This window comes from Theropithecus gelada, chromosome 20, assembly GCF_003255815.1.
Source record: "Theropithecus gelada isolate Dixy chromosome 20, Tgel_1.0, whole genome shotgun sequence".
Taxonomy (NCBI): Eukaryota; Metazoa; Chordata; class Mammalia; order Primates; family Cercopithecidae; genus Theropithecus; species Theropithecus gelada.
This window is the reverse complement of record NC_037688.1, coordinates 43,420,117-43,489,987: the sequence shown is the minus strand read 5'-3', so window position 1 is coordinate 43,489,987 and position 69,871 is coordinate 43,420,117. Positions and strand designations below refer to the sequence as shown.

The 69,871-nt window shown below is 49.9% G+C and overlaps 2 protein-coding genes, 1 long non-coding RNA gene and 1 pseudogene across 11 annotated transcripts; 2 read left to right on the top strand and 2 right to left on the bottom strand.

The window, feature by feature from the left end:
* Positions 1 to 28,591: 28,591 nt before the first annotated feature.
* On the bottom strand, positions 28,592 to 36,321 carry LOC112613728. Of its 6 annotated transcripts, none has more exons than XM_025369467.1 (5): positions 36,136 to 36,321; positions 34,588 to 34,682; positions 30,457 to 30,624; positions 29,714 to 29,845; positions 28,592 to 28,842 (listed from the first exon to the last, which is right to left on the bottom strand). In XM_025369467.1, the coding sequence occupies exons 2-5, from the start codon at positions 34,658 to 34,660 to the stop codon at positions 28,706 to 28,708; spliced, it is 510 nt and encodes a 169-aa protein (XP_025225252.1). In that variant the 5' UTR covers positions 34,661 to 34,682; positions 36,136 to 36,321; the 3' UTR covers positions 28,592 to 28,705. The 6 variants fall into 6 exon arrangements, with proteins under 6 accessions (XP_025225252.1, XP_025225255.1, XP_025225251.1 ...); XM_025369470.1 differs by having other exon boundaries at positions 28,592 to 29,121; positions 34,588 to 34,661; XM_025369466.1 differs by having other exon boundaries at positions 34,588 to 34,661.
* Positions 36,280 to 58,384, top strand: EMC8 (ER membrane protein complex subunit 8). Of its 4 annotated transcripts, none has more exons than XR_003117003.1 (5): positions 36,346 to 36,822; positions 47,681 to 47,757; positions 55,731 to 55,800; positions 56,545 to 56,635; positions 57,148 to 58,384. XR_003117003.1 is itself a non-coding variant. In XM_025369462.1 (5 exons), the coding sequence occupies exons 1-5, from the start codon at positions 36,592 to 36,594 to the stop codon at positions 57,305 to 57,307; spliced, it is 633 nt and encodes a 210-aa protein (XP_025225247.1). In that variant the 5' UTR covers positions 36,346 to 36,591; the 3' UTR covers positions 57,308 to 58,384. The 4 variants fall into 4 exon arrangements, 3 of the variants coding, with proteins under 3 accessions (XP_025225249.1, XP_025225247.1, XP_025225248.1); XM_025369462.1 differs by having other exon boundaries at positions 56,541 to 56,635; XM_025369463.1 differs by having other exon boundaries at positions 36,428 to 36,822; positions 55,731 to 55,804.
* On the bottom strand, positions 42,882 to 43,401 carry LOC112613731. The gene is made up of 2 exons (XR_003117004.1): positions 43,219 to 43,401; positions 42,882 to 43,107 (listed from the first exon to the last, which is right to left on the bottom strand). It is a non-coding gene; the product is annotated as an uncharacterized LOC112613731 (long non-coding RNA).
* On the top strand, positions 55,133 to 55,261 carry LOC112614909 (annotated as a pseudogene).
* Positions 58,385 to 69,871: the final 11,487 nt, after the last annotated feature.

Below are 69,871 nucleotides of genomic sequence, written 5' to 3'. Positions count from 1 at the left end.
TTTTCTGCTTGTGATTTATAAGGCACACCCTCTCTTCCAGAAAGGCCAGGGGGAGCTTGGTATCCCGACAAGCAGCACCTGCCACTGCAGAGAAGAATCTGGAATGTGGGCCCTGGGGTGGCTGGGAGCCAGGTGTCCTCTCCAGGAGGCCTCGTGGGGTGACATTTGGTCCCTTGTCCCCAATCCTGCTCCAGAATCACCTAGCCTCAAAGATGCAGAACTGAGTAGAGATCCTGACCCACTAGAGCAGCACAGGAAGCCAGGATGCTGAGGTGGTGATCAGCGTTGAACATTCTGCGTGTCACAGCCTGGAAATACGACTGTCAGCATTACCTGCACAGTCTCTCACTTTGAAACGTCTGTGCAGAAGCCAGGTCATAAACAGGCAGTTTCTTGGCGAGCTCGGGGTTAGACAGCAGGAGCTGCATGAAGCAGACAACCCATGGCCTCTGCTGAGACGCCTGGGCCTCTCTCCTACGACAGCCGGTCGCTCACAGCCAGCGGGCCTGGGACACCGCATGGCAGAGCCGACACCTGCTGCCCAGGCACGACCTGGTGGGACAGCTGAGTTCCTCCCCCTGCGTGGAGCCGCCCTTGCCTCTGCCATGCCCATGTCCTCCGGGGTCCTGCCAGATCATGCATGCCTGGAAGCCCCTTCTGACTTTTGCCAACTTTTGTCTCTGCACTGGTCCAGTTGCCTGACACATGTTCGAGTGCTGGTCAAGGCTGCCCAGGTTCCAGCCCTGGCAGTGGTGGATGTGGAGTATACCACAGACTGCTCCCTGCCTCTGTGTGCTCAGCCTCAGGTCAGGAGGGGGCTGGGCTCACCTGCTAGGCCTGGAGGGCTGTGTGAGATGACGCCTGGCAGGCACCTGGAACAGCACCCAGCACAGGGCAAGGATGCACAACAGGAGGACCGGTGGTTCCCAAAAAGGGGGTCAGAGCTGAGCTCAGAGGGCAAAGTTCTTTCCTTTTCACCCTCCTCTCCACGTGGTTCAGGAACTCCTCAGTGGACAGGAGCTCCTAAACTCTCGATTCTTGGAGGTACACTGAGGCACAGGAGGTTGCCCCCCAACCCGTCCCAAATACCTGGAGAAAATCCATTGCACCACCCGATACTGATTGTGCTGCTGACGTTGAAACCCGGCTTCTGCATCTGCCCTGGGTCCACAGCCACTCAGAGTCCTACTCCCTTCTCTGCATGGCGGCCCTTGCATGGCTCAGGGTTGCAGCACTCACCAAGCCCCCTTCGCTGCTCCTCACTCCTCACCAGCTTGCTCAGGTCTCTGCACTCCAGCTGCACCCTCGCTGGTCAACTCCTGGTAAGCAGGGGAGTTTCTCCTTAGGCAGAAATCAAGAGTGCCACCCCATCCCCATCCCCATCCCCATCCCCAGTGGCCCCCACCATTAAGCACTGAACCAAATGACATGTGAGCTGAAGTGCAGTCCATCACTTCCATGCATTCTCCTCAAAGCAAAAGAGCTGGCTCTGTCTCCCCATCTTCCCCTCTTGTTGGCTTAAATGCAGACACGATGGCTGGAGCCTCTGCAACTGTCTTAGACCCTGAGGTGCTGTGCTAGAATGGCAGAGGAGCATGAGTAGAAAGGGCAGGCACCGTGGACCACGCCATGGTCAGCCCCGAGCTGCTGCCGATACCTGTGTAGTTTTCTTGTTTTAATATGTTGGGGGGAAATGGCCTGTCTAGAGAAAAAACACTGTTCCTCTCTCTCTCTTTCCTTTCCCTATTCTTCCTTCCCTCCCTCCTTCTCTTCCTTCTTTCCTCTTTCCTTTTCCCCCTTCCTTCCTCCATCCCTTTCTGCCTCCCTCCCTCCTTTCTTCCTTTGACGCAGTCAAATCTGATTCTGATACTCAGCCGGCATTGTTTCCATCTCTTCTGTCCAGCAGACCAAGTGGAATAAAGTGAGTGGTGCCATCCCACCTCCCACCACTTTCTCTGCAGGAGAACGCCTCCCATCAGAAAAGGCAGGCTCCTTCCAGGCAAGCCAGCCGCCTGCTGCGGAGGAGCAGGGACCCCACCCTGGGTGGGAGGACAGCCCATTCCTCTCCCGCCAGCCCCGGCTGGGCCAGGCCTGGTAAGCTTGGTGCCCCACCTTGGGCATCTGCTGCAGCCTGGCTGATGGCAGAACAGCCCTCTCCCTCGCTGACTCACTCAACACTGGGGTGAAGGGGACCTGCGCCATGACCTGCACTGTAGCTGCATGTGTCTGATTTCAAGAGTGGGAGTGGGGGAAAGTGGCGAGGTGAGCTCAGTCCTGGTCTGGAGCCCGGGTGTTACGCGGCCCCCACCCTCAATCTCATCTGAGGCCTTGGACAGCACACTAAACCTCGACGCCAGAATCTCCCCCGACTCGAAGGGAAACGAGGAACAGGATTTGGCACCTCTCCCCAAACACATATTAAAACAAAGGGAGGAAGCACGTTTCCTATGGAGAAACCCAGCAGACGCCATGTGCACTGGGCAATGAAAGCTGGTGCCGTCGGGCTGGACAGACCCCACCATGTGCCCGCAGGGTGCACTGAGAATATCTCAGCTTCCCTTCTGTGCTTTCCCAGCCAAAATGCCTCACGTGGGCCCCATCATGAGGAAACATCAGACAAAACCAAACTGAGGGGCATTTGACACAATACCAGCCTGTCATACCCAAACAGGGCAAGGTCACAGATATGAGGAAAGACAGGACTGTTCCAGACAATGGCAGGTGAGGGAGGCATGGCTATGGGGTCAGCCAGGACCCGGACCTGTGCCCGGAGGGGATGGGACTGCAGCAGTAGGCGCCCGTCTATTGAGAAATCCAAGTGGAGTCTCTGTGGATGGGGATGGGGAACACAGGAGTTCTCTGAAATAGTCTTACAACTTTTCTGCAAGTTCGAAATGGTTTCAAAGTAAACAGTCACCATAAATGGTAGGAGAAAAAACAAAAACAGGCGGAACAGAGAGTGACAGAGCTGCAGTGCCTCCTGACAGGACGAGGGGGATGAACACAAATTCTGCCATGTCCTCGCTGAAAGCCGACCCTGAGACAGAACGCCTTGGGGACAGACGGCTGCCAACTGGCACCTGAGAGGTCCCCCATGCATTTCCCGCGTGCGAGGCGGCCTCCAGATGGTGGTCCAGCTTCCTCAATGAATAGACGACTAGAAAGAAAGAACTGAGGGAGATTTAAGACACAAATCGATCTTTTTGCATCTGAATTTGAGCAAACCAACAAACCAACTTTAGGAAGACATTCATGAGAAAATCAGCGAAACCTGAATGTTGCCTGGATATTACATGATATAAAGAAATTATTGTTAAACGGTCTGCAAGGAATGATGATATTGTTGTGAAGTTTGTTTTTTCTGATTTGTGTTTGTTTTTTGTTTTTTGGGGTTTTCTTTTTTGCTTTGTTTTGTTTTGTTTTTTTTGTTTTGTTCTGAGATGGAATCTTGCTCTGTTGCCCAGGCTGGAGTGCAGTGGCACGATCCCAGATCACTGCAACCTTCACCTCCTGGGTTCAAGCAATTATCCTGCCTCAGCCTCCTGAGTAGCTGGGATTACAGATGCATACCACCACGCCCAGCTAATTTTGGTATTTTAGTAGAGACGGGGTTTCACCATGTTGGCCAGGCTGGTCTCGAACTCCTGACTTCAAGTGATCGGCTTGCCTCAGCCTTCAAAAGTGCTAGGATTACAGGCGTGAGCCGCTGTGCCTGGCCTGTTTTGGTTTTTTGAGACAAGGTCTCACTCTGTCACCCAGGCTGGAGTTTAGTGGTAGGATCACAGTTCATTACAGCCTTGACCTCCTGGGCTCAAGCAATCTTCCCACCTCAGTCTCTTGAGTAGCTGGAACTACAGGTGCACACCACCTCACCTGGCTAATTCTTCAATTTTTTGTAGAGACAGAGTCTCACCATGTTGCCGAGGTTGGTCTCAAACTCCTGGGCTCAAATGACCTGCCCACCACAGCCTCCCAAAGTGGTGGGATTATAGACACAAGCCACAGTGCCTGGCCAGTTTTCCTTTTTTTAAAAGTCTTCATCTCTAAGACTATTTAGACACATTCATGGATGAAACAAGACAATGTCTGTCTGAAACTTGTTTAAAAACCACCAGGGTCGACCGGGTGTGGTGGCTCAAGCCTGTAATCTCAGCACTTTGGGAGGCCGAGATGGGCGGATCACAAGGTCAGGAGATCGAGACCATCCTGGCTAACACAGTGAAACCCCGTCTCTACTAAAAATACAAAAAATTAGCTGGGCGAGGTAGCGGGCACCTGTAGTCCAAGCTACTCGGGAGGCTAAGGCAGGAGAATGGTGTGAACCCGGGAGGCGGAACTTGCAGTGAGCCAAGATTGCGCTACTGCACTCCAGCCTGGGGGACAGAGCGAGAAACTGTCTTTTAAAAAAAAAAAAAAACCCACCAGGGTCAAACTACATAAATGTCCATCAACAGATGAATGAATAAACAAAGGGTGATATATTCAGATGATCAGATGGTGGAATATTATTCAACCTTGAAAAGGAAATTCTGATACATGCTATGACCTGGATGAACCTTGAAAACATTATGCTTGGTGAAACGAGCCAAACAAAAAGGACAAATACTATGATTCCACGCATATGAGGTTTCTTCAGTAGTCAACATCATAGCAGCAGAAAGTTCAGCGGTGGTGTTCAGAGGCTGGGGAACAGGGAATGGGAGTGAATGTTTAACGGGCACAAAGTTTCAGTTAGTGGCAGAAAGTCGACTGGTGATGTTCAGAGGCTGGGGAACGGGGAATGGGAGTGAATGTTTAATGGGGACAGTTTCCATTTCAAAGATGAAAAAGTTCTGGAGATGGACGGTGGTGCTGTTTGCACAACAATGTGAACGTGCTTAATGCCACTGAAGTGTGCACTTAAAGAAGGTTGAAATGGTAACATTTAGGCTATGTATATTTTGCCACAATAATTTTGAAAATACCAGGGTGGGTGAGCGCAGTGCCAATCACCACTGAAACTGGGTGTGGGAGCATATGGGGAGCTCTTTGAGTATCCACTGCATTCTTGTGTGTCTGAAATCTTCCATACAAAAATACTTCCTTTAAAAGTTCAGAGTAGGCTGGGCGCGGTGGCTCACGCCTGTAATCCCAGCACTTTGGGAGGCCAAGATGGGCGGATCACGAGGTCAGGAGATCGAGACCACCCTGGCTAAAACAGTGAAACCCCATCTCTACTAAAAAATACAAAAAATGAGCCAGGCATGGTGGTGGGTGCCTGTGGTCCCAGCTACTCGGGAGGCTGAGGCAGGAGAATGGCAGGAACCCGGGAGACAGAGCTTGCGGTGAGCCAGGATAGCGCCACTGCACTCCAGCCTGAGTGACAGAGCGAGACTCCATCTCAAAAAAAAAAAAAAAAGTTCAGTGTAAAACAGCAATCCTAATCCAAATCCATCAGGGCTGATGAGGAAATGCATGAAAGGGCATGTGAAATGATCATGGGATTGTGTGGGGGAAAATCTGGCTACCCAACTATGTCTATGATATGATATCAATTATATGCAAAAATAGGCATTAGGGGAAAAGTCTGAAAGGAAATATAACAAAATTACAATAGCTACGGTGTTCAGGTAGTGGGATAAGCGGTCATGGTTTTTCTTTTTCTGAACTTTCTCTGATAGAGTCCCTTGCAGAGTTTGTTTGTTTAGTTGTTGTTTTTGAGATGCAGCCTGGCTCTGTGGCCCAGGCTGGAGGACAGTGGTGCGATCTCAGCTCACTGCAACCTCTGCCTCCCAGGTTCAACCAATTCTCCTGCCTCAGCCTCCTGAGTAGCTGGACTACAGGTGCATGCCACCACGCCCAGCTAAGTTTTGTATTTTTAGTAGAGACGGCGGTTTCACCATGTTGGCCAGGTTGGTCTTGAACTCCTGACCTCAGGCAAACTTCTGACCTTGACCTCCCAAATTTCTGAGATTACAGTTGTGAGCCACTGTGCCCAGTCCCTTGTAGAGTTTTATAAGTAAATTATGTCCACCCAAGGCAGGAACAGGAGAGAGGATGTCAGGAAGTAACCAAGGCAGGGATATGGCAACATCACTCCAGAGAGCCCAGCAGCTTCCTGGGAGAGGCAGGCTGGGGGTCTACCGGGACAGCCATAGCCCAGAGCAAGGAGCTCGGGGGCTCTGCCACCAGCTGTCTGGCCCTCGGATTTGAAGGCTGGACTCCCATCCCAAATGGACACGGTGCTGGTTGCAACGGGAATGAAAGAGGCAGCCAGTCTACAAAGGAGCCCGTCCACCTTCCCACACCGGCCTGTGCCTCTGCTGCCCAGGGACCTTGCCATGGGCCTTCAAGCCTGCCCAGTCCTACCCACTCCTGCCCACATTCTGTTCTCTCAGAGGTCCATCTTTTGTGGCTACGGCTTGTTTAGGCCAATCGCTGCTGGCTCGCGAGGGGTGCAATGGGCCAGGTCTTGTCCTGAGAAATGGCCCTGGCAGGGAAGGGACCTCAGCGCCCACCCAGCAGCAGCAGGCCCCATGGAGGGCGCTTCCTGCCCCTTCGCCTCCCGCTGCGGCGTCCATGGGCTTGTGGTTGCCTCGGCCCCAATCTGGACTCTGAGTTGCTCAACCGGCCATGCTTTTCCTGTTCCCCTTTTCCCAGGCGGGCGCAGCTCCTGCCGGTGTGGTCCTGGCCTCTGTGGGCTCACCGCAGGGAAGCACAGCCCCTGCACGGTGGCCCCCAGGGCTGTTTCCACGTCTCTGATTGCTTTTTCCCTGCCTGGGTTGCTAAACAGTTGATGAAAAAACCCCTTTCATTTGCTTTTTTATTTTGAGGAAGGAGCCCAGTTTGTCTGTCTGGGAAGACGCTATAATGGTCCTAAGGACAAGGCCCCAGCAGACCCAAGAGCCACTGGAAGCACCTCTCCTCCCTGTCCCCGGGTGATGGTGCCCGAGTGTGCCCGGAGGCTGCGCAGTCATTACTGCTGGTGTTTACAGAGATTTCCTGTTGACCCAAGGAGTGAGTACTATCCCATCCCACCCTCCCAGGAGACCTCCAAAGGGGTACTGCTGTGACCCTGGGTGTGCTGACAAGATAACTGTGTTAGGCTCAGGGAGGCAGATGGAACCACTTCCCCAGGCAGGCTCACCTAGCACCTCACCAGGTGCCCACAGGTGCCCATGTACTGCCCAGGCCACACAGACATGGGAGGATCCTTTGGTGAGTGGAGACTCAGGCCTGAGTTCACCCTTTTCAGAAGGAAATACCAAGGGGCAGAGAAAAACACCTGCAACCAAAAACACCTGCAACCAAAAACACCTGCACCCAAAAACACCTACACCCCAAAACACCTACAACCAAAAATACCTGCAACTAAAAACACCTGCAACCAAAAACACCTGCAACCAAAACACCTACACCCAAAAACACCTACACCCAAAAACACCTACATCTAAAACACCTGCAACCAAAAACACCTACACCCAAAAACACCTACACCCAAAAACACCTGCAACCAAAAACACTTGCAACCAAAAACACCTACACCCCAAAACACCTACACCCAAAAATACCTGCAACCAAAAACACCTGCAACCAAAAACACCTACACCCAAAAACACCTACACCCAAAATGCCTACACCCCAAAACACCTACAACCAAAAACACCTACAAGCAAAAACACCTACACCCAAAAACATCTACACCGAAAAACACCTACAACCAAAAACACCTACAATCGAAAAACACCTAAACACCTACACCCAAAAACACCTACAACCAAAAACACAAAACACCTGCACCCAGGAGAATCCCTTCTGCAGGGAGGGCGGGGGGTGAGATTAACACCGGGTCCTGGGTAATATGGCATTCTTATGCCAGCTGATGGATCCATGGGGGTTCACTGTATTACCCTTTATACATTCTGTGTTTGAAATCTTTTATAACAATTTTAAAGCAAAAAACTTTAATAATATAATTATATAATAATCATATAATTTTAAAGCAAAAAAAAAGTACAGTTTTCCTCCCTAGCACTGAGAAAATACAAGGAAGAATATTAGCCAAGTGGCTGGTAGTCTTTGCATTGAGACACTGGGCTCCACTATTTATCCCAAAACACACATTCAGGATTCAAGTACCCAACAGACAGCATGAAAGCGAGGCCAGGCCCACCCTAAGGTGTCACCGTGGAATTGGAATCTTGGGTTTATCGAGGGTCCCGCCACAGCCCCTCCGGCCTCCGAGGGCCATCTGACTCCACCCTCTGCCGTCAGCCTGTGCAGGTCACTCCCAAGGCCCATCCCCCCGCCTCCACCACCAGCTGTATAAAAACAGCAACCCTGACTCCAGGAACCTGTTAGGCTTTTCAAACCCAAAGAAAGAAAAATGCAGGCTGCTCAGACACCTGAAACAAACACTGACTTGGCTTTTCTGACCCTGAGTTCCACAAGGATCTTTATTACATAAACATCTGAAAGATCCGTTCTCTGGAAACGGACAAAATACATAATTCACTGACAGCGTAAACAGCCCAGCATCCCGTGCTCCAGTCCCCAACTATCTGTTATTAGTATTTTTATTTCAAAAACTTCACGAAGGGTTTCATGGCCAGTGACCAATGCTCGTCTCCACGAGCAGAAATCGGGCGGCAGCAGCTCTGCAGGTCAGAGAGAGTGTGGAGAGAACCTGGACTTGGGGGTGATAACTTGAGGCGCTGGGGGTCCCCATCCCCATGCCCACTCCCAGCCCCCTTTTGTGCATCTGGTATGGGGTGGGGGCTAGATTCTGAAGTTTCAAATACTGGGATTACTTCAACTTGAAAATGCTTTTACAGGACAGGGAACTATGCTTTACATCTTTATTTTTTGAGACAGAATCTCAATCTGTTGCCAGGCTGGAGTGCAGTGGCACGATCTGGGCTTATAGAAACCTTTGCCTCCCAGGTTCAACAGATTCTCGCGCCTCAGCCACCCAAGGAACTGAGATTGCAGGCATGCACCACAAGACCTGGCTAATTTTTTTTATTTTTAGTAGAGATGGGAGTTCACTATGTTGACCAGGCTGGTCACAAACTTCTGGGCTCAAGTGATCCACCTGCCTCGGCCTCCCAAAGTGCTGGGATGACAGGCATGAGCCATTGCGCCCCGCCTGCTTTACATCTTAACAGGTCAATTCTCTGAGCCTGAGGTCTTTCTGTCCATGACACGGGTGGGTGGGCTGGATCAGTGCATAAAAGGTCCTCCATAGACCCAAGGTGTCCATGTTGACCCTGTGAAATGCATTGGAATTAGGGGTCTTTGGTGACAAGTAACAGAAGCCCGCCCACCCTGATGAAGCAAGGGAAAAAGAAATGTACGGACCCACGTAACCAGGAAGTCCCAGAATGGACCCAGTGTGAAGGGGTGTAGAGACTAGTCAATGTGTGTACACATGTGTGCCCGTGTGTGCTTTGTGCATGTGTGTGCACGTGCATGGTGTCTGTGTGTGTGCTTTGTTCATGTGTATGTGTGTACACATGTGTGTATGCTTTGTGCATGAGTGTGTGAAGCCCGCGGCGTGGTGAGGCCTCCGGACGCAGGATTTCCGGGGAGTTCGTTGTGCTGCCTGGAGCAAAAACCCCCGGCAGGAGAGTGTTCCTGTGTTTGCTTCAGAGAACGAAAACGTCTCAGATACAGTGGCCCCTTCGCTCTCCCGAGTCCCCTCTTTGCCTTCCTTTCCTGGGGTTGGTATGGATCCCACATGCCCTGTATTTCTTCTGCTACAACCGAAGGCACCTGTAGGAACAGTCTATTGCCACCTTCCGTTTAGCGTCTGTCGGTAGAGGCTTCCTATGGCACAGACCCTCAGCAGCCTCTCTTCTCACGCCCCCCGCATATTTCCAAAATCCTTCCTGTTGACACAGGTACATCTGCTGCTTCCAGATTAACTGCTTGATGCAACTCTCGAGTGTAGCCCTGCCAGAGTTCGTTTCTCCATTCCTCCCTTGATAAATGCTCGGGCAGGGACCTCCATCGCCAGCTGCACCCAGCATGGCCAGACAGCCCCCCAGCGTGGTCACACCTGTTTACTCTCCTCCCCTCCGCATTGGAGACTGGAGGACATATTTCTACTCAAAACAAGGTGAGCAGGGGATGCGGCAAGGACCAATGATAGAGAAGAGGAAGGCACCCACACCACAGCAGGAGCTGGAGACACGGATATCCCACGCTTCCACTGGCTCGGGGATGCCTGGGAGGAACAGCCGGCCCATCAACAGCCCGTCCTATCCAATCTCCCAGCCCGGAAAGGCTCAGGAAGCCCCCAGTGCAGGCTTCTGAGGACTTTTTAAACATTTCTAAAAGTAAATTTTAGCCTGAGATTCCTGGCACTTTGAAGGTCCATGGAAGAGATCCATGGGCCCAGCAGCCTGGGTGCAAGAGATGCTGTGATCTTGCACATACTTCTGGGAGAGGATTGTCAGCTTGTGTTGGATTTTCAGGGACTGGGAACTCCAAAAGTCTTAGGCTCTGTGTGTTAGGTCAGGGCTCTTTCTCTTATGAATGGAAAAAAAAAAAAAATCCAACCTAAACTGGCTTGAGTGACAAAAGGAGAAGAGATGGAAAGCATCGGCTCCCATAAGCAAAAGGCTCAGGAGTAGCAGGGCTTGCCAACCACACGAGAAAACAAGGTCTCCAAGGGCTTCACCGCCAGGCGAGCGCCTTCCACCTGGGGTCCCCCAAATGGGTCCACACACACACCCTTGCATCTCCACACGCACCAGAAAGCACTGCTGTTCCTCAGTCACCCCAGCAGAAGTCCTGGAGTCCAAGTGAACCCATATAGGTCACATGCCCGTCCGTGAACAATCCCTCTCCCAGAAAACTGGGATGTGCAGGTGGGCTCGGGCCGGGTCCCTCACCCACCCCTGCCCTAGGGAATGCTGAGTCCATGCCCCCACGCGGCTGGGCACTGGAAGTGTGACTCCCCACCAGAAACCCAAGTGATGCTCTGCCGAAGGGGTTACAGAGCAGGGCGAGGCATTGAACAACCCTTGTATTCTGGAACAGGCAAACTCCTGAGCCTCAAGCTAAGTTCTCGGGTAGTTTACTGTGGCCAGTCCTGGATGAGGCCTGGTGACCCTGGTGTCCTGTCTGCAGGGATGTACTGGGGAAGGCAGTGCCGTCTGTCGTGGGCTGGGTTCGGTCCCCTCACCCCAGAAGTATGTTACAGTTGTTGAAGTCCTAAGCCAATGGATATGACCTTATTTGGAAACAGGGTCTTTGCTGATGTAATCGAGTTAAGATGAGATCATGCTGGATCAGGGTGGGCCCTAAATCCAATGACAGCTGTCCTTATAAGAAAAAGCTGGCCGGGCGCGGTGGCTCAAGCCTGTAATCCCAGCACTTTGGGAGGCCGAGGCGGGTGGATCACAAGGTCAGGAGATCGAGACTATCCTGGCTAACATGGTGAAACCCCGTCTCTACTAAAAAAATACAAAAAACTAGCCGGGCGCGGTAGCGGGCGCCTGTAGTCCCAGCTACTTGGGAGGCTGAGGCGGAAGAATGGCGTGAACCCGGGGGGCGGAGCTTGCAGTGAGCCGAGATCGCGCCACTGCACTCCAGCCTGGGAGCACAGCGAGACTCCGTCTCAAAAAAAAAAAAAAAAAAAAAGAGGCGGGGCAAAAGATCAAAATAGACATTTCTCAAGACATACAAATGGCCAACAGCTATAAGAAAAAATGCTCAACATCACTAATCATCAGANAAAAAAAAAAAAAAAAAAAAAAAGAAAAAGCTGAGAGGGATTTGTAGGCACCAGGGAGACGGCTGTGAGACAACAGAGGCAGAGACTGGGGTGAAGTGGCCAGAGCCAAGCAACTCCAGGAAGCACCAGAAGCTGGAAGAGGCAAGGCAGCCCGTCCCCCGCAGCCTGCAGACAACGTGCCCCCTGGCAATGCTTTGATGAAGACGAGGGCCTCCAGGACCGTGGGGAACACTGCTCTGTTGTTCTAGGCCCCCCAGTGTGGGGCCGTTTGTTGCAACAGCCCCTGGACACTGTCATACCCACTGTCCAGTCCCACCATTGGCTCTGACCAGGCGGTGCACCCAGGCAACCCGACGTGGCATGGTCACCCTGGCTCATATCCCTCACAGCCCCAGACCACTGGCTCCTCCACACCCATGAGGATCCCAACCTGGGGTTTTCCAAAAAGGCCACGAGGAGGTTTGAGGAAGTAGTGGCCCCAATGGCTGGGAAAGTCCTCTGGGCAGCCTCATGACTCTGCTTCCCAGGTGACCCCAGAGAGTCTGAAGACGCGTCCTCCCCCAAATCCCCAGAAGGCTCCTGATCAAAGGGGAAACCCCAGGGACCCCCCTCCAGCCCAGCACACCCACAGCTTGTGTAGGACGCCTGGGCAGTACCAGAAGCCTACACGGCCATTAGCCAGACACGGAATGACTGCCTGAGTTCCCTGCTGACCACACCCTCTGACCACATGTGGTCACCTCCAGTTGGCACTCTCTGGTATCTGGATATGGCTTGTCTCGATATCCAGTGGAGGAGCCAAGCCACAACCACCCCTGACCAAGTTGGCCTCAAGGGCTTACTCCCTCTGAGCTCAACTCTTATCTGAAGTCTGTGCTATTAGCCAGGCTACCATAGCTCAAGGCTGAACGCCCAGGCCCTGGAAGTGGACAGACCTGAGTCTGAATCCCAATCCTATCACCTATTTGGCATACAGCCTTTTCTTGGTGTCTCCATCTGGAACAGAAAACCATACTTCCTATCTCTTAGGATTGTAGGAAAAGATGACACAATGTACAACATAGCTGTTAGCATGATTTATGATGACAAGGCATTTGTTAAGTGTTTATTGAATGCCTAATATGTGCCAGACAATATCCTAGAAGCTAAGGTTACAGGAGAAACAAAACAGACACCATTGTCTTTAAGTCTATGAAGATGACAATGGTGATGGTGGCAATGACAACGAGGATGAAGATGATGCTGATGGTGATGGTGATAATGGTGATGGTGACAGTGATGATGATGATGATAGTGATGATGGTGATGGTGATGATGACGATGATGGTGATGATGGTGATGACGGTGATGGTGATGGTGATGATGGTGATGATGGTGATGATGGTGATGATGGTGATGATGGTGATGATGGTGATGACGGTGATGGTGATGGTGATGACGGTGATGGTGATGGTGATGATGGTGATTATGGTGATGGTGATGGTGGTGATGATGAAGATGGTGTTGGTGATTATGGTGATGGTGATGGTGGTGATGGTGATTATGGTGAATGGTGATGACAATGAGGATGATGATGGTGACTATGGTGATGGTGATGATGATGGTGAAGGTGATTATGGTAATGGTGATAACGGTGATGGTGATGATGGCAATGATAATGATGATGGTGATGGTGACGATAAAGGTGAAATCAAGACTTCTCTCTAGACCACAAGATCCTCCTGAACAGGAACCGTATCTCACATTTTCTGTCCCCTTCAGCATCTAGCACGGTGCTAGGACATGGGAGGTACTCAAGAAATATGTGTTGATGGACTTATTCTTCTCCAGGTTGCTTTAAGCAAAGGAGAACCCCCTCCCAAGAGTAGCTCAAGCTGGCCCGCAATGCAAATTTCTTTGAATTTGTGTATTTTAAGATTGACTTGAGCTTTTTATTTCATTCCACTGTATATCCATGTTTGCTTTACTTATAAACAACAAGAACTTTTTTCCAAAACTTTGAGAGAAAATGATACCCCAGGAAAACATGGCTTGTTTATATCCGTGGCTTTTGAGACACTAACCACCCCCAGAAACTCACTGACCCTCCCACCCCAAACCCCTCGGGCTACCACCGCATATGTCTGGAGGTCCGTAGAGCCCGGGGTCAGATGCACAGAGCCAGGCTGCTAAGCCGCTCTGGAAAAAACACTTCTGTCTCCCAGTGGTGTTGGGGTGGGCGAGCCTTTGAAGACAGGGGTCTCTTCCGCCAACTCGAGTGTCTCTGTGATCTGAATAGACAAGGAGACTAGGCCTGCATGCAACCACTGTATTCTTAGAGCCAAAAGGATATCAAAATAAGAAGGCCCTGAAAAGGTCTCTGGAAACTTTGTTTTCCCTTTAAAACCGGGTATTTCCAGCATAGGGGCCACATAATGGGGCTGCACAGCCCCTGGATGACTTGGATGCAGCAGTGTGGGTTCCAGTATCACCTCTGCCGGACAGTCCACGAGAAGCCAGCGACTTAGTGAGCCAGCACTATATACAGCCAGCACAATGGGATCTGCTCTCAAATCCTCACGAGTCCCTGCTGCCAGGAGTTCTATGACTAGGCCCCTTCCTGATGGTGAAAGCAAGCAGGGAGCAGGCAGGGCCCTCACCCAGGATGCGGTGCAGCCCAGAGTTCCATCCAGAGCTGGGTCCCACCACGGCTCCCCCACCGCTTGCCCCACAGTACCTGGCCTCTCTGCTGCCTCCCCTGAGTTTCTATTTCCCGGTTCCTAAAGTGAGGCCTTTCCTCGGCTGCCCATATGTGTTCCGCTCTGTTACACAGGCTCATCTTCAGAAGAATGGGAGTGGAAAGTGCCACACAGATAATTTGATAACAACACGTGCTCAGAAGTAAATTGAAATGTATTGAGCAGATGAGAATGCCCTGGCTTGGCCCTGAGGATGGACGCCCCGTCTTCCCCTAGCAGAACTGTGGCAAAGAGGAGGAAACGGGTGTGGGGAGAGCCCACCCATCTCATTTTCTCCCTCTTAGGTCAGGAGGGAGACCTACATCCCAACCGCGGGGACTGCACTTCTCACACCAGGGAGGCTCCATTCGCCTCTGAGGGTGTGCAGGGCCAAGGAGCCCGTAAAAGCAGGTGCATCTTTGGGGGATGTAACTTGTGGAATTTATGGAAATGCTTCTGTGTTAAAACAAACACAGCAGTGTACCATGGAGCAAAATGGGAAATTCCCATGGATTTGCGAGATCAAGCACAAGACTTTTAAAGGAACTCGACCTGCGTGGCACGACAATCGGGTCACTGCCCCGTAATCCAGAGGGCGCAGGCTCCCTCTCCAACTTCTCAGCAGATGGTTTCAGAAGAGCGATTAATGGGGGGAAGCGGAGCAGCCGCTGCGGCTCGAGGACAAGCACGGGGCCCTGGTGCCACCTGGTGTTCACGTGGGATATGACCGCCAGCTTCAAATGCCGGCAGATGGGTACAGTCCTGGGGGAGGCGTTGCTGTGTGGAGGGCAACCTTGCATTGTGGACCTCCCCCCAACCCCCACCAGCCTTCTTCAGAAGAAGCTGGGCCCCCACCCCTTTGTGAACGGGTTCCTTTGGCCTCAAGATGCTCACCTGTAGGCCTGTTAAGCTCAGGTCTGTTCCCCCGGAGATTCTGATTCAGTAGCTCTGGGATGGCGCCAAGAGATCTGTTTTTCAACCAGTTTCCCAGGTGACTTTGATGATCAGGCAACGCGGGATGCATGCAGTGGCTTGAACCTGCATTAGAATCACCTGAGGGGAACTTGAAACTAGCTGCATCTGGGGTGGGCGCCTTGAAACAGTTGCCCAGGTGATTCTAATGTGCAGCCTTCACTGAGACGCACTGCAATGAAGGCTTTGGGCCAACATGGTGTTTTGTTTTGTGACAAGGTCTCTCTCTGTTGCCCAGGCTGGAGTGCAGCGGTGTGATCTCGAATCACTGCAACGTCGCCTCTGGGGTTCAAACGATTCTCCTGCCTCAGCCTGTAACTGGGATTACAGGCGCTCACCACTATGCCTGGCTAATGTTTTTATTTTTATAGAGACGGGGTTTCACCATGTTGGCCAGGCTGGTCTCAAACTCCTGACCTTGTGATCCACCCGCCTCAGCCTCCTAAAGTGTGGGATTACAGGCATGAGCCACCACGCCCAGCCTGGGAATGGGGTTCTTAACATCCCTCCCAAAACGAGGTGCTGCCCACAGCACAGGTCTCGGAGTGCCTTGGCGGGTAATTGGTTAGTTGGAGACCAGTGGACGTCTGAGTTACCTGCTTTCATTGTTGACCTTTGATTAGGTTTGGAGTGGTGGCAAAGGGACAAAAGGTGAGGACGTTTTTTGAAAAGACCCTTAGAGGTTGACCCATGCCGAGGGTTTGCACGTGTTCATTGATTCAGTAAACACCATGTGCTAGGTGCTCACAAGGTACTCCACCGGATTGGACTGACGGAATTCTGGGGTAAGCTGATGCAAATTCAAATCCCAGCTCCAGCGTTATTGGCTGTCTGACCTTGTGAAAGTCACTTAACCTCTCTGTGCTTCTGACTCTTAACTTGTAAACTGGGGATTAAAAACTCCATGGGCTGGCCGGGCACGGTGGCTCAAGCCTGTAATCCCAGCACTTTGGGAGGCCGAGATGGGCGGATCACGAGGTCAGGAGATCGAGACCATCCTGGCTAACACGGTGAAACCCCGTCTCTACTAAGAAATACAAAAAATAGCCGGGCGAGGTGGCGGGCGCCTGTAGTCCCAGCTACTCGGGAGGCTGAGGCCGGAGAATGGCGTGAACCCGGGAGGCGGAGCTTGCAGTGAGCTGAGATCCGGCCACTGCACTCCAGCCTGGGCTACAGAGCGAGACTCCGTCTCAAAAAAAAAAAAAAAAAAAAAAAAAAAAAAAAAAAAAAAACTCCATGGGCTATAGTAAGGATATAATGCATGCGAGGCAGTGGGCCAGGGCTCGCATCCAGGTCTGTGGAGTCAGCGACCCTGCGCTTACCCCTGTGCCAGGCTACTTCAAGAAGAAAGCCCTTGTGCACTGTGAGTTAGGGCAGAGCAATGCCAGATGCTGCGTGCAGCTGAAGCAGGGAAAAGGCACACTTTCCCAGCATTGTAACCCTGCCGCAGACCCTTATAAACAGTGTGCTTGCTTTCAGGGGCTGTGCCAAGTCAGAGTCTGTGCAAAGAATTCTTGGTGGTGAAATTATGTTTCCAGCCTGCAGAGCTGTGACCTGCTGCAAGACGTTCGTGCTGGCAAGGACGCTGTAGGAGGCAAAGCCCAGCAGCTAGAGGAGAGAGAATCACAGCAGCCGCCTGGTGAGTGATGGGTTTGGCCAGAGCCATCCTGCAAGTCCCCTGCCTGTGGGCAAAGTGCCACTGCAAGAAGAGATGTGGCCAGGCACGGTGGCTCACGCCTGTAATCCCAGCACTTTGGGAGGCCGAGGCATGAGAATCTCTTTAGGTCAGGAGTTTGAGACCGGCCTGGCCAACACGGTGAAACCCTGTCTCTACTAAAAATACATAAGTTAGCCGGGTGTGGTGGCAGGGACCTGTAATTTCAGCTACTTGGGAAGCTGAGGCAGGAGAATTGCTTGAACCTAGGAGGCAGAGGTTGCAGTGAGCCGAGATTGTGTCACTACACTCCAGCCTGGGCAACAGAATGAGACTCTGTCTCAAAAAAAAAAAGAAAAGAAAAGAAAAAGAAAGAGAGAGAGAGGGTGGGAGGGAGGGAGACAGAGAGAGAGAGAGAGATGCGCGAAGGGGAGGGTGTGTCCCTCCCTTGCCCTCTGAGCTGGAAGAAGCTCCAAAGAGAAAGAAGCTCACTGAGCCGTGGGACCAGTTTGTGGACGTCCCCGCTCTACAAACAGGATGGGTTGTGTCCCAGAGCGCCCTCTGCTGTCCAGAGCTGAGAATGCAGCCCACAGAAATGCAAGTCTAACTCCAAGATGCAGGTCCCCGTGCCTCCCATCGCTGCGGTGTGAGACGCCTGCAAGCTGGAAACAACACTTTAAAAGGCATCTGAGCCCCGGCTCTGGGGAAGGAACTGGGAATCACGGGTGATAAAGGTCACAAACACAAATGAACCTCCCGTGGTGACACTCCTTTTCAGAGAGCAGTGTGTGACTCTTCGTGAGGCCCAGGCATCTCTTAGGCTCAGAGCCCCACCTGACACCTGACAGCCACAAAACTGCACTCAAGGTCACCAGGACGCTCCTCAGCATCCTAGGCCTTGCTGCAGGCTGCTCTCCACCCGTGCTGGGACTTCTCAAAGAAACGGGAACCACACCAGCTTGATGGTGGGAACGTAAAATGGTGTAGAACACTTTGGTAAATAGTTCGGAAGTTTCTCCAAAAAAACAAATGACATATAAAGCTGCTATATGGGCTGGGCACAGTGGCTCACGCCTGTAATCCCAGCACTTTGAGAGGCTGAGGTGGGTGGATCACCTGAGGTCAGGAGTTCAAGACCAGCGGGGCCAACATAGTGAAACCCCGTCTCTACTAAAAATACAAAAAAACTAGCCAGGCATGATGGCAGTCACCTGTAATCCCAGCTACTTGGGAGGCTGAGGAAAGAGAATCGCTTGAACCCAAGAGGCAGAGGTTGCAGTAAGCCGAGATCGCGCCACTGCACTCCAGCCTGGGCGACAGAGCAAGACTCTGACTCAAAAAAAAAATGCAAAAAGATACACTATGAAAATAATAACCAAAATATTAGGCAAAATAGACTTTAAGACTAAAGTATTATTGGAAATAAAGATAATCACTTCATAATGTCAGAATTTCAACTTTCAGGACATTATAACCAATTTTAATTTGTAAATGCCTAATGATATAGTCTTAAGTATATGAGGCAAAAATTTACCAAAACTACAAGGAAATAGACAAAAATTTGTCTCAGAGATAGAACAAGCAAACGAAAACATCAGAAAGGAATAGAATGAGCAATAGAAAATATCAGTAAGAGATGACGTATGCAGTGATTCATGCCTGTAATCCCAGCACTTTGGGAGGCCGGGGCAGGCAGATCACATGAGGTTGGAAGTTCAAAACCAGCCTGGCCAACATGGTGAAACTCTGTCTCTGCTAAAAATACAAAAATTAGCCAGGCGTGATGGCACGCGCCTGTAGTCCCAGCTACTTGGGAGGCTGAGGCAGGAGAATCACTTGAACCTGGGAGGCAGAGGTTGTAGTGAGCCAAGATTACACCCTGCACTCCGGCCTAGGCAACAGAGTGAGACTGTCTCAAAAAAAAAAAAAAAAAAAGACGATATGAACAACACAGTTAACAAACATGGGCCCATCGGACACACAGAAAGGACACTGCCCAGGGCAGCTGAGGACCAAGTGTCATGTTCCAGCACACGTAGAATGGTAGCCAAAATGTCCAGGTGTAAAGCCTTAAAACAGGTATCAACAAAATCTAAAGGATTGAAATCACACAGAGCATATTCTCTGATCACAATGCAATTACACTTGAAGTTAACAGCAACAAGTTAACTGAAAATTCCTAGATGGTTGGAAATAACATGGGTCAGAAAAGAAATCCTAATGGAAATTAGAAAGTATTCATATATTTCGCTGAACAAGAATGAAAATTCTACAGATCATAACTTGTGGGCTGCAACTGAAGCAGTATCAAAATGTGTGGGAAAAGGCTGAAAATTAGTAAGGCTAATTGTAAAAATACAAATCAAGAAGTTAGAAAAATAACAAATTAGCCTGAAAAAAGAACAAATAAAGAGCACAAATTAATGAAACAGAAAGAAAACAACAGAGATTATCAGCAATGACAAAACTGTGAGAAAGACTAATAAAATTGAGAGCCACTGATGAGAAAAAGAAAGGGAGAGTGACACTGACTTCATGAAGTAAGCTTGTGAAAATGTGATGAGTAACCCCTAAACCAATAAAAAACCAGAATGCATAACGTCTCTGTCAGTTAGGATATAGTTGTGCAAAACCACTCCAGGAATTTTATGCTGAAAGGGACTGAATACAGATAAGCGGGTGCTTACAAAACCACAGGCGAGGCTGGAAAACGGAGCCGTAGCCTGGGCCTTCAGAGGAATTTTAGGAAACAGAGCTGACTCACTGGAGGAGCTCTGTCTTCCACACAACTTGTAGGGTGGCAGACCCAGGCTGATGCTAGGACCACTTCAAGAACTGCCATCAGGCCAGGAGTGGTGGCTCACAAATATAATCCCAGCACTTTGGGAGGCCGAGGTAGGAAGATCACCTGAGGCCAAGAGTGTGAGACTGGCCTGGGTTACATAACAAGACCCCATCTCTACAAAAAATTAAAACATTAGCTGGGCATAGTGGTGCACATCTATAGTCATAGCTACTCGGGAGGCTGAGTCAGGGGGATTGCTTGAGCCCAAGAGGTCAAGACTTCAGTGAGCCATGATCACACCACTGATTTTCCAGCCTGGGCAACAGAGTGAGTCTCTGCCTCAAATTAAAAACAAAACAAAAAACAAAAAAAAACCTGCCATTGTTATCAGTGAGGGTCAGACTGACACCCACCAAGGTTAGCAACAGGTCCTCCGATGCTGCTGCAGAAAACTCAGTGTGACTATGTTTCCTGGCAGAAAATGCAATCTTCCTAGCAAGAGGGCCACTGCTTCACTCCTGCCTTTCCAGTCTCCTCCAAGTGCATCTAATTCATACAATTTGCATCCAAAACTTGAGCTGAAAAGGAGATTGGGAGATGTAGCCTGTCTCTGCATTACAGGAAAGCTGTATCAGTCAGGGTCCAGTCAGGAGACAGAAACCATAATGACTGTTTGAACAGAGAGAACTGAATATGCAGAATGTTTAACCAGATTACTGTTAACTAGGTCATTCAAAGGGTAAAAAGAAAGTATCATGGAAGCAGCAGCTCAAGAAGTGACCACCATTCCTAAGACTAAAAGATAAAGGGAAGAGGTTGAAACTATTAAAAATCTAGAAATTTGGGGAGGGACCATGTAGAGCTGAAACTCAGATCTGGAAGAGGGGGTGCCATTTGATTGGTGCTAGTGTCTCTGAGAGGCATGATGGGCTGACACCTGCAAGTGTGGGAAAAACTGAAAACTGGACTCAGTTACTACTACAAAAGGAATTGCTACTGCCAGGGTGAAGCAGCATGCTGTGGGGACGCTCACAGGAAGTAAAAAGAAGCAGACAGAAAGCTCATAGGAAATAGGAAGCAGACAGGAAATAGAAAGGCAGTCAGGAAGCTCACAGGAAATAGGAAGCAGACAGGATGCAGACAGGAAGCAGACAGGAAGAGCAAGTCTCTTCCTTCTCCCTCAGCATTCCAGGCTCCCAAGTGCCCCTATTGGCAGAGGCCAAGCCAGCTGGCCAAGCAAAACTGCAGTTTGTAGCACCCCAGCCCCCGCATCCATCAGCCGAGTATAGAAGGTGGGTTTAGAGCTGAGAGACAATGACTTGCCTGGTGTGGTCATCTCTTTACCTACCATACATGTTCCTCCGCACATTATGAACTTCCATACGATATCAAAACAACTCTAAGTCCCCAGCAAACAGATGCAAATAGTCTTCATACAAAGGAAGATATTCGCATCCTAACCCCAAAATGAAGATTTGCTGAGTTCCAATAGTCATTGTACAGATCTCTTAGCTATGCAAATTACCACTCAAATTCAGTCACACTCCCATCTGAATATTCCGAATATTACCTAAAGGCTACGTTGTAAAATTAACCTCCAACAAACTTGTATGAAACAGTTAAGGAAAGGAAGATAGAGAAGAAAAAATAGTTAATAGACACATGTGCATGCACACTCAACCAGCAAGGAAAAATATATGCATAGGTGCTAGAGTCCTTATTTCTGAAACTGGTCATGAAACCGTCACTCGTATTCACAGCTTCCTTCTTCCACTCTCCATCCCATATTTCCTTTGCCCTTATCCAGGTGTCAGCTGGTTGGGGTTCTTCACATCATGGGTTAACCCAAATCTTCATTTATGTAGGATCCAAATCCTGAGTGGTTCTGCCTTACTGTGATTTTTATAAAACTTCTGTTTATGTAGCTTTACATTAACTTTTACGATTGGACTGCAAAGTTCTAAGAGGCACCCGAGAGAATCCCCTGGGTTCTAGACATAGACTTCCCTGTCCCCATTTGTGTAGCACAAACCCATTTTCCCCTTGATTAGCAGGATCCCTCACTCCAGACAGTAGGAGAGGAAGTCCCCCTTCTTTTCCTGATGGTTCAGTGGCAGGAAGAGCCCCAAACAGTTGTGGCAATCTCAATTCCTAGTTCGTTAGAGCTATTGTTCTGTCTCCTGGTAGAATTATTCATTCCCTTGGGAATCAAGACCTCCAAACCAGCAGATAAAATGTTTAGAAATGGTAAACAGAAACCCTGCAAACGTGAGCTACGATTGTGCCACTGCCATTCCAGCCTGGGCAACAGAGACTCTGTGTCTGAAAACACAATAGGTGGCCAGGCACAGTGGCTCACACCTGTAGTCCCAGCACTTTGGGGGGCCAGGGCAGGAGGATCACTTGAGGCCAGGAGTTCAAGACCAGCCTGGCCAACACAGTGAAATCCCATCTCTACTAAAAATATAAACATTAGCCAGCTGTGATGGTACATGCCTGTAATTCCAGCCACTTGGGAGGCTGAGACAGGAGAATCACTTGAACCAGGAGGCAGAGGTTGCAGTGAGCCAAGATGGTGCCATTGCACTCCAGCCTGAGTGACAGAGCAAGACTCCATCTCAAAAAAAAAAAAAAAAAAAAAAAAAATTCCTGCAAGTGTGAGCTACAATTGCACCACTGCTACTCCAGCCTGGGCAACAGAGACCCTGTCTCTAAAAAAATAATAGGCAGCCAGGCACAATGGCTCACATCTATCATCCCAGCACTTTGGGGAGCCAAGGCAAGAGGATCACTTGAGCCCAGGAGTTTGAGATCAGCCTGGGTAACATAGTGAAACCCTGTCTCTACTAAAAAATAGGCGAGGCACAGTGGCTCACAACTGTAATCCCAGCACTTTGGGAGGCCAAGGCAGGCGGATCACGAGGTCAGGAGATCGAGACCATCCTGGTTAACACGGTGAAACCCCGTCTCTACTAAAAATACAAAAAAAAATTAGCCAGGCGAGGTCGCGGGCACCTGTAGTCCCAGCTACTCGGGAAGTTGAGGCAGGAGAATAGCATGAACCCCGGAGGTGGAGTTTGCAGTGAGCCGAGATCGCGCCACTGCACTCCAGCCTGGGTAACAGAGCAAGACTCGTCTCAAAAAGAAAGAAAATGAAAACAAAACAAAAAGGTTAAAATGGGAAATTCTATTTTATGTATATTCTGCCACAATTTTAAAAATTGGTATTTTTTTTTACAAAATAATGTACTGCGTCGGGTGGAATAGCGCCCCGTCTCTTCAGTGGGTTAGCGCTCACTGGCCTGTCATGGAGTGTCGGGATGACCACTTCAACTGGGCGGCTGCTTCCGGTGAGGGCAACGGGGAGGCCAGTGGCGTCCTCACCACTGAAGCATGAGCCCTAACCCTTTACTCTCTGGCTGTGAAGTGAGTTTCTTGATTAGAGTGACGTGTGGGATGCCCAGGCAGCAAATGACGCATGCACGGTGCTGTGCAGGGAAGGCAACTCCATTTCCTGAATATGGGCTTATTCTTGGAGGACAAATCTCGGCCCCTCTCCTGGAGGGGGGGGTCTAATGTCACCCACCTGCCACTGAGTGGCTGCCTGGTGCTCCCTCATGCAGCTGCCACCTCAGGGCATCTCAACAGCAGTGCCTGCAGGCAACCTGGGGGAGAGGAAGCGGTAGGGAGGCAGTCTGTTGCATGGCAAGAGTGATGCCATCTTGAAGCAAAACTGTCATGATGCCCAATTCTGGACTCCTGCGCACCAAGCTGTTCTGCAGGAAAGTCTTTAAACAGCGCCTTTGGCGTTCATAACCCCTCCCAAAGATGCTTATCTAACCTCCCCAGTGGTAACGAGTTTTGGCAAGAAAGTCTGAGGTGTGATCAGCCGCCCATGTCTTTACCCTAAACGCTTGCTGTATAAAGATGGCTTTCTGGAAGGCAGGGATGGGGAGCCACTATCTGTTCGTAAGTCCCTGTTGCTGTTCCTAAGTTCCTATTATTTCTGGCCAGGTGCAGTGGCTCACGCCTGTACTCTCAACACCTTGAGAGGCCCAGGTGGGAGGATCGCTTAAAGCCGGGAGCTCAAGACCAGCCTGAGCAACACAGCCAGATGCCATCTGCACATGTAAATTTTAGATTAGCTGAGTCTGGTGACATATGCCTGTAGTCCCAGCTACTCAGCTACCTGAGGCAGGAGCATCACCTGAGCCCAGGAGGTCGAGGCTGCAGTTAGCAATGATTGCACCACTGCACTCCAACCTGGGGGACAGACGGAGATCCTGTATCTTAAAAAAAAAAAAAATTAATTAACTAATTAATTATTTCAGAGAAACTGAATTTGTCAGCCTCTTTCTTCAGCCTCTGGGCTCCCTCAGCCTTTGGGGGTGGGGTCTGCACAGACCTGCTCACCGAGGAATAGAAACCCACGTGGCCCGGGCCATGCCATGTCTCCGTCCCTGTGCCATGGTTCCTTCTCCACAGCCCCAGCTCATGTCCCCTGCTCTCGTTCTGAGCCCTGCCCATGCTCTCCTGCTGCTTTGCCTGTCTCTCCACCCAGGGATTTCAATCCATTACAGCGCAGATTCTTCATTGCAGCCCAAACTCACTTTCCTGCACTTGTGGAAGGAGGCGGGGCTGAGGAAAACTTTTCTACTCACAAGAGCTCCCTGCTGGGGTTGTTTGCTTTTGAGGTTCAAAAGCATGGACCTGGCCTCTGGGATTTCGGGCTCTACACTTTCCCCACGGGAATCTGGATCTTGCCTCTGCTTTCTTTGCCTGTCCTGGTGAGTCCCCTTCCACTCCCAGCAGTTTCTCTGCAGTGTGGGTCCCTGCCCGGGGACGGTAGCCTGGGAGGGTGGGTGTAGACAGCGCTCCAGCCCCTTTGGGACCCACTGAGAAGCCTCACAATCACCTGCTTCTGCAGGGGGCGGCCTCTCAGCTTCACAGGAGGGTCGCCGTGCTTCCCAGCGAGTGTCCCGCTGCTGTGTCCCAGGTCCACCTGCTGTCCCCTTGCTTCCCTCCGCATCCTACCGCACCCAAGTTGATGCTGTGCCGGACTGTGGCGCAAGTGACTTGTCCCCACTCATTTGTATTCTGCAGATCATGAGGGGTTTGTGGGACTATCTCCTCACCTAGTATTGTCCACTGAGTTTATGGTTTTGCTATCTGGTTATTCTGTCTTTACATGGGGATTCAGGGAAATTCAAACACTCTACCACCATCTTCCTGGAACCCCCTCCCCTCTTTGCTTTTTTTGGTTTTTTGTTTGTTTGTTTTTTTGTTTGTTTTTTGAGATGGAGTCTTGCTCTGTCACCCAGGCTGGAGTGCAGTGGCACGATCTCGGCTCACTGCAAGCTGCGCCTCCCGGGTTCACGCCATTCTCCTGCCTCAGCCTCCTGAGTAGCTGGGACTACAGGCGCCCGCCACCACACCCAGCTAATTTTTTTTGTACTTTTTAGTAGAGACCGAGTTTCACCGTGTTAGCCAGGATGGTCTCGATCTCCTGACCTCGTGATCCGCCCACCTTGGCTTCCCAAAGTGCTGGGCTTACAGGCATGAGCCACCACGCCTGGCTTTTTCTTTTTTTTGTAAGAGACAGGTTCTTGCTATGTTGCCCAGGCTGGTCTCAAAACTGCAGCCCTCAGCTGGGCATGGTGGCTCACGCCTGTAATCCCAGCACTTTGGGAGGCTGAGGCAGGTGGATCACCTTAGGTCAGGAGTTCGAGACCAGCTGGCCAACATGGCAAAACCCCACCTCTACTAAAAATACAAAAATTAGCCAGGTGTGGTGGTGTGCGCCTGTAATCCCAGCTACTCGGGAGGCTGAACCAGAAGAACTGCTTGAACCCAGGAGGCAGAGGCTGCAGTGAGCTGAGATCACACCACTGCACTCCAAACTGGGCAACAGAGTGAGACTCCGTCTCAAAAAACAAACAAACAAACAAAAAACAACAACAACAACAACAACAAAAACTGCTGGCCTCAAGCAATCCTCCCACCTGAGCCTCACAAGTAGCTGGGATTGCAGGCTCAAGCCACCATGCCTGTCCGGGAATTTTTAAATTCTGGAGAGTAGAAAACTGCCAGCTGGGAGGAAGATGAGCACAGAAGGAAGAAGAGTAACACAGAGGGACGGAGTATCTTAAATTTCAAGGAGTTTCAAGGTTAGGCTGAAGGGCGAGGTCTCTGTGATGGCCCCACATGGAGATGCAGGCCCTGGATGGGTCAGGAGCCTCCTATCTGAGGCATCTTCCCTTGAGGCCCGGGCCTGGGGAGACAGGGCCCCCTCTTGCCTCCAGTGAGCTAAGCCGGGTTGTTCCAAGGGCTCACCTTGCTCAGAGTCCTCCTGCTCCAATTTCATGCCTCAATAAGGAGCCTCAATATTTTCCCTGAGCACCCTGGGAGGGACAGTCTAGGGGTGAAATGAGACCACACACACACTCAGAAAGAGCTCCGTCCTCCTCTTCCTGCGGGCTGCGGCCCACGTGCCCTGGCATCTGAGGACCCCTGCCGCGCCCCCACCCTGCCTCCTCCCACAGTGCTTCTGCCTGGCAGCCGTCTTGCTGTCCTTTGAACATACCAAGCCCCATTCTGCCTCCAGCGTCGTGCCTCCATGCATGCTTGGTGCTGTGTCCACCTGCCAGTCCGACCTCCCCTCAGGCTTCGCATGAGTGGCTCATCTCATCTTCAAGTCTCAGCCAAAATGTCACCTCTTCAGTGACAGCTGCCCAACCAACCCCCACCCATAACCTTTTCTCCCTGTGCCCCCTCCTTCCACCCTGCTGGATCCTCTCCTTCTCTGTGTATTTGTTTTGCTTGCTATCTCCTGTGAGCCTGGGAAAGTGAGCACCTGGAGTCAGGTCAGCATCACATCCCCATGGCCCGTGGGTGACCAATGAAGGATCGTGGGCTGAATCCAGCCATGAACCCCTGCGGCCTCCCAAATTCCCACTAAAATGGCAGTAAAGAGATTTTCATTTTTTTTTGAGCGTGAGGACAAAATCAGGTTGGACAGCCATGTTTTGGAATCTGAATCTGATGGACAAACGGCAATTCTCTTAGCAAGGTCGAGAGCACAGCTTCCTAAGCAGTAGGAGGGAAAGGCCAGGAAGAGCCTGACTATTCTCAAGAGGACTCACTCAGAGCTACTCCAGGTTAAAAGCAGAGGACTTGTACAGCAGGCTCGATTCCACAGGCAGACATCTCTGCCTCCATCTGGGGTGACAGCTCCTTCCTCCCGGCCTCTCCTGAGGGAGATGCGGGTGGTGATGAGCCTGACCTGCTGCCTGGCCCTGGGCAGGTGACTCCACCAGAGCCAGGCAGGGACCAGGATCAGGGACCAGTGGGGCCGGGGTCAACCACTTCAGCTTCCCCCACCACCCCCAGGAGCCCACCCTTGGACAAGGAACTGAAAATGGCATCCCCCACAGGGCAGTGTGGGCTTTTGTAGTTAAGCCATCAAGGGGTCCGCACTAGTTCTCATGGCAAGACTCCACAAGGCCCTGTAGCCCCCCACATCCCACTCTCCCAGGGGGCTCAGCTGGTCCTTGGAGAACAAGGGATCAAGGGCGTTTCTACAGCACTGGAAGACACTCGATTGGGGTGTATTTGACCTGCTCTTGATTTTGAACTTAGCCCAAACCTTCCAGCCAGCCAAGGTCCTTGTCCCATGCACTTCCTCTGGGCAAGCTCTAAGGGGCCCCTTTCCCTTCCTGGCTACAGCTGTGCTTCTCTGGGGCCACTTTCTCCCCTTGCCTCATTCCTACCCACCAGTGCTGGCAGGAGACCCCTCTCTGCCAGCCATCTCTGCTACTCTCAGCACACAGGCTGCATTTAAAGATGTGTTCTCTTCTCCAGACAGGGTCTGCAGTTTGGGAACTGGTCTTGGGTGGGACAGGTAACAGGGTAAGTCCTGGAGACAGCTTGCCAGGGGCCAGGATGATGCTCATAAGACCACCGCTTTGACACTGGCCTTGTGACTACTTTTTAGATAAAAGAGCTGTGAGTAGCCAGGGAGCTCAGCAGGCCACAAGCAGTCCAAGGGAGACGGGGCCAGCACCCACACCTCAGTCAGAGCTCAGAGTGGGGCTGTCCTCCCTGAGCTGGTGGCCCTCACCCTAGCCAATGTGACAACTGCAGGGAGGGAGGTACAGCCCCAGAAGAAAAGTGGTTCATAGGCCGGGCGCGGTGGCTCACACCTGTAATCCCAGCACTTTGGGAGACCAAGGCGGGCAGATCATCTGAGGTCAGGCATTCAAGACCAGCCTGGCCAACATGGTGATACCCCGTCTCTACTAAAAAATACTAAAATTAGCCGGTCATGGTGGTGGGCACCTGTAATCCCAGCTACTCGGGAGGCTGAGGCAGGAGAATCGCTTAAACCGGGGAAGTGGAGGTTGCAGTGAGCCAAGATCGCGCTGTTGCACTCCAACCTGGGCGACAAGAGCAAGACTCTGTCTCCCAAAAAAAAAAAAAGGGTTGTGGTAACTCCTGCCGGTGTGCCTACAGGAGTGTGAGATTTTACTTACATAACGATCTCTTGCCAAAAACCCCAAATTTCCTACATCAAGGGATTCTACATTTTCAGTCTTTATATAATGTCCCCTTACACAATTTAAGATACTAGATTTTTGCCATTTCATTTGCACCCAAAATATATTAACTCCAGACCCTTGGGAGAAACCTATTGTTTTAATTAGCTTTCATTTAGGTATCATTAAAGAACTGATCACAAAGGGTTTCAGGTAAACTGGTCATTTTATTAGCAGTAGTACTGTTTGGCATAACAGGTTTCCAGTAAATAGGCATGGAGTTGCATGGAGGTGACAGAGGCAGGCGCAGGCCAGCTTCACTCACTTCTTCCACTCGTTCTTTTCGTAGTCCCACTTGGAGGCTAAGCCCTGGATGGGGTTCACCTTCATGTCCAGCATCCTCTTGGTCTGCATGGCCACCCACTCTTTGTCAAAGGTTTGCGGGAGGGGGCCGTACACTACGGTGGGAGACAGGTTATGGGCAAGGTGTCAACAGGTTGTTTCTACGCCAAACCCTTACACACATTAAATCCTCCCAACATACCAGCCACTAGATCAGCAGAGCCACCTACCACTCAACACCCGCTCAAACACACGGTTTCTGACAACTGGCAACCATTGACATTTTAAAATTATCCCTTTGTTTGTAAAAAGGTAGCAACAAAACAAGCTAAAAGCAGAAGGTCCTCTCTAAAGGCGATGGATAACAAGATCTAACAAACAGAGCCCGAGGTGACCTGGAAGATCAAATCGATTCGGGTCTGTTATTAACCCACATCCACATTCAAACCAAAAGTACGAGAATATACCTATTCAGAACGCAAAAATGCCTGTTCTGCCTGGACAGAGAGAACCTCGGGGAAGAGCTGCTACCACGAGCAAGCAACTCAGCAATGTCCACACCCCAACGGTCAGGTCGGGACCCCCAGATGCCGGCTGCTGAGATGCGGTCCTCACAGCAGTCGAGACAGTCATTAAAGGAGTCCCCTTCTCCGTGCTCGAACCTTCACGAGGTCATCTTTTGCTAAGTGACGGGTGAGCACATAAACCGCTACTGAAAACATGGTGCGCTGTCCAAAGTAGTCAAGGTATTTCACCACCCAACACGCATAGTCAACTCTGAATAATCAGATGCTGGCTTATAAACTAACCTCCCACCACTTCAGTTCTCCAGGTCACCAAGGCCTGGAGAACAATCCTGAGATGCACTCTGGAATGGAGTCCCTATCTCATGGCCTCAAGGTGTGGAGGTCCCCCACAGCCCACCACTGGGCACTGCAGGCTGGAGCCCCAGTCCAGGCGCCCATGCCTTCCTCCCTCTCTACTCACCATAGCGCTTCTCCCACATGACAATGAGCGCGGTGATGCCGAAGAAGAACATGGCAGTGCCCACAACCGTCTTCCACTCATTCGAGCGCCTGTTCATCTCAGCAAAGCTCTCCTTGAACTTAATGCGATACACTGGGGGCAGAGAGGACAGCCGTTTACAGGCACAAAGGTCAGCAGCTCCCTCCTCTGCAATGTTCAACCACTTCTCCCCAAAACCACACTTGTGAGGGAGGAAACACAGAGCTGAAGGATACACCAACCCAGGCCACATCATGGGCATGCACATACGTGCGCACACGTGCCCAGGCAGGCATGTGACAGGGAAAGGAAGGAAGAAAATATATGGAGTTTGCTTTAGGTGGAAATTAAAACTGCAAAATTGTTTCTTACTTGAATTACAGTGTTAGGGTCTATTTAATCTCATTATTTTAATGCCCCTTTCATACCAAACAGTATGCATTTTGCTGAGTTTCTTTCAATAATTTACAGTAAACAATGTTTTACCCAGCAGATATGCTGAGAGGCTACCTCCACTCAGCACAGAGAAGGGGGCCTAGCAAAAGATCCCATCAGCTGGCAGAGCACAAAAACTGGGGCCCTGGGACAGTGACCCCGAAACCGAGCAGAGCAGCCCTCCTGTGCAAGACTGTTCTCTAGACAGTAGGCCCAGAAGTGAGCAGAGGCTCTCACACACACACTTCCTAGAGCTGCTGGGCGCGCCTGTGAGTTCCCTCAATACCCACACTCGACTTTCTCATCCATGGAGAGGCTGCTCCAGGACGCCTTCTCCTTCTCCTTCAAGGCCTTCTGGCTGGCAGACAGGTGCTTGACATGGGCCACGTCCGGCAAGGGATAGTCACGCCGATCCACATAAGCTGGGAGCGTAAAGTCTTCGCTCTTCACAACACTTTCTGAAAAACACATTGAATACATCTTTGAAAATCCATGTAGGTTGAGAGTCACGCACAAGGTGATACTTCTAAAAACCGAAACACACACACGTGTGCACACCTTGAAACCCTGGGTCATCTCAGGGGGTCACAGCCACTGTTTAAACAGCTGCAGGAGTGTGGTGGAGGCAGAACAGAAGCACTTTTCATCACAGCCAACAAAAACCCACCGGGGCAACTACTAATGAATCCTGGGGCCAAGGTGCCCAGAGGCAGCACTTCCTATATTAACAGTTACCTACAGGGCCAGGCGCGGTGGCTCATGCCTGTAATCCTAGCACTTTGGGAGGCTGAGGCTGGCGGATCATGAGGTCAGGAGATCAAGACCATCCTGGCTAATATGGTGAAACCCTGTCTCTACTAAAAATACAAAAAATTAGCCGGGCATGGTGGCACACACCTATAGTCCCAGCTACTCGGAAGGCTGAGGCAGAAGAATTGCTTGAACCCGGGAGGCAGAGGTTGCAGTGAGCTGAGATCGCACCGCTGCACTCCAGCCTGGCGACAGAGCGAGACTTCATTTCAAAATAAAAAATAAAAAATAATAATAAAAATAAAAAACAGCTACCTGCAGACGTGGGCCAAGGCCTTCAGGGCTCCCTGAACAGGAGACTGGACAAAATGAAAGCCTATCTGCAAGGGACTCAAACTAATGAGGAAGAACAAAAACAATAAAACATTGAAAGCGTTTCAAGTTCAAAAACAAAGACACGTGAAAAGATAACCACGACAGCACCGTTCCAGGGAACCTGTGTCCAACCAGGACTGAGTGAGAAATCGTGCTAGCTCTTAGGAATGAGAATCATGCAGCCATTCATTCAAAACGTATTTATCAAGCACCCTCTACAGGCAAGGCAGAGTTCTAGAGATGTGGGATCATCAGTGAACAAATCATTCCTGCCTAGTGGCACTTACAGTTCTAAAAGTGGAGAACAAACAATAAACATAACAAATGTGCAAATCACATGTTTGGAAAAAGTACTCTGGAGAAAGAGTAGAGCAGGAGGTCATCAGGAATGTGTGGATGGCAGGAAACAAGGGGCAACGTCCACAGGATGAGGCCGACCTAGGAGCCCGAATGCAGAGGGAGCGTGCACTCAGGAGTCACAGAGCACGGGCAATATCGTGCGCTTCTCCTTTCTGGAAATCATGTGCACATACTCACATACACGCAATGAAACACACAAAACTAACAAGGCAAGCCACAAACTATTACACGTAGGAGGCAGGAAGATCTGAGTGAGGATTTCTGCTCTATCTGCTTCTGATATTTTAGTGCTTTCAAAGCAACAGGTATCATGAGGGAAAAAGTTCAGAAATCAGAAAGGTAAGGAATAGCTTGGTTGTATTGAGAGTCATCCCACTGTTAGAAGCTGTTTCTCCAATTCTGTCCTACATCTGCAAGAAGTCTTTGTGTTACACACTAGTCTGGAGGTACAATGCCCACAACAATGCTTTAACTCCATTAGCTCAGTCCCAGGGACTAAAATCTCCCAAATCATGTGAACAGTAAATCAACATTCAGCTTTAAGCAAAGTCATATATAGAGTTCTCTACACGTTTATCTTAGCCATGCAAATGACTAGTGTGCTTACAAACTTATACTTGACACCTCATCCCAAAACTGAGGTGGGATTTGAGGGACATGAGGTGGAAATGGCCTGAATTACTTTCTAATTTTAAAACCCTAATTCTATGAAAATGATGAGTGAACTATAAAGAACATTTGTATACTGAATATTTTTATCAAGTTCAGCACCCCCCAGAGGTTTCTAAAGTTTAAAACAGCTTACACGAGAGTTATTAAAAATAAATGTAAATATGGGTGAGGAGAATGTTCTAGAATCGACTGTGCTGCTAATGACAAAACTCATATGAATATACTAAAAACCACTGGAGCATACACTTTAAATGGGTGACTGTTATATGAATTACATCTTGTAAAGCTGTTGTAAATACCATGACAAGGAGACTGGGGGGTAGGAAAGCTATTATAAGGATGTAAACCTTCAAAACCTTGGTGCATGCAAACCTTAAAATTGCATCTTCCAGAATAATGACCAATTCATGGTTTCAGGGCTTCTTCAGAGCTTCAGGCCTGGTCCCCCAGCAATTAAGGGAAAAGCAATGGTTAATATACCAAACATTTCTTCTAAAGAGAGAGAAAAACAGACTCCAGATTCTAATGAATGTTTGTCACTGCTTCAACATGGACGGATTTCTGCTGAGCCTCTCCTGGGGAGATGTGGTATATCTGGGCGCTCCTCACTCAGGTGCATCACCACGCAAATATCCCAACTGACTTCAGTGACAGCTGATGGTATTCTAGACTGCTTTAATATCTTAGGTTGAGAACAGTTTCATGTATTATTCATGTGTGACTTACATAAGTTAAAAGTTAACAGACGCCAGGCGCGGTGGCTCAAGCCTGTAATCCCAGCACTTTGGGAGGCCGAGACGGGCGGATCACGAGGTCAGGAGATCGAGACCATTCTGGCTAACACAGTGAAACCCCGTCTCTACTAAAAAATACAAAAAACTAGACGGGCGAGTTGGTGGGCACCTGTAGTCCCAGCTACTTGGGAGGCTGAGGCAGGAGAATGGCGTGAACCCGGGAGGCAGGGCTTGCAGTGAGCTGAGATCGCGCCACTGCACTCCAGCCTGGGCGACAGAGCGAGACTCTGTCTCAAAAAAAAAAAAAAAAGAAAAAAAAAAAGTTAACAGACAAGACTTGTCTAAGAGCCTGCGGTTCGTCTTCATCTACCTCCTGTGTGCTGGAGATACGGCAACGAGTAAGATAGGCAGGGTCCCCGGCCTCAAAAGGCTTACACTCTAACAGGCTGAGACAGCGATACTCAAATAGACATGCATTCATGAGGCATCCAGTGTTATAAGGAAAAGCACAGCAAGGTGAAGTGACAGGGAGCTTCCTGACAAAGGGTGGTCAGGAGAGGCTGTTCTAAAAGCACATTTGTATTGAGGGTGAATGATTAGACAGAAGTGGCCATCCACAACTCAGGGCTCTACGGGAGGAATGGAGTAAGGCCAGGGGGCTGGGGCAGTGAGCAAGTGGGGAGGGGTGGTTCTGATGGTGGTTTTTGGTTTTCGAGCACAATAGTCAGTAATGAGATCAGAAAGGCAGGCAAGACCAGCTCTAACCAGGCAGGGTGCACACTCTACAGAGTCTACATGGAGAGTTTCTTCCAAAGCCTTCCCTGAACCCCACATCGGGCTAAATGTTTCTACCCAGGAGCCATCTCTTAATAAAACACTGTCTTCATCCATCTGTCCCTCTTCAGATTGCAAACAGCCTCCTGGAAAGAGTGTGTATTTCATCTTTTTCTTCTCGGTGTCTAACAGTGTCTGGTATAAAGTAGACAGATGCCAGATACATGTAAAACTAAACGTGCTGTATGCCAGACACAGAACTAAGCTCTGTCCATACACTTCAGGTGAGCAAAGAGATTCCTAAGCTTCAGTAGCTAGTCCTTGACAGAAATGAGATGAAAACCCAGCTCAGGCTATGAAGTCCAGGCTCCTTCGTTTCCATTGTCTCTATAATGTAAACAGACGTGATGCAAATGGTTGGGAGTTGTGGGGGCAAGGTGGGGAGGAAGGTCATTAAGGTTAGTTTTGGTGCAGAAGATCTTTTGAAAGGGGTAGATCTTGAAGCTTAAAAAAGGGGAAAGGAAGGGAAGGGTAAGGGGGGAAATATCGGTATCACCAAAGATCCAGAAAAGATTCAATTTGATTCCTAAACACTTCTTAATCTAAAACCGGGCCCTGTGAGAATATTTGTATCTCCCCTAAAGACCCTCAAGAGCCAAACCAAGGTCTTTAAAACTCCAGCACAAGGCCTTATACACAGCAGGAGCAAAATGAAATTAGCTCAGCCTATTCAAAAGTAAGAAAAGTCACACTTACCATGTGCTCGTACACACACAGAGGTGGAAATTGCTCGCTTGCCAACTAGGCTAAATACCCTGGTAGCCAACATTCTGAAAGATAAAAATGTACACCTTCTCTATGAATAAGGGCAAACAGCAAGGAATGAGTCTTCTTTTTGCCCCAGAGCATTCTGGAATTAAATTCTTTTAGTTGCTTCTCCCCAAAGCAAATGATCCATTCTTTATTACTGTCTTTGAATTCACAAAATAACCTAGGATGAGGTTTTTCTTAGTAGTTCGCATGCTTTTAAGGAGCTTCATTATAAATCAACTGCCATAATGTATACGAGCTTCAGGTAATTAACAGAACATTGGTCTTTTTAAAAAAACAAGGAAAGGCCAGGCGCAGTGGCTCACGCTGGTAATCCCAGCAATTTGGGAGGCCGAGGAGGGCGGATCACCTGAGGTCAGGGGTTCGAGACCAACCTGGCCAACATGGTGAAATCCCGTCTCTACTAAAAATACAAAAATTAGCCAAGCATGGTAGTGGACGCCTGTAATGCCAGCTACTTGGGAGGCTGAGGTAGGAGAATCGCTTGAACCCGGGAGGTAGAGATTACAGTGAGCCGAGATCGCGCCACTGCATCCCAGCCTGGGCAACGACAGCAAGACTTCGTCTCAAACAAACAAAAAAAGGCAAGAAGAAAAAAAGTTAACAAGGCGACAGTGAGAAAGTTAGAGATCATTAAAGCACTGTGCTGCCGTTACAGGCTCCATTCTTCAGGGGGCGGTGGGGGGAGATAACAGCTCACAGGGATGGTGGCACGCATCACATTCAACTGAGTATTTGCTTAAAACCTAGTACCGCATATACACAGACTAGAAGGGGAAATTGGAGAAGGCTGCCAACACAGCCCCGGTCAATTTCCAATCCCTGAGGAGAGCGGAAAACCTGGTAGACCCCCGCCTCACCCCGGTCCTCCTCGATTCAGGTCCATCTACCCTACACCGCCCCCTTTAAATCGACCCTTCGGAGGAATGGTGAGGGTGATGTGGGAAAATATCCTCCTCGGGGCAGAATAAACAAGCATGACGTCAGGGCTGAACGCCCGCGTCTAACTTCTCTCCTTGGGCCTAGCCTATGCGTGAGCAAACAACTGGAAACAACTGGTGCCCTCCAGGCTAGGAAGCCGAGCGCCGCCCGGGAGCCCCGCAAAACCCGGGAGGGGTTGCAGGGACCTTTGAAGGAGCAAGGGCGGAGGATGCAGGTACAGAGCGCGGGCCCGCCTCCCCACAGCCCGCGCCCTCGGCCAGCGGGCGCTCCCAAGGTCAGTGCCCGAGGCCGGCCCGCAGCCGCCGCGCGACTGGCGAAGACGGACCGGGCGCTTCGGGACGGCCCTCCGAGCCTGGAGCCACGGAGGCCGGAGTCCCCGCGGGCCGGCCTCAATGTCACCTGGCTCCGAGGCCCATTCAGTGCTTCCTGCGGAAGCCGGGCGACCACGTTGCGGGCGTGCAGACTCGACGGCTCCCGGCCCCCCGACACGGCCCGGCCTTGCGGCCCCGCACCGGCCACCTCCTGCCTCACCTGCCGCCACTGCCCGCCGCGACCGCCCTCTACGCCCGGTGTCCTGCGACCGGAAGAGAGCAAGGCCGCGCCGCGGAGCACCACGGGATCGAGGAAGACTCCGCCTGCACCCGGCCGCGCAGAGGTCACCGTGGAGCGGAAAAGGGTAGCGCTGAGAACGTCGTAAAATGCCGGGCCGGGCTGCTTTCCGGCAGGCGTTGGAGAGGCCGCTTTCCGGCGGCGCCGGGCGAGAAGCGCGAGTGGGATCTGGGGCTGCGGCTTCCCAGAGGCGCGAGTCGCTTTTCGAGGAGCCGAGGCACGAACGGGGCCGGGCCTGAGGGGCCCCCCACCAGCCCGCGGTCGTGCCATCAATCACCGCCGACTCGTCCCGCTTTTCGGCTGAGGCGCCGCGCGGCCGGGCAGCGGGTCTAGGCCTCAGCCGCGCGCCCAGGGGCCTCGGGGCCCTCCCGGGTCAGCATGCCCGGGGTGAAGCTGACCACCCAGGCCTACTGCAAGATGGTGCTGCACGGCGCCAAGTACCCGCACTGCGCCGTCAACGGGCTCCTGGTGGCCGAGAAGCAGAAGCCGCGTAAGGAGCACCTCCCCCTGGGCGGCCCGGGCGCCCACCACACCCTCTTCGTGGACTGCATCCCCCTCTTCCACGGCACCCTGGCCCTCGCCCCCATGCTGGAGGTGGCCCTCACCCTGGTAAGCGCGGAAAGGGCCCCTTCCCCGCCCTTGCAGGCAGCCTGGCCTCCCCTCAGTCAGCAGAGAGGCAGCTGGCTCAGCTGGCTCAGCGGTCGCCCTCCAGCAGGCTCCTAGGACCCGCTCCCTAGGGTCGCCGTGGCCAGGAATGGGGTGATCCACGATGGCGCTTGGGTCTTGGCGCTGAATAAATAGCGTCTCGTAGTAGCAGCGACTTTAACCGTCGTGGATGCTTTTAGAGGCGCTTTAAGGCGACGAGTTATACGTTAGTTTCCTGAAATCAGTAGCCTTTGTAGAAACAAGTCATCGTTAATTTGGTTTCGAGAAGGATTCGACAAGAGTTTCCATTGAGGATTTCGAGTTGCAGGAAGTTTTCACGTTGTTGGAACATTAATCGCTAGCATTTGGTTCTTCGCACCTTCACAGAGCCGATTCCTTATCTGGCAAAGTGTAAATGCTGTGGTTCTTTGGCTGTCGGTACTCGGGCACCCCGGAGCTCGGACGCTTGTAGAAAGGTAGAGTTGCCAGATCAGAGCTGTGTCTTCCCGTGATGCATGTCAGGCCTCGCTCCCCTTGAATGTGCCTGAGCTTGTGTAAGGAGAATTTGTTCCCGTTAGTGGTTAACAACTTACCTAGAATGCTTCCATGGCTTTTAAAAGCTAGAGAATTTCTGTGGGGCCGGGCGCGGTGGCTCACGCCTGTAATCCCAACACTTCAGTAGGCTGAGGCAGGCGGATCACCTGAGGTCGGGATTTGAGACCATTCTGACCAACATGGTGAAACCCCGTCTCTACCAAAAATACAAAAATTAGCCGGGCGTGGTGGCGGGCACCTGTAATCCCAGCTACTCGGGAGGCTGAGGCAATAGAATCGCTAGAACCCAGGAGGCAGAGGTTGCAGTGAGCCAAGATCCCGTCACTGCACTCCAGCCTGGGCAACAGAGCAAGACTCCGTCTCAAAGAGAAAAAAAAAAAGAATTTCTGTGAAATTAAACAGCAGAGCAGACGATCTGTCCCATACGCTTTTATGTTTTTGTTTGCAATGACAGCTTTATTGAAGTGCAGTGGGAAAAAGATGTAGCATGCAGGTAGACTAGTTGGTAATTGAATTTTAGACAGTAGCTTTTCAGTTACTGTGATGAATGAAGGGAAAAAGACCATCTATAAATTCTATCGAGTTGTTAAAACCTGAAGGAAAAGTAAACTGTAGCCTCAGACCTACATACTTGAACTGAGATGCTGTTTGTTTTTCATTTAAAAATATACTGTGATGCCAAAAAATAGTAGCTAATTCATGTAAGAAGTAGCTAAGCTTGAGAAGGTGTAAATAGAATTTCTTTATCTGTCCCCGCCACCAAGTAAAACGAAACCATTTCATAATCTGCCATTTCATAACTTACCTAATTATGACACCCAAGTCAGTTGTGGGCAAGCAAGAAGTATCTTTGGGCAAACAGTCCTGGCGTAAGGTTACTGGGCACATCTTTGAGTGCTGTTGAAGTTAAACTTCATATCATTTCCGGGTAGGATTCAGATGATTATAATACTTAGGTGATATTTATAAAACCAAGTATTTTAGCTCTTGAAGAAATGTGCTGTCAGTACTGAAACACCACTGGGGGGTGTGTGTGTATGTTTTAATCCAGGTCTTTCCAACCATCTTTTTGTTTTTTGGAGATGGAGTTTCGCTCTTGTCACTCAGCCTGGAGTGCAGTGGCATGATCTCGGCTCACTGCAACCTTCACCTCCCAGGTTCAGGTGATTCTCCTGCCTCAGCCTCCCGGGTAGCTGGGAATACGGGCACCCACCACCACACCCAGCTAATTTTTGTATTTTTAGTAGAGATGGTGTTTCACCATGTTGACCAGGCTGGTCTTGAACTCCTTACCTCAGGTAATACGTCCGCCTCCACATCCCAAAGTGCTGGGATTCCAGGCATGAGCCACTGCGCCCAGCCTTTCTAACCATCTTAATTGTTCTGTTATCAAGAGAATTATTGGATCTGTGAAATGCATTGACTTGCAGGGAGCTAGATTCATCAGTAGCATTTATGCAGGATTATTCACTTTTCTAATAAATGTTTTTGAGTGTCTGCTTTGCGCCAGGCCTGTGCTGAGGAGGGATATGGCTGTGGGTGAAACACAGCACCTGCTTAGCACTTGAAGGTGCAGCAAGCCAACAGGCACAGTACCTAAACCTCACAGGCGGAACTTAGTAAAAAAGCAGCAAGGGATTTGAGAGAAGTCAGCCAGCCTAGGCTTGGGCAATCAGGGCAGTCAGGTTGCCCAGAGAAAGGGTCATGCAAGTAGTGGGCCAGCCCTTGACCCTCAGGAGATGGGGGATGGAGGGAGAGTATTCAAGGTACCAGCATGTGCGAAGAGCAGGAGAAAATAGTGGGCGGAAGAGGAGAGCGGGTAGGGGAGTTTGGAGAGAGCAATAGGATGGAGTGTAAAGGGGCAGTGGGCAGAGAGAGTTGAGTGGTGGACAGGTTGCTTTGTAGTGACCTTGTAGATCATGCAGAGGCATTTGGGCACCATCCTGAGGACAGATGGAAGCCACTGGAGGAGAGTTGCATGATCAGATCTGTGCCTTCAAGTGATGGCCCCAGCCTTTAGCAGAGAGGATGCTGGAGACAGGAGTACACCCTACACCCAAGACTAGAGGCAGGGAAGTGGCAGAACTGAGTGCGGCTTGGGAACGGAGAAGGGGACAGAAGAAAGGGCAAGCGGGAGAATCCACAGGTCTTGGTGACTAATCGTGCATGGACCTAGGGGAAAAAGAAGTGAGGGTGATACCTAGGTTTCTAGCTTGTGCGCTGGGACAATGGTGCGGTGGTGCCATTTGTTGAGGGAAGAGGCAGAGAAACAGGTCTGGGAGGGGGTGATTACTTCTGATTGGGGTATGTTAAGTTTGAGATGTTCAAATGAAGAAGTCCTAGGTTGAAAGGTGAAGAATGGGTCTGGGTTCAGAGACCAGAGATGTAGATTGAGAACCAGCGGTGTGCCAATGACTTCTGAGGCCATGAGAGCAGGTCATAGCGCTTGGGGACTGCGTAGGGAGAAGCTCTCCAACTTCATGTTTCCTCTGCTCTCACCGCCAACAGTCAACACAGAAGAAGACTTTCCCACACACCAAGCAGCGGGCACCAGCTAGGTGTCCCCGCATTCTGTTCTGACACTACCTACCTGGAGATAGTGTCAGAGCCCACAGGTTGAGGGCTCAGCAGCAAGTCTGGGCTCTGGAACTTCTGACCCACCAGCTTCAAGGTGGGATTTCCTTGGCCTTCTGTTTGGATTTGATTAATTTGCTGGAGCAACTCACAGAGCTCAGGGAAACCCTTATGTTTATCAGTTTATTATACAGGACGCTGCAAAGGATACAGATGAAGAGACACGTAGGGCAAGGTATGGGGAAGGGGCAAGGAAGCTCCCCGCCCTCTTGGGTTTTTATGGGAGCTTCATGACATCAGCATTCCTTCCCCCTGGGTCTAGGGGGGGACACTCTCCTGGAGGGTCTTAAGACCCACCGTCAGCAAGACTGAGAGGGGAGGAATGGAGTGGAAGGAGGGCAGGAGAAGGTGGGGTCCTAGTACCCCTGAGGCTCACACACCTGGCATTCTAACAAGACTAACCAGGGCCGTGAGGAGCCAGGAACGGGCAGGAAAACCAGTATCTCTCATCACACCCCAGGAACGTGTTGTGGGGGCACTCTGGCTTTTATGGGTTGAGTGGAGGAGGAGTCACAGAGCAAATAAGGACCAGCCCAGGGGTGGGAGAAGAAGGTGTGGCTGCTAGCCATGTAAAATCCTGTCAGAAACTTCTAGGAGCTTCTTGAAGACAAACTTGAACCTCACTTGGAATGTCAGATACCGCTTATTCTTCTCATTCTTAAGTAACCTTGACAGAGTTGAACACTTCTGTTCCGACTATGGGATATGAATGCAGTACTTGACAGAGTTAAACCCAGGAACTGTAAACAACTGCATTCAAGTCACCTGTACATGAATTTTCCCCGGGGAGCAGGGCTGCCTCCCAAACCACTTACCAGGGAGGGAAGATGCCCAGAGGGGACCTTGACTGCCTGCTGCCTGACCGTGAGAGGGCACCGGGCTCCGCAGGGGCCCGCTCTGACCTTGTTCCCGCACCTTGTTCCTAAACTCTGCACTGTAGACATCCAGCCTCCAGCACCTCCGCCCACCACATGAGTCCCCATCCAGCAAGTTAGGGCCACACTAGACTCCCTGCAGTAACTACTCTTCAGCAGTGAAAACAAGCAGTAAGTTTGGCTAAGCAGTAGTTATTTGTACTGACTCTTCCGAGATGGAGTCTCGCTCTGTCGCCCAGGCTGGAGTGCAGCGGAGTGATCTCGGCTCACTGCAACCTCCGCCTCCCAGGTTCAAGCAATGCTCCTGCCTCAGCCTGCGGAGTAGCTGGGACTACCAGCGCACACTGCCCTCCCGGCTAATTCTTTTGTATTTTAGTAGGGACGGTTTCACCGTGTCGCCCAGGCTGATCTCGATCTCCTGAGCTCAAGCAATCTGCTCGCCTCACCCCCGCAAAGTGCTAGGATTACAGACGTGAGCCACCATCTTCGGCCCTAACGAGAATTTTCTCATTCACGAAAACTCATTCCCTCAGCAGTTGACAAATATGAAAAAGACAGCAGTCCAGTGCCCATGAAATAACTTTCAGAGGAAAGTTACAGAGGAAAATTTGCAGCTGGAGTCCATCCACGAATTTTGTACTTCGGTTAAGCTAATTTTATTATTCCCCTTTTGACTTAGTGACTTTCTAACCTGAAGGCAATGAAAACTCTCAGTGTTTAGAGCCGTAGTTTATGAGGTTATCAGCCATAGAAGATGCGGTTTTAACAAAGCATCTAAATTCATGCAGCTGTGTAAATGAGGCCTTATTCTCATGGCTCTGTTCTATGCAGAGAGCTTCCTGTTGGAATTGTTTTTGATAAGGGAGAAAGACCATAGACCGTCCATCAAAGGGCAACATTAGATTCCTTTGAAAGGCTTTTCGTTATTTTCCATTAAAAAAATCCTTGCATTTGTGCATGCTTTTTATTTTTTTAAGTACTTACGCCTATTAACTTATTTATCCTTATAACCCTTTGACGTAGGTAGTGAAGGAATTATTTCTAATAGCAGAAACCCATAAAATGTTAGTAGGAAAATTAGCTTGAACCTGTTTCTCTAATCCCTTTTTGCCCTTTTCCCCTCGTTGATTTCTAGTGCGGTGGAGCAGCTTTCTGTTACGTTCTACTCAGATGACTTGCTTGCTCACTGGCCTCGTCACCATGATTTCAGGCTAGAATTCTTGCTGTGGCCTCCATGTGGGCCTGCCCTCTGCTCCTCTACACAGCAGCTGCCCTGGAGCTCTCCCATGCCCCTCCTCCCTCCTGCCCTTTGTTCATCTCCAGAACATTCATGTGCCGCCTTGAGAATGGGGAGAGGGCTGCTGTGGTTCCCCCTTTGAGTTCTTCCCCCTGAACTTCACCCTCCGTCTCGGTCCCATTGACTTCCCAAGCTCTTCCTTCATGGTTCCCGCTCCTTCTCATTCCATAGAAAAATCGGCAGCTGACTGGAGGAAGCTTTCCTTCTCAGTGAAAATAACAGTTCCTCTACTTCTGAACTCCAAGGCCTACTTTTTGCTACAGATAGGAAGGCTCAGCCAGTTACCCTCAGCTTGTTGGTAAATGGCAAGTTGCGGGCCCTTCCTCGCCTTCTATATGGTTATTGTACAGTCCCTTGTACACAAGGGGCGTGGGGGTCCGGTGCAGATGTTTGCAAGGCTGCTGCGAGGAGCTACTGCCTCTGTGCAGAGTCTAGTTGGGAATGAAGGGGGTGGCCCCAGCCCTTTTCATAGTTCTCTTCCATGTCTGGAACAGAGGCAGCCAAAAAGGGCATTGAGCCAAAAAGGGGTGGTAAGTAGACTCGTGCTGGGGTGAAAATGCCCTGTCTCCCCAAAAGTAAATGAAATTGCATGAGTAAGTGCAGGATGTGGAAGGTGTCTGTATTCAGAGTCAGTTTGACTACATTGACAACAGTCTTCACAAAGTTTTCTCCTGAGCTTTTATTCTCATCTTGATTTTTCACAAGATGTGCATCAGGGTATGGGGTGTCATACCGCGAAGCAGGGACGTGGAAATGGATTCGTTGGGAACAGAGGTTGGGTGGCTTCTCAGCCCTGCCTTGTCTTGCCTCGCTTCGGAGGAAGCTAGTTGCCTGGACTGTAGCTGCCACTTAGATCCACCGCAGCTTTTCAAGCAGGAGCCATTTGGGCTGAGGGCAGGATCCTGCAGCCACTGGAGACCTGGCTGCCACACCCACACCCACACCACCAGCATGCCCCATCCCCTTCCCCTAGCCCACTCTACTCCAGGGCGCTCTCACCTGATGCCTAGTTTCAGATTCTGGCCTGTCAGAGGAAACTGCCCTTCTTATTAGAACTCGTCCGCCCTGCCACTGTGAGTGCTGAGGCGTGGCGGAGTCTCCGTTCCTCCCTTTGAGTTCTCCATTCCTCAGTTGGTGACCAGGCTGTGTGTGCCCCTCATAGCCATCCATACAGCTAACTTGGTTATTCTTGTGTGTGTCATTCAAAAGTTCTAAATTCTTTTTTTTTTTTTTTTTTTGAGACGGAGTCTTGCTCTGTTGCCCAGGCTGGAGTGCAGTGGCCGAATCTCAGCTCACTGCAAGCTCCACCTCCCAGGTTCACGCCATTCTCCTGCCTCAGCCTCCTGAGTAGCTGGGACTACAGGTGCCCGCCACCTCGCCTGGCTAGTTTTTTGTAATTTTTAGTAGAGACGGGATTTCACCGCTTTAGCCGGGTGGTCTCGATCTCCTGACCTCGTGATCCGCCCGTCTCGGCCTCCCAAAGTGCTGGGATTACAGGCTTGAGCCACCACGCCTGGCCAAAAGTTCTAAATTCTAAAGCCAGGCCAGAGCTTTTGTGACCTGATTCACTTTAAGGGCAAGCTCTTCAAAGCAGTCTACTGGAAGTTCCAGGTCATGACATTTTTCTGCTGGAATTTGGTTGGGCCCTTGGAGTTTTCTTACAGGAATTCCCTCGGCAGGCAAAATGTAAGTTGAGATATACATGGTGTTTGTCATAGGAATCATCTTTTGTACCAGGTGCTTTCTGTGCTCTGAGAGCGGGTACAAGGTGATACCATATGTGTTCACTCGGCTACGAGTCCTGACCAGGTGGCTTCAGCCCCGGAAAGAAATGGAGGAGCCAACTGAGACTGATGCTGGGTGTCTTCGGGAAGTTGCCTGTAGCTAAATAAAAAATACATCCTATGCTTTTCCTAGAAAATGTTGTATGGTGTGGTCAGCTGAGTAATAACCCCCCAAATATGTCCACGTCCTAATCCCCAGGCCTTACGTAGCAAAAGGGATTTTGCAGATGTGATTAAGGACTTGAGGTTGGAGAGATTATCCTGGATTACCTGGATGTGCCTCATGTAATCACAAAGGCCTTTGTCAAAGGGAGGCAGGAAGGTCAGAGAGAAAGGAAGAGATGGATGATGGAAGCAGAGGTCAGAGTGAGGTGGCCATGAGCCAAGGAATGCAGGCAGCCTCTAGGTGCTGGAAAAGACAAGGAAAAGGATTCTCCCCTAGAGCATCCTGAAGAAGCACAGCTCTGCTGACCCATTATAGACTTCTGACCAGTAAGATAAAAATTCTGGCTGGCATCATCCTCAACTCAGATGACTTGCTTGCTCATTGGCTTCGTCACCATGATTTCAGGCTAGAATGTTGTCATAAGTGGGAGTTGAACAATGAGAACACACAGACACAGGGAGGGGAACAACACACACCAGTGCCTGTCAAAGCAGGAGAGCGAGGGGAGGGAGAGCATCAGGACAAATAGGTAATGCATGCGGGGCTTAAAACCTAGGTGACAGATTGGTAGGTGCAGCAAACCACCGTGGCACATGGATTCCTATGTAACAAACCTGTATATTCTGTACATGTATCCCAGAACTTAAATAAAGATTTAAAAATAAGACATACACTTTAATCAAGTACAGTTTGTTTCGGAAATGGAAGAAATTAGGGAATTCGAAGTTAGACAATCTGAAAATATACAACACATTAAAAATTCTAAGAAAATCATACAGTAATCTCTATGGATGGTGAAAAAGCCTTCAATAAAATTTATTAGTTTCCTTAAAAAAAAAAAAAAAAAAATGGGCATCGTGGCTTGCGCCTGTAATCTCAGCACTTTGGGAAGCCAAGGCAGGAGGATTGCTTGAATCCAGGAGTCCAAGATCAACCTGGGCAACATGATGAAACCTTGTCTCTACAAAAAATTTAAAAATTAGCGGCTGGGCGCGGTGGCTCAAGCCTGTAATCCCAGCACTTTGGGAGGCCGAGACGGGTGGATCACGAGGTCAGGAGATCGAGACCATCCTGGCTAACCCGGTGAAACCCCATCTCTACTAAAAAAAAAATACAAAAAACTAGCCGGGCAAGGTGGCGGGCGCCTGTAGTCCCAGCTACTCGGGAGGCTGAGGCAGGAGAATGACGTAAACCCGGGAGGCGGAGCTTGCAATGAGCTGAGATTGGGCCACTGCACTCCAGCCTGGGCAACAGAGCAAGACTCCGTCTCAAAAAAAAAAAATTAGCTGGACGGGGTGGCGCACACTTGTAGTCCCAGCTACTCAGGAGGCTGAGGTGGGAGGATCACTTGAGCCCAGGAGTTCAGGCCGCAGTTGAACTGTGATCTCACCACTGCACTCCAGCCTGGACAGCAGGAGTGAGACTGTCTCAAAAAAAAGAAAAAAGTGTTGTTTTTAAGCCACTAACTGTGTGTAACTTGTCACAAGGGCAATAGGAAACTAAGACAGTGGCCAATCTGACTATGAAAATAAGGGCAGGCTACACTGGAGAGCTGGGATAGGGACACCCGGGTGGGGGGCAGAGACATGGGTCACCTCAGGGGAGAACACACTCAGGAGGCAGCCCGTGATGGCACATGGAGGCTGGGAGCACGGTGCTCAAGGATCAGCTCATCAAGGAGCTTGACTAAATGTAGAGCAAGGCCCTGTGATGGTACATAGAGATGTTTGTTCTAAGCAGCAATAGAAAGCTTCCGGAATCTATTCCATTAAGAGGTGAAAATGTGAGTTGTTTTGGAGTTGTTTTCAGCAAAGTCACAATGGTAGCACCATTATAGATATTTTAGGGACATAATCCTGATCTTTTGGGTGGATGACCAGAATGTCTAGTTGGTTCACCGAGCCCTGGTTTTGACCCAATATGGTAATTCGTGAACTCTTAGGAGGCCAGAAATATCCTAATCCTGTGCGAGCCAGGGACCCTTGGACTGTAACTGTCTTGTCTGCTTTTGATCATGAAGGAGACTCAGAGGCCCAAACCAGAATTCAGGAAAAAGAGCAATAGCATTGTGTTTAAAAAACACACACATGCATTTTTAACCAGTTTATTCCCTACAAAAAAATCAAGTACCAATTTTGTTTCCTCTTGTGCAGACTGAGAATAGACTTTATTACAGTGTATTCGAATTCCATTATGCCAAAACAGGATGACCTTTTGTTGTTTTGAATAATGGCCTTAGACCTGCAGGAAGCTGCATCTGATGAGAAACATGGTACCATAAAAGAAACCCAAAAACGCCGAAGGCCTGCCACCATGCTCCCATTTCAAAGCACACCATAGAGAACTAAGGACATGTGCACATGCCCCTTCCTAACTTGGGACCTCTTTACCCTCCACCCCAGCTGCGGGGTATTTCACGATGTGATGCTTAGAATGCTGAGATCAAGTATGAAAAGACCTTTTTTTTTTTTTTTTGAAGACAGAGTTTCGCTCTTGTTGCCCAGGCTGGAGTGCAGTGGCATGATCTTGGCTCACTGCAACCTCCCACTCTGGGGTTCGGGTGATTCTCCTGCCTCAGCCTCCCAAGTAGCTGGGATTACAAGCACCCACCACCATGCCCAGCTAATTTTTTTATTTTTAGTAGAGATGGGGGTTTCTCCATATTGTCTCAAACCCTTGACCTCAGGTGATCCGCCCACCTCAGCGTCCCAAGGTGCTGGTATTACAGGCGTGAGCCACTGCACTTGGCCTAAACGACTTGTTTTGAAAGAGACTGAGATTCCCCTTCTGGCTCTGTTCCTACCTGGTTGCGCAAACTTAGAACCTCTCTAAGCTTTGTTTCCTTAACTCTGAAGGATAATGATTTAAATCATTTTAAGGATTTCTAAAGCCCCGGTTCTTTATAAAAGAAGGTGGATAAAGATTATTTTCCGGCCGGGCGCGGTGGCTCAAGCCTGTAATCCCAGCACTTTGGGAGGCCGAGACGGGCGGATCACGAGGTCAGGAGATCGAGACCATCCTGGCTAACACGGTGAAACCCCGTCTCTACTAAAAAATACAAAAAACTAGCCGGGCGAAGTGGTGGGCGCCTGTGGTCCCAGCTACTCGGGAGGCTGAGGCAGGAGAATGGCGTGAACCCGGGAGGCGGAGCTTGCGGTGAGCTGAGATCCGGCCACCGCACTCCAGCCTGGGCAACAGAGCCAGACTCAGTCTCAAAAAAAAAAAAAAAAAAAAAGATTATTTTCCTTCCGACTCTGCAGCGCTGTACCAAACCTGTGGACAAAGGGTCCTCTCACTGGGACTGAGGCAAGCGGTCATTCCTTACAGTCAAAGTCCTGCCCTTCCTGACCATGTTTTCCTGAGTCCTAGCCTTTCTTGTGGGGAGCAGGGTATGAGGATTAAGATCCTGTCATGTCTTGTCCCACCATGTGGGAGTGAGATCTGTGGTTTTTGCGACTTGATATTTAAGGGAGAATCATTCATGTTTTCCCAATTTTTGTTCCTCTTTCAGATTGATTCATGGTGCAAAGATCATAGCTACGTGATTGCTGGTTATTATCAAGCTAATGAGCGAGTGAAGGATGCCAGGTACGTGGATGTGGAACCGTCTGTAGGCGAGGAAGTGAGCACGTGACAGGCAGAGCCTGTCTCTCATGTGCTTTTCGACCAGATATGAAACCTGTGAGACCCATGCCCCTTCCCTCTGTGCTTATTTATAGTATCTGAGGCGAACTGTGGTGTGGATAATTCCAAACAACAGAAATTCCAAACATTTCTATTAACTTTGGGATTCTGTTCTGTGTCTTCTTTATCTTGCATGAAGGGAATTCATACAATGAAAGCGACAGTCAGGGTTCCGGTTTCTGTCCCTGCTCAGCTCTGCCTTGCTTCCTCTTCCCAGACTAGGGGTGGTGGTGGGCAGAGCACTGGGAAGGAATGCTGCTCTATTTGCCAGCGAATAGACCAGCCTGTAGGTTTGGGGTCAGTACTCTGATGAAAATGTGGTATTTGCTGCCCCATTTATGCTGGTTCTTTCTTCCTTTTATCCGGATCCTTGCCGCACTGGGGCTCTCACTAATAACAAAGCTGAGAATTTTTCTGTATGTCTGTGTCATCTTGGTCCCAACAGAAAAACAGAGGACGCGCTTGGGTTGGGATCATCTGAGAAGGGCTTAATAAGCAGGCTGTTCACAAGTCATGGGCCGTAGACAAGAGAACGCACAGAGGGTCGTGCAGTAACCAAGACTGGCGACAACAGTCCAGAGGGTGGGGAGGAAGGTGCTGGGTAAAGAAGTCCACCTTGAGAAGAGCAGTGCCCTTAGGCAGGTGGCCACAGCCAGCCTGACATGGCCTCCCATCTGGGGAGGGGTGGCCCAGAGCAGTCAGTACCTGATGTCCCTCTTTCATTTTCCTTTGGCTTAACCCAGCCAGAAGCCAGACGGGCAGCTGGAAAGTCCACACAGTATATAACAGGGGCATGCGTCATGCTGCCCTGACGTGGCTTCCTCATGTTGTCGGATAGAGCCGACCCTCCAGTGTCCAGGGAGATGGGGGTGCAGTGAAAGGCCCTGCCATTGGGTCTGCTTGCTCAGCACAGATGAGAAGGTGAGCTTGAGCACTTTGGAAATAATACTGTAAGCTGGTGACCGCATTGCTATCACTGATGAGGCACCAGTGTTTCTGATGAGAAACATGGTATTATAAAAGAAACCCAAATTTAGAAACATAATTATCTTACCCTTTTGGAGGGCTGGGTCCACGCACTGGATCCTGAGGGAGGCAGATGTCCTAGGAGATGCGGCGCTCAAAGTCAGTCCACTGAAGCGTCTGCTGGGGTGGTTGGGAGCGCATGGAAGCCTCATGCACGCTGGCTCTGCTGCTGCTTCCTCTGAGCCCATGAGCAGCACTGGCCTGTCCGGCTTCAGCACATCTCTTCTGACTCTCACTGGGATGTCCTCTGTTTGATATTGCCTGCCACCCTTTGTTGATGACTCCGTGTCTCCTGTCCTTCACTGAGCGAGAGCCTACCCACAGGGCCACATCCGTCTTAGTCTTTGTTACATGAAAGACTAGGCGTGGGCTGGGGAAAGCGCAGTCCTCTGGCCCTTGCCCTCCTGTGGCTGAGTTAAACATGAAGGACAGTGCAAACGCAGGCTGCAGTGCAGGACAGCGGCCCCTGCAGGGGGCTTGGCGGCAGGGGCCGGGAGACTTAGACCTGGTAGAATGATCCCAGAAGCCACAGGGCACGATGTCCTGTAAACCAGGCCCTCGAGAGTGGGCAGGGCCTTGTCAAGTGCAGATGTAGAGACCAGAAGGTCAGCATTCCTGGTTGAGGGATAGAAGACACAGGTGAAGACGTGGCAGTGGCTGGGGCCATGCCCACATGGAGGGAGATGCTAGGAAGTAAGGCTGCACAGGTAGGTTGGGCCACACCTAAGGGCTCCTCCGTGCTCAGAAGCATTTTGAACTTCACCTTGCAAGCAGTGGGGAGCGCCCTTGGCAGGAACGTGTTCCTGGACCAAGCAGTGTCTCCCGCGGCTGTCCCTGCAGAAGGGAGAGGAGACTGGGCAAGTGGGAATGGCATCAGGTTGTCAAATGAGTGCAGGGGCCTCCCTTTCCTTAACCCCTCACGAGCAAATCCGTGTCTGATGTGGTCACCCCACATGAACCCGTGCAGGCTGTCCTGTCCTCCTCTCTGCACACACCTCATCTGGCTCGCAGTCCTCACGTTCTTACCTCTGTGCTGACCTCGTTACAGCCCAACCTGGAATTATCCTACTCAGACACAGTTTTCCTGCTCTCCATACCTTCCTTCTAGAATGTCGTCCCTGTCCTCACCTAGTCCACGTCCTTCTGCATCCTCCAGGAGGTTTTGCAGTCCTTCATTAATAGACTTTTAAATGCATCCCGAGCAGCCATTTGTCAGATGTGTAGAGAGGATAAACCTTAGGTAGGGGTCTGCCACCCTGGAATAGGGAATCCACCCCCCGGTGTGCCCAGTTGTTTGAGGAGGAAACCTCAGGTAGTTAATGCTGTCCTATCCTTGGGCTCTGTTTGGGTCATTTTATTTCATACTCACAGCAAGGCACAAGTGAAGAAACTCCAGCCAGAGAAGGTGGCTTCTCAGAGGCCACATGGCTTGGGAGCTTAGGAGCTAGGATCTTGCCAACTTCTGACTTAAGTATGGTTTTGCTTTTGCTGGAAAACCTTCCCCTCTCTTCAGCCAGACCTAGCTGAAAATTTACTCTTATTCTAGAAATATTGCCTGATTCACAGTGTCTTGCAGCATGAATTGGAGCCAAGTAGACCTGGATTCAAATTCTAGGTGACTTACTGATTAGCCTCCTTGGGCCTCCGTGGCCCTATCTATAGAATGGAGCTGAGTTCGTGCCTCAGAGAGTAGTCGTGAGGACAGAATGAAATAGCGCAGCGTGTTTGGCCTTGTGCTTGGTTTACAGTAGTGGCTGGTGCTGTTACTAGTGCTGCGATGACTTTTTCTATTATTTTTCTAATGTAGTGTTTATAACTTTTATGAATTTCCTAAACCTTAGGTCATTCTATCAAGTTTTATTATATGATTCGTTGTTGACCAGTGTTTTACTTCATAGTTAGCATTTGATATGGGCAGGTTTCAGTGCCCGGCAGAGAGCCCTGGCCTGAGGCAGACACTCAGGAAGAAGCTTTTAGATACACAGCGTAAGATGGCACCTACACGCTGGCCCAACATGGTGCTGTTGGGAGGGTGAGCAGAGGGGTCTGCCTTCAGGGTGCCTGCAGTTTCGGTTGGCAGCTGTGTCTTTCTAGGAACAAGGAGTTCCTGACAGCAGGAACCACAGCGGGGGCAGTCTTCATTCAGGATGAAGTGGATCAGTATTGGAGATTCAGTGCCTAAGACAGAGAAATGCAAAGTTGGCAGCTCTTTCAGATACTTTGACAGTTCATTAACTACAGATTTTTTGGGGGGTGGGTGGGGAGCAGACAGAGCCTCACTCTGTCACCCAGGCTGGAGTGCAGTGGCATGATCTTACCTCACTGCAACCTCCGCCTCCCGGGTTCAAACTATTCTCCTGTCTCAGCCTCCCGAGTAGCTGGAATTACAGGCACCCGCCACCACGCCTGGCTAGTTTTTGTATTTTTAATAGAGACGGGCTTTCACCATGTTGGCTAGGCTGGTCTCGAACTCCTGACCTCAAGTGAGCCACCCGCCTCGGCCTCCCAAAGTGCTGGGATTACAGGCATGAGCCACCACACCTGGCCAACTACAATTTTTATTTTATTTTATTTTATTTTATTTTATTTTATTTTATTTTATTTTGAGGTGGAGGCTTGCTCTGTCACCCAGGCTGGAGTGCAGTGGTGCGATCTCAGTTCACTGTAAGATCCGTCCCCTGGTTCACACCATTCTCCTGCCTCAGCCTCCGAAGTAGCTGGGACTACAGGCGCCCACCACCACGCTTGGCTAATTTTTTAATATTTTTTAGTGGAGACGGGGTTTCACTGTGTTATCCAGGATGATCTCCATCTCCTGACCTCGTGATCTGCCCGCCTAAGCCTCCCAAAGTGCTGGGATTACAGGCGTGAGCCACCGCGCCCGGCCACAAAGTTTTAAACTTCTTTTAAAATAATAAATTTTAGGCCAGGCATGGTGGATCACACCTGTAATCCCAGCACCTTCAGAGGCCAAGGCGGGAGGGTCACTTGAGCCAGGAGTTCAAGACCAGTCTGGGCAACATAGCAAGACCTCATCTCTACAAAAAAATACAAAAATTAGCTGGACATGGTGGCCTACGCCTGTGGTCCCAGCTACAAGGGAGGGTGGGGTGGGAAGATGACTTGAGCCTGGGCAGTTGAGGCTGCAGTAAGCCATGATCTCGCCACTGTACTCCAGCCTGGGCAACGGAACAAGACCCCATCTAAAAATCAGTGAACAGAAAGATATATGCTTAGAATTCTTGAGCATCTAAAATGGTAGTTTTTCTTTTTAATAAGGTTTCTTTATCCTCTTCCCAATAAAAATCCCTGACCAGCATGATCATTGTTAATTACGAGGATAAGGGCTTTGCAAGCTCTTCATGGCAAGTGGCCCTGCCTTTTGCTTTCCAAGTTCCTCAGCAAATGCAGGAGCAGGCAGAGGTGGGTACACGGGCAGGCCTTCTGAGGGCTCTGTACTCGCTCCTCACCATTTACCATCAGTGCTGTAGGGACCTGGCGCCCACTGAGTCCTGGTCAGTGCAGTGAAGCACTGCCTTCCCTCTGCGCTAGGAGCAGCTGTCACACTGCTTTCTTCAATACGATTGACTTCTACCTGGAAAATCTCACCTTCCCTCTTAAGTCATATTTTTCTTAACACAGTCACATTTTTAAGCCATATTTTTCTTAACACTGCAGCCCTATAATCAGTACATCACTTTGTCAATTTTGAAAATGAAAATAGAATAATCATATAAAGTAATTTTTTAAAACATTAATTTTTTTAGCCTAATCACAAGCAAAGGATTGTAATTGTATATTGTGTGCTTTGTTAAATAACTCACAATAATCCATGTATTTTTATGACTGTTAAAAGAAAGATGGGGCCGGGCGCGGTGGCTCACGCCTGTAATCCCAGCACTTTGGGAGGCCGAGGTGGGTGGATCACGAGGTCAGGAAATCGCGACCATCCTGGCTAACACGGTGAAACCCTGTCTCTACTAAAAATACAAAAAATTAGCTGGGCGTGGTGGTGAGCGCCTGTAGTCCCAACTCCTTGGGAGGCTGAGGCAGGAGAATGGCGTGAACCCAGAAGGCAGAGCTTGCAGTGAGCCGAGATCGTGCCACTGCACTCTGGCCTGGGCAACAGAGCTAGACTCCGCCTCAAAAAAAAAAAAGAAAGATGGATGGCTTGGTCCCTGCCACAAAAAGCTGAAACTCTTGATTGTGCGGGGCAGATAAGATGCACAGAAGGAAAGCAGCACGTGCCATGGACTCTGTGTTAGAGCCTCTTAGAAATAAATCCTCAGAGCTCCAACAGGGCAGGGGGCCTCGTCCAGGGCGGTTTAGCAGGGCTTTGTGGCGAGGGTGACATGTCTTCTGTGCCCTGAAAGAGGGGAAGCAATTCAATAAGGAGGGCTTGGTGTGGAGGGCCAGACAGGGGACAGTGTCAGTGAAAAGATGGGCATGTGAGGGAGATGACATGTAGGCAGATTTCCTGACATGGAATACACAGCATTGCCCCTGTGGCTGAGCATGGTAGCTCAGTTCACCATGACAAAGGCCTGCCTCTGCCAGCCTGAGAATGGCAGCCTTCATCTTGCAGGCAGTGGTGAGCAGTAGTCTGTGGGGCCGTGAGCACCAGGGGATGCGATGGGAGTTCTGTTTTAGGAAAATTTAGTTCGGGAGAAACTTCAGGTTACATCGGAGAAGAAGAGCCTAAGCTGAGCTTCATAGCGCATGCCTGTGGTCTCAGCTGCTTGTGAGGCTGAGCAAGGAGGATTGATTGAGACCAGGAGTTGATGGCCATGATCGCACCTGTGAATAACCTCCATGCTCCAGCCTGGGCAACGAAGCGAGACTGTCTCTCTCTTTTTTTTTTTTTTTTTTGACACGCACAGGTTGGAGTGCAGTGGCATGACCTTGGCTCGCTGCAACCCCCGCCTGCTGGGTTCAAGCGATTCTCCTGCCTCAGCCTACCAAGTAGCTGGGACTACAGACGTGCACCACCACACCCAGCTAATTTTTGTATTTTTAGTAGAGACGGGGTTTCACCATGTTGGCCAGGCTGGTCTCAAACTCCTGACCTCAGGTAATCCACCTGCCTCAGCCTCCAAAAGTGCTGGGATTACAAGCATGAGCCACTGCACCCATCCGACCCTATCTCTTTAAAAAAGAGAGCAAGCGAGCCTAGAAATTATGAGACCAGTTAGGAAGCAGTTTTAGAAGCCCCTGCCTAAGGTGAGAGCCTGAAGGAAATAAATGGCAGGGAGAATGCAGGAAGGGAGGGCAGAGAAAGGACCTGTGACCTGCAGGGTGGGGAAGAGCAAAGGAAAAGGTGGCCTCAGGTTGGAGAGGCTGGAAATGGGCTGGCCTGCTTGAGTGTGGTGGGTTCCCGCAGGGAGGCTTTTGAGGGGGTAGCAGTCTTGGGGCCATCAGGCAGTGGTCAGGAGACTTCCAGGTGCTGCTCTGCAAGGGAATGGGGTAGATGGCAGATTGCACAGAGCTGTGGTGAGGACGTGGCGCAAGACTAGCGGCTTGTTAAAAAAGTTGAAGAAACAGGCGTGGAAGGGAAGAGGGAGGCTGGACAGCAGCTAGAGAGAACCAGTTCAATGCTTTTGTTTTTCCCTGAAAATAAAGACTTACACAGATTTGAAGGCAGAACTGGGGCTCGGGCACAGAAAGAATATAAATAAGGCCCCTGAGGAGAAGGCCCCTTCCCGACATAGGCTAGAAGAGTAACTTTGTGTTTGGAGACATGGAGCAGGAATGGTGTAGGAGCTGCTCTGTGATTAGTTCTATTAACTTAAGGTAGAAAGGTAGCATTTATCAGGGTTGGATGGCGGCAGGGCCAGAACCAGCAGTGAAGGCTCATGAGCATGGAGAAGATGTGGAAAGGCTGAGAATTTCTCAAAGGGTGATGGACCGCCAGCTGCCCTGAGGTTGCTCTTACTTGTTGCAGTGGACAGGTTGCTTTGCTAGCGTGCAGATGGAGAAGGCCAGCCCGGGAGACTTGGGGTTTGGCCCAGGGGCTGGCAGGTGCCCTGCAGTAGAGTTTATCTGCCTGCTTCAGGCTACTCTCCACTAGGTTCTTGGGAGCCTTCCGTTAGGAGATGCCTCTCAGGATCCCATCACCAGGGCTTTCTGGTTGGAGTGAGGCAAGGACCTGCTTTGCATGATGCGCCCCGTTACCTAACAGCGTTCCCCGTCCTTGCTGGCCACACCCATCACAGTGGGGCTGTCATCACCAAGAGCCACTTTAAATGGGCAAAACATATTTACCTGGCAGGGGAAACACCAAGATCACAAAGGTGGTTTTCCCAGGGCAAGGTTCATCCGTTGCACTCCAGATGTGCTGACCCTGCGATTTCTTCATATGTGGGGAACTGCCCTCATACTCTCCCCAGCAATATAAATAAATAAGTAGGCTGGGCACAGTGGCCCATGCCTGTAAGCACTTTGGGAGGCCAAGGCAGTAAGATTGCTTGAGGCCAGGAGTTCAAGACCAGCCTGGGCAACATAGCAAGACGTCGTCTCTACCAAAAAAAAAAAACATTAAAAAGTAACTGGGTGTGGTGGCCTGTGCCTATAGTCCCAGCTACTCAGGAGGCAGAGATGGTGGAATTGCTTGAATTTGAGGTTACATTGAGCTATGATTACATCACTGCACTCCAGCTTGGGCAACAGAGCAAGACCCTGTCTCTACCAAAAAATTAAATAAGTAAACTGGTGAAGCTAGCACGTGCAGCCTGTTGACTCCGCCAGTCTTTCTGTCATTGCTTGTTAAGTCTTGGTGGTGTTGACTGTACCTTTTGTAAACAGTGTTGGATGGCATTGACTGGAATGTGGTAGCCTGACTATTTCTTTGACAGTCCAAACCAGGTTGCAGAGAAGGTGGCCTCCAGAATCGCCGAGGGCTTCAGCGACACTGCACTCATCATGGTAAGTCGCTTCTGTACAGCATGCGGGAGGCCCTTACACCTCCCCTCACCAACATGGAGCTTGCTCTGCGGCGGTTTCCTTTCCGCTAACCCCTTCATTCATTTATCTGCTTGAGACCATTGCCGCCTCTTGCAGTTTTCTCCCAGCTGCAGACCAGTTGAATCCCAAACCGTGGCTTATGTGCTCCCACATCACTACACAAGTGGGAGTGGGGTCCCCTGCCAGCAGCAGCACCTGGGAACTTGTTAGAAATGCGAATTCTCAGGCACCCACCCCAGATCCCACTGAATCAGAAATATGGGGGGGTGGGGCCCAGCAGTTCATGTTAACACACCTTCTAGGTGATTCTGATCTGAACATGCCAAGTGCGAGAAGCACAGAATTAGAACAGCCAGCACGGCCTCTAGGGGCGCAGGGAAGGAAGGCACTTGTATGTGAGCAGATGACATCGGGGGCCTTGCTGAACAGCCTTGATTCAGACAGAATCCTAGGATGAGGGAAGAAGTTATATTTGGAAGCTTCGCTTTTGTGAAAAAACAATGAAGGACTTGACATTTTCCTGCCTAACACAACAGTTTTCCTCAGGCCAGACGCTCGCGCCACTCTGCATACCAGCTCTGTGGGAAGAGTCTCTGCCCCAGCCAGCATGGGCACTGCTGCAGGGAGAGCCCCGAGGAGGCGCCTGTCGCTGCTGTTTGGCTAGCATTCTGTTCATTCTATGTCCTTTGCCTTGTGCTCAGGTAGACAACACCAAGTTTACGATGGACTGCGTAGCGCCTACGATCCACGTGTACGAGCACCATGAGAACAGATGGCGGTGCAGAGACCCACACCAGTGAGTGCGCCCTATGCCGCCGTGCAGGCGGGGCTTCGTCAGCGCCTGGCCACGCGAGAGCCGCTCTCGCCCAGCCTGTGTTTTCAGTTAGTGTTTTCTCCAGAGGCATGGTACCAAGCATATTCCCCAGCTCCTGTAGGCCCCAGTGCTCCAGCGCTTCCAGGCAGTGGAGGGAACCTCAGTGGTATTCACAGGTCTTCCCACCCCAGGCCCTAGGGCACAGACACTCTTCTTCCCAGGCCTTTGCTTTGGTGTATCTGTGGCCACTCAGAAAGCTTCAGTCATCTGCCACCAACTTTCTCAAAATTCCATGTGAAGGGAGTCCCTTCCACGTATTAACCATGTTTTCTATGCTGTGTACGTCTTCATGCGTTTGAAATGCCCATGTTTCTGAGTACTCTGCGCCATCTCTCCTCATACCACTGTGCATATGGCTGGCCTTCTCTCTTGATGCTGTTACAAGCTGCCCATTTTCACTGTTAGATGCTGACTTCTTCATGTTTGACCCGTAGTGACTACTGTGAAGACTGGCCGGAGGCACAGAGGATCTCAGCCTCACTCCTGGACAGCCGGTCCTACGAGACGCTTGTGGATTTCGATAACCACCTGGATGACATTCGGAATGACTGGACAAACCCAGAGATCAATAAAGCTGTCCTGCACCTGTGCTAGGCAGGCACCGCCATGACTGGGCTCCAGGCCTTTCCACTACGTTGAAGAAGAAAACCTATTTTTAAATGTAAATAAAATATCTTGTAGCCTGTGTGGAAAGCTGACCGTTTTAAGAAGTGGCATGTGCCTTGAAAGGGGGCAGAATGTTCAGTCGGTCGTGTTTTTAACAGAGTCTCTAGAAGAGGTGCAGACATCCCGTCTGACTGTCCCTGTGGACTCTCTCAGTTGTATGTTGCTATAATTCTCCAAATCAAAGCTCTTTCTGCTTGTGCAAGATTGTTCCTATTAAACAGTTTTAACTAACCTTTTATAATCTGGAGAGAATACTTTTTAAGGCTTTTGAACTATCTTTTTTTAAAAAAAAAAAAGCCCACATCTTATACTCCAATGAATGTGTTTGTGAGTTTTTATCCTGTTTGAATTTTGATGTCGTCCAGGCGTCCTGGGATCAGGGTAGGCATGTGGAGTGCCGGTGCTGAGCTGTTTGAGAAGCTCTGTGTGGGTGTTTCTGTCGTCAGGCTGGGCTGTGAACAGCACTGTCCCACGCGGTGTCGGCTCACAGAGGCGCTGCAGCTCTGCACAGTGGGAGTGACACCACTGATGCCACAGAAGCCTTTCTCCTTAGGGGCAAAAGCAAACATCGCTGGTAACAGGAGCTCAGGGTGGTACTCTTCCGCCACCCAGAAAGCTCACATGGCCTGCAGGGCCAGGAAAGGGAAATGATCATTTCTTTTGTATTAGGAAAACAAGACTTAGACTTCCCGAGTGGTACAGAGTGACGTCTGTACTTTTTATACTTACAACATTTGGTCAAGTTTTCTAACCAAACCTTAGGAAACTTAGAGGGAAGCTTTATGGTACCTTTACCTTTTTTCCGTTTTATATGAATTATTTTGTACAAAGTTCAGAGAGCGGTACCTTTCCTACTGTCTTTTCTTCGACTCCATGGAGGAATTTGTAACAATCAGTGTGACCTACTGAAAGGGTTTGTGATACAGCAGTCACTATTTTCTCTTAACACATAGGAAAAAAGTTCAGACATCGCTACAATAAATGTGCTTTATTGGATCCACCAAATTCTCTCTTCCCCTTTCTTCAAATACCTCTTACTCTTGATTTTTTTAAGCTGGCGTTCTCTCACATGGGGGGCACAGGAAAGAGTGAGGTGCCTGTGCAGCCCCCTTCTCTCCCCTGCCCTCAGATGCCAATACATCACAGCTGGAGCGAGATCTTGTTCCAAATGGGCTTGGGTTTGTTTCATAAAGGGAGAAGAATCACCTCCAGCATTTGCGCGTAAGAAGCTGTTTTGTCCTGAGACTGAAACAGCAGCGTAGGCCACCTCCAGTTAGAAGTCCAGGGGAACTGGCAGAGCTACTTGGAATGAAGGTGTGGTGAGGGCTAGTTTGGGAGGCATTTTAACAATACAGCCTTCCTATAAACCTTTCAAAGTGGCTTTCCCGGCCGGGCGCGGTGGCTCAAGCCTGTAATCCCAGCACTTTGGGAGGCCGAGACGGGCGGATCACGAGGTCAGGAGATCGAGACCATGCTGGCTAACACGGTGAAACCCCGTCTCTACTAAAAAATACAAAAAATTAGCCGGGCGAGGTGGCGGGCGCCTGTGGTCCCAGCTACTCGGGAGGCTGAGGCGGGAGAATGGCGTGAACCCAGGAGGCGGAGCTTGCAGTGAGATGAGATCCGGCCACTGCACTCCAGCCTGGGTGACAGAGCGAGACTCCGTCTCAAAAAAAAAAAAAAAAAAAACAAAGTGGCTTTCCCTCTGTCACCTCCCCGTGGAATTATTTTGCTTGGTTCTCCTCCTGCCTCCCAGGAGCATGTGCTGTCTTCTATTTTGGATTTAGGCCGAAGCTTAAGTCCCATAACCTGTTCCCTGTCTATGGCTGGGTCAGGCTTAAATTTTCCAAAGAAAGCATGTGAGATACCCTGAAGGGAAGGATGTATTTGTGAAAAGCGAAAACAGATTTCCAAAGTGCAGATAGCCGCTCCTATATTCCTTGTAAAAATAGCAGAAACCTCTGCTGAGCCCTTACACCCTGTGCTGGCCCCTCTCTCTTGGTCTGCACACACTGTGCTGTGTGGCCTGTGCTGCCTCCCTCTTACCACCTCCCCCAAAAAGTAGAGTCTGGCCCTGGGCTTAGTTAGGCTCTATCTTGCCCCACCCAGGATGAAAGAACAAGCCTGTTGCAGACCCACCGGAAACTTACTCACTCTGCCTTTTTGTGGAAAAGACTTAGAGGAGCAACGCGAAGTATGTTTATATGTTGAAAATCTGCCCTGCAAAATGTTGAAGCCAGGTCCAGTGCTATGCACCTGTAGTTCCAGCTACTCAGGAGGCTGAGCAGAAGGATGGTTTGAGCCCAGGATTTCGAGGCCAGCCTAGACAACTAGCAAGACCCCATGTCTTAAAAAAAAAAAAACTAACTCTGAAAGGGGTTGCACCTATGTTGATGTACGTTTAGACACACCTGTGTTTAGAGCCAGCCGTCTGCTTACAGTCATTCTGGTCGCCATTTTCATCTTTCATAGCATCCATCCATTAAGAAGTAAGAAACATACATTATTAGTTTATATGAAAATGTCATATTCTGTTTCTAGTCATGGTTACCTTTAAGATCCGAGGATAGTAAACATGAAAGATAGGCAGTAACTTCATAAATACTCTAAAAAGCAGTGCACTTACTAAGGAAAATCAACTTTGCTATCTAATGAAATTGGATTGCTTTAGAGCAGAAAACTAAGAAATCTTTTAAATTTTCAAGCCAATTTTCCATGGATCTGGTATTTGTAAGCCTCCTAGATGTAAAAAGTCCTTGTATAATTAGCTTTGGTTTATTTTGTTTTTAGACAGGGTCTCGCTCTGTCACCCAGGCTGGAGTGCAGTGGCAGGATCATAGCTTGTTGCAGCCTTGAACTCCTGGGCTCAAGTGATCCTCTAGTCCGTCCTGATATTACTTTAATAGCGTATTTTTCTGGTAGTTGTGTTGAAAAACCTATTGTTTCTGCAAAGTGTGTTTCTCAGCTTTTCACACTTGCCTTTTTTGTTTTGTTTTGCATTGGCAAGACAGTGTTTCCAAAACCACCTTTTTAGCATTACACTTCTCTTGCCACAGTAGCTACTTTATGGCATCATGGTAAATGGAAGCAGAAAAATAGCCTTGAGCAGCAAACTCTATACCCTATGGACATTTTTAGCAATTTTAGTGAAGATAGCTGAACTTAAAAATAGACTTCCGCTTTAGTAATTGACATTTCTTGAGGCTTCCCATCAACTCTTAGTGCCTCTTATGCATTGGACTTTTTTTTTTTTTTTTTCAGTTCAATCAAAAGCCTGGTAGGAATTGCTAGCGTTGCCCCTGCCAACTCTCAGGTATGTGGTGTCTTAATCTGACTTCATTTCCATACATCTCAGAATCTGGGAGATAATGTAAATATTTTCATCCTCATAAAGTTGACTTGTTACTCCTTAAAATGCTCACAATATCCTTGAATGGGACATAGTATCTAATTGAGTATGTTGTTTCTTAGAAGTGAATCACCGGCTGGGCGTGGTGGCTCATGACTGTAATCCCAGCACTTTGGGAGGCCGAGGGGGGTGGATCACCTGAGGTGAGGAGTTCGAGACCAGCCTGACCAATATGGTGAAACCCCGTCTCTACTAAAAACACAAAAAGCAGCCGGGTGTGGTGAAGTGCACCTGTAGTCCCAGCTACTTGGGAGACTGAGGCAGGAGAATTGCTTGAACCCAGGAGGCGAAGGTTGCAGTGAGCCGAGATCACGCCACTGCACTCCAGCCTAGGCAGCAGAGTGAGACTCTGTCTCAAAAAAAAAAAAAAAAAAAGTGAATCACTGTTCTTCTGAGGAGCCTTTTTTCCCTTTTAGGATTAACTTCTTAGAGAAGATGTTTCCTTGCAGGTTTCTGAAGTGCTGCCATTGGAGAAGCGATCTGAAGACTTCTGTGGAATAGGAGATCTAGCCCAGCTTTAGAACAGCTGAGAATCGTGTTCTCCTTGGTCTTTTGCTTTCAGAGCCAAGTGACAGGCACCCCCACAGCGGCCACTTGAGTTTGACTAGAGGAGCCCTTTGGCTCCCACTTGCTGTGTTACCTTGTAAAGCAGAATAGCATCCTGTATTTAGTGCTGGCTGAAAAAATTCTAGATTCCATAAATACACCTAAAGAATTGCAGTTCAGAATACTCATGACGTTCTGTGGCCCAGGTGCCTGCCCTCTCGGCCCCTGAAGGCAGCACCCCCAAGTTCCACCAAGCACCCTGGGTGCTCACCCTCACTGAGGAGTTCAGTGAAACCTCTAAGGTCAGCCAGGATTCAGTAGCCTCCAGGTTCTTCTCTCTGCATTCCCTTCGTTACTAAGAATATGGATTCTTCTTCAAGGCTGGACTTTCTCAAAAAGAATCTTGTTCTTGCTTCCAGCAGTGCCTGTTTCCCATTCTCTATGTGTGTGTGTGTGTGTGACAGTCTCTCTCTGTCACCCAGGCTGGAGTGCAATAGTGCGATCTCAGCTCACTGCAACCTCCGCCTCCCAGGTTCAAGTGATCCTCCCACCTCAGCCTCCTGAGTAGCTGGAATTAGAGGCACCCACCACCACGCCCAGCTAATTTTTATATTTTTGGTAGAGACGGGGTTTCACCATGTTAGCCAGGCTTGTCTCAAACCCCTGACCACAAGTGAGCCACCCACCTCGGCCTCCCAAAGTGCTGGGATTCCAGGCATGAGCTGCCGCACCTGGCCCCCATTCTTAAGATAACCCGGCAGAGCTTCAACAGCCCCTGCCATTTCCACTAGCAGGGGGAGCTAGTGTTGTTGGGGGTTAGGGTGCTGCTCCCAAAGCCTCCTGGGGGCAAATCCCAGCCGTACCACTTTCTAGCTCTGTGGCCTTGGGCAACTTACCTCTTGGTGATAACACCTGCTTGCATGGGTATTATGGAGACCAGAACGCTTTTGCTAATACTTAGCAGAATATTAGAGCCATGATGAAAAAAGTTCTTAACTTGTTTTTTGTTGTTGTTGTTTGGTAAACATAGAACATTCTGTTGACCAGATTGACCTGAGAGGTACTTATTCATAGGAAACCTTCAGTGAACATTTATTGAATGAGTGAATCAAACCATTCATTCCCAAATTAGAGCAGTTTGCATCTGCCTTCCCAGCAACCCTTGACAGTTCCATTTGACAGACAAGGAAACCAAGGCCCAGGCTGCAGAAGTGACTGCCTGAGGCTGCACACCCAGTAAGCAGCAGAGGGTGTGGCAGAGGACTGCACCAGGCGGCCCTGCTGCTGCCAGAGAGGAGCAAGGAAGCCATCTCTTCCTCTACTTTCCATCCTCCCCTTCCCCATTCTTGCTCACCCCCCACCCCAGTTTTAATACATTTTCTTCCTTCCTTTATACAAAATCGATGTATGTTCATGGTAGAAAATCAAAGAGAAAATAAAAATTCCATTCTCCCATGCCCCCTCCTTCACTAGACAAGCGTAAGAAAGACAGAAAGTAGTGAAACCGGCAGGGATTTCGTGAACACCTTTATTGTCCCAGATCCTGAGATACAAAGAAATGGAAAGCATGGCGCCTGCATTTGAGGAGCTTACAATGTAATTTAAGAAGTAAAAGGTGGGCTGGGTGCAGTGGCTCATGCCTGAAATACCAGCACTTTGGGAGACCAAGGTGGAAGGATCACTTTAGGCCAGGAGTTCACGACCACCCTAGACAACATACTGAGACCCCATCTCTACAAAAAAAAGAAATAAAATTAGCCAGATGTGGTGGGGCACACTGTAGTCCCAGCTACTCAGAAGGCTGAAGCAGGAAGATTGCTTGAGCCCAAGAGTTTGCGGCTGCAGCCAGCCATGATTATGCCATGGCACTCCAGCCTGGGTGACAGAGCAAGACCCCATCTCTCTCTCTCTCTCTCTTTTTTTTTTGGTAACAGGGTATTGATATGTTGCCCAGGGTAGCCTTTAACTCCTGGGCTTAAGCAGTCCTTCTGCTTCAGCCTCCCAAAGCGCTGGGTTTACCTGAGCAACCACACCCAGCACCCCATTTCTTTTTAAAAAAAAAAAAAAGCTAAAGGCATAAATACAAGTAAAACACTACAAAGTTTGTGCAGATTCCTGGGCTCAGGTCCAGAGAATTCAGATTCATTGAGATTTGGGGCCCAAAGCCTGCATTTTTAGCAGGTAAATTCAGGCCATGCTATGAATAACCCTGATCTTTAACCAAAACCTGCATTTTACTATGAAGAATTTCTTATTATTAGTATTATTATTATTATTGAGACAGAGTTAGTCTGTCACCCAGGCTGGAGTGCAGTGGCACAATCACGACTCACTACATACAGCCTTGACCTTCCAGGCTCAAGCCATTCTCCCACCTCCGCCTCCCAAGTAGCTGGGACCACCGGTGCATACCACCACACCTGGCTAATTTTTTTTTTTTATTTTTTATGGAGACGAAGTCTCACTATGTTGCTTAAGCTGGTCTGGAACTCTTGGCCTCAAGCAATCCTCCCACCTCAGCCTCCCAAAATGCAGATAGGAGCTACCGCACCCGGCCTAAGAATATCAGATATGCAGAAATAAAGCAATTTGGCCACTAGCACATGTTCAACCAGGGACTGCAGAATTGGGCCATAAGGTTGAACGCTATGAAATTGCTAATTTACTAGGTCAAAACCTCAAACATCAGCAATTTCATAGGAGTCGACCTCACAGAATTCAGGCCTCCTGAATGAACCCTGTTATCTGTCTCCACAGGAGGCCATCTGATTTTCTTCTCTTTCAAAATGCATTGCACAGAGAATGCGTGAACGTGATCTTGCTTAAGAACACTGGAGCAACACGGAGTAGACACCGTGAGCCATCTCCGCCCTGGAGCCAGGACGGCAAGAAAGGACAGGGCTTTGCACTGCCTTCTGTCTCCCAAAGCATCCTACACATAGAAGACCTAGTTGTTTTTGGTGTGTTTTTGTTGTTGTTGTTGTTGTTGTTTTGGGATGGAGTTTCACTCTTGTCACCCAGGCTGGAGTGCAATGGCACGATCTCAGCACACTGCAACCTCCATCTCCCGGGTTCAAGCGATTCTCCTGTCTTTGCCTCCTGAGTAGCTGGGATTACAGGCGCCCACCACTGCACCTGGCTAATTTTTGTATTATTAGTAGAGACGGGGGTTTCACCATATTGGCCAGGCTGGTCTCGAACTCCTGACCTTAGGTGATCCGCCCACCTTGGCCTCCCGAAGTGCTGGGATGACAGGCATGAGCCACCGTGCCCAGCCATAGTTGTTATTTTTACTTAATTTTTGAGAAGTTGAGTCTCTAGTCTGTCACATGCTCCCCACTTCCAGCAGGCAGCTCTGTAGCAAGGCCTCTCTGTCAGCTGCCTCTCTGGTCTCTGGGGCCCTGGCCCAGTCCCTGCGTATGCAGGACGTGCCCCCAGAGACTGGGTATTGATCCCTATTTCCTTCAAAATAGCTCTACCTTTGTCACCAGGATAATGGCTTGTTGGGTTTTGTTTTTTTTTTTAAAATCCAAACACAAAAAGGTACAAACTAAAAAAGCAAAATCACCTAAAATCCCCCCGTTTGCTGAATATCCTTCTAATCATCTCTCTCCTAAATGTTGGGATTCTTTATTTTTGGCTTCTGAAGTCTTACATTTAAATTCGTTGATAGAGATGTATGGTGGAACACTTTTTTTTTTTTTTTTAGACGGAGTCTCGCACTGTTACCTGGCTGGAGTGCAGTGGTGGGATCTCGGCTCACTGCAACCTCCGCCTCCCAGGTTCAAACGATTCTCCTGCCTCAGCCTCCCGAATAGCTGGGATTACAGGCGCCCACCATCACGCCCAGCTAATTTTTTGTATTTTTAGTGGAGACGGGGTTTCACTATGTTGGCCAGGCTGGTCTCGAACTCTTGACCTTGTGATCCACCCACTTCAGCCTCCCAAAGTGCTGGGATTACAGGCATGAGCCACCACACCTGGCAGGAACAGTTTTTTTTTTTTTGAGATGGAGTCTCGCCCTTGTTACCCAGGTTGGAGTGCAATGGCGCCATAAGCAATTCTCCTGCCTCAGCCTTCTGATTAGCTGGGATGACAGGCATGTGCCACCATGCAGGCTAATTTTGTATTTTTAGTAGGATGAGGGTTCTCCGTGTTGGTCAGGCTGGTCTCGAACTCCCGACCTCAGGTGATCTGCCCACCTCAGCCTCCCAAAGTGCTGGGATTACAGGCATGAGCCACCGTGCCCGGTGGTGGAACACTTTTATTGGCCAGATTGTACTTCAAGGCCAGGCGCGGTGGCTCACACCTGTAATCATAGCACTTTGGGAGGCCGAGGCAGGCAGATCACGAGGTCAGGAGATCGAGACCATCCTGGCTAACACGGTGAAACCCCATCTCTACTAAAAATACAAAAAATTAGCTGGGCTTGGTGGCAGGTGCCTGTAGTCCCAGCTACTCGGGAGGCTGAGGCAGGAGAATGGCCTGAACCCGGAGGCGGAGCTTGCAGTGAGCCGAGATCGCACCACTGCACTCCAGCCTGGGTGACAGAGCGAGATGCCTTAAAAAAAAAAAATTGTAATTCCTATTTTCAGGATTATGTAAACACTTCATTTCCAGAACCGCTGTTTCCCCACTATGAATACCCTACATTTTGTTGGTTTCCTCATCTTACATGTATTTGGCAGAGGGTGTTTTGAGAATAAAACTTATTTATTGACGTTTAAGAAGTGCCCAGAAAAGGACACAAATCACAAGTGTTTAGCTCAGTGAAGGTTCACAAGGTGAGCAAAAGGACAGGCTCCTGGAAGCACCACCAAGCACAAAAACCCAGGCTCTGAGACGCCCCAGCACCCAGGAGCCCTTGTGTCCACACGCTGGACTAGTTCTGTCTGGCTTTGAGCCTGTTAAGTGGGAGCAGACAGTAAGTATTCTTACTGTGTGTGTGAGATTCGCCTGTGACCTGATACGTAGCAATCTTTTCTTCATTTTCACCGCTGTGTGTTATTTTGTTGTATCAATGTACCCCAATTTATCCATTTCTATGTTGATGGATATTTTGGGTTATTTCCAGATTTGGACTGATACAGCTAATGCTGCAGTTAACGTTCCTGCACGTGCCTTGCCACACACCTATGTATGCTTTTCTTTCAGGATATGTAGCGTGGACTTGCTAGGGGTGTGTGTGTGTTCACTTTTCAAGATATGTTGCCAGTTTTACAAAGTGATTGTACGAGCTGAACCTCCCACCCACAGTGTCTGAGAGTTCCCATTTCCTCAGATCTTCAGGACTTTGCGCTGTTAGTCTTTTTTTTTTTTTGGTTTTGTTTTTTGTTTTTTTTTCTCACTCTGTCGCCCAGGCTGGAGTGCAGTGGTGCAATCGTGGCTCACTGCAGCCTTGACCTCCCAGCTCAAGCAATCCTCCCACCTCAGCCTCCTGAGTAGCTGGGACTACAGGTGTGTGCCACCACACTGAGCTCATTTTTTTGTAGAGACAGAGCTTTGCCCTGTTGCCCAGGCTGGTCTCAAACTCCTGGGCTCAAGTGATCTGCCTGCCATGGCCTCCCAAAGTGCTAGGATTACAGGCATGAACCACTGCACCCGGCCATCAGTCTTTTTGATTTTAGACATTTTGGTGGTATGTAGCAGTATCTCCTAGATTCTTGGTCTAAATATGAAAAGTAAAATGATACAACTTCTAGACAATAACAGGAGGATATATTCATGACCCTGGGCTTGTCGAAGATTTTTTAAGAGGACACATAAATGATAAGTTGTGCTACATTAAAATTCAGAACTTTTGTTCATTAAAACACAGGATGGTGAAAGGGGAAATCCCACAGTGGGAGATGTCTAATACAATTACCCAGCAAAAGACTTCTTTGCAGAGCCAGGTGCCATGGCACACGCCTGTAGTCCCAGCTAGTTGGGAGGCTGAGATGGGAGGATCGCTAGAGCCCAGGAGTTTGAGGCTGCAGTAAGCTATGATCACACCACTGCACTCCAGCCTGCATGAAAGAGCGAGACCCCAACTCCAAAAAAAAAAAAAAAAAGGCTTCTTTCCAGATTAGGCACATCTCAAAAGAAGATATCCAAGTGGCTAGGAAACATATGAAAATTGCCTCACTAATGTCCTCAAAGAGAAGCCAAGTGAGAACATGAGTCTGTTTTTGTTTTTGTTTTTTTGAGACAGGGTCTCACTCTTTTGCCTGGCCTGGACTGCTCAAGTGATCCTCCCGCTTTGACCTCCCTGTGCTGGGATTACAGACTTGGACGATGGCACCCGGCCATGAGTCTTGTTTTCTTTCCTTTCTTTCCTTTTTTTTTTTTTTTTTTTTTGAATAATCTCAGCCGGGCGCAGTGGCTCACGCCTGTAATCCCAGCACTTTGGGAGGCCAAAGCGAGCAGATCACCTGAGGTCAGGAGTTCGAGACTAGCCTCATCAACATGGAGAAACCCCATTTCTACTAAAAATACAAAATTAGCCGGGTGTCGTGGTGCATGCTTGTAATCTCAGCTACTAGGGAGGCTAAGGCAGGAGAATCTCTTAAACCCAGGAGGTGGAGGTTGCGGTGAGCTGAGATTGCGCCACTGCACTCCAGCCTGAGCAACAAGAGGGAAACTCCATCTAAAAAAAAAGAATAAAAAAGAAATACTCTCCCTGTGTTGCTCGGGCTGGGGTGTAGTGGCACAATCTCGGCTGCAACCTCTGCCTCCCAGGTTCAGGCAATTCTTGTGCATCAGCCTCCCAAGTGGCTGGGATCACAGGCATCCACCACCACAGCCAGCTGGTTTTTGTATTTTTACTAGAGACGGGGTTTCGCCATGTTGGCCAGGCTGGTCTCGAACTCCTGACCTCAAATGATCTGCCCACCTTGGCCTCCTGAAGTGCTGCAATTACACGTGTGGGCCACCGTGCCCACCCATGAGTCTGTTTTGTTTTGTTTGTCTGTTTGTTGGAGGTGGAGTGTCCCTCTGTCGCCCAAGCTGGAATGCAGTGGCACAATCTCAGCTCACTATAGCCTCTGCCTCCGGGGTTCAAGGAATTCTCCTGCCTCAGCCTCCCAAGTAGCTGGGATTACAGGTGTGCACCACCACGCCTGGCTAATTTTTTTTTGTATTTTTAGTAGAGACGGGGTTTCACCATGTTGGGCAGGCTGGTTTCAAACTCCTGAGCTCAAGTGATCCGCCCAACTCGGCCTCCTGAAGTGCTGGGATTACAGGCGTGGGCCACCGCACAGGGCCATGAGTCTGTTTCTTAATGGGAAGAAAATGTTTAGAAACAGAATCCTCTTTATGTGCACAGTCCAAGTGCCCTGGATCCCCCAGGACACTTTCACACGTGTGACTGAGTGTCAGAATGCCTTCAAACAAACAGCGGCCTCCACTGCCTCTTTCAGTCCCAGGCCCGAACATTGTTGAAACTCAGCCTCAGTACCTGGCCTGGGCACATAGGGAGTCTGAGGGTTTCAGCTGTGGATCTCCCCTGCACTGTTGAGTGGCTTTCCTCTGGGGGGCTTTTAAGAAAGGTACTGGAGTCCCACCCTGGCTGTCATCACCTACTGCCTCTACCAGCCTGGCCTCCCACCAGTCCTGCCCTGGAGCTCAGAGCAAGACCTCCCAGAATCTGATTGTTCTGTTAATCACCTATGATGCCTGGAATTCTCTCAGTGCCAGCTTTCTGAGGAGCTCAAAACCATTTGCAGACCCTGCTGGTAAAATGGCTGCCCTGAGGTCAGCTGAGCTCTGTGCTAAATTACTTCTGCAATAAGAGGCAGTTTTCCAAACTGTGCCTGAGAGTCCCAGAAACCCAGAGCTCCTCACCCACTGGAGGCCTTGGGAGGAAGGCAATGTTTAAACAGACATTCTCAGACTCTCCCGTCAGGGTGGTGGTCTCCATGGTTACTGAGATGTGGTTCGCACAGTAGGTAGAGCATCTGCACACACAGCCACTCCACCTTTACACCTGGGCAGAGGGAAGCAGGCAGGACTGCGTCTGGGCAGGCGCATAGGCCGGAAGTAGAGAAAGGAGGGATGCGTTTTCACTGGGGGACCCCTGGAGCAAAGCAGGTGGGGAAAAGTCCAGGACCCAAAGGAAGTGTCAACTTCCCTGGGTATTTCCCCATCTTCAGCAAGAGGTCCCTTGGCTCACTTCCCCTATGCATGTCCCAAGCAGCCCACCCTGGCACAGCCCTGGGTGTTCTGAAGATCCCACATCATAGCTGCTCTGAACTGCCCCACCCAGACTCGACCTTTGAAAGTCTTACCCAGGCTGACTCACTGTCCTTCTATTACTTAGCCTTTCTGGGTGCTGTGTTTGGGATAACGGAAGGCACGAAGGGTAGCCTGGGGATTGTGGGCAGTGTTGAGAGTGTAATGGGGTGCGGGGAAGGCTGCAGACAGGAAGGAACCTGAGTGCCTGGAGGGGCAGGGAGGTATCTGGGGAGGATGGAGCCCCAAGCAAGAAGGGTCTCAGGTGGGGCTCCCACTTGCGTGTCCGGGTGGCACGGGGGTGACAGCCTGTGGGGGTTTGGGCA

Coding starts and splice junctions, on each gene's coding strand:
- LOC112613728 (XM_025369465.1), bottom strand. CDS start 30,742: ATGACCCAGGGTTTCAAGGTGTGCACACGTGTGTGTGTTTCGGTTTTT. Junction 29,846..30,456: donor CATGGATGAGAAAGTCGAGT/GTGGGTATTGAG, acceptor CTCTGCCCCCAG/TGTATCGCATTAAGTTCAAG. Junction 28,843..29,713: donor CATGTGGGAGAAGCGCTATG/GTGAGTAGAGAG, acceptor CTCCCACCGTAG/TGTACGGCCCCCTCCCGCAA.
- EMC8 (XM_025369462.1), top strand. CDS start 36,592: ATGCCCGGGGTGAAGCTGACCACCCAGGCCTACTGCAAGATGGTGCTG. Junction 55,801..56,540: donor GCGACACTGCACTCATCATG/GTAAGTCGCTTC, acceptor CCTTGTGCTCAG/GTAGACAACACCAAGTTTAC. Junction 56,636..57,147: donor CGGTGCAGAGACCCACACCA/GTGAGTGCGCCC, acceptor TTTGACCCGTAG/TGACTACTGTGAAGACTGGC.